Raw genomic sequence first — 60801 nt, 5'->3', positions numbered from 1 at the left:
AAACTGAAGTAGCGCCCTCATTCGACACCAACAAAGCACACATTTGTCGTGAGCCAGGTTCATGACCTGCGTTTATCGCCAGTCAGTGCCCAGATAATCATACAGCGCTTGATTACATGATTTTCTAGACGGAGAATGATGCTTAGCAAATTCAGCTAGCCAGCTAAAAAGTCTTGTATTTTACATGTGACTGGTGCCCACATCGACACTTGCTTAGCTTTAACAACTCAGTCTGGAATTGGGCGAAGACGAGATCTAACTTCTTTAGGCAACAACAAAAACACATTAACGGACCGTTTCGATATCCTAACACAAGTATGCTTATCCAGAGTAAGGCTACCAGCCAAACTACCATGTCACATGTAAAATTTGTAACTGGTATCCTGCTCATTTCTGCTTAGCAGGCCGGTTGTGGCAACTGCTTAGGCTGCTCTATGAAATTGGGCCCATGGCCTAAGCCAGAGCCTAAGCAAGAGCTAAAGCCACAGTACAAGCCGAAGCCAAAGCCAGTGTTTCGAAAAGGAAATAATGTAAGTTATTTGTAACGCGGAGTAATTCCATCCAGCATCCGGGTCATCTTGTTGACTTGACGGATTAAGCACTCACGAATCGAGAACAACAACAAAAGTTACACCATCTCTTAACTACAAAGAAGTGTGCCAATGTGGCACTTTCCCAGGCCAATAATGTTCAAACGTCTTTTAAGGAAATTGGTACAAGGAAACTAGTACTTCTTGAATGTATTATTTATAGTATGGGACTATGACACAGACGTGCACTTCTAATGTAGTACCTTAATTTGTAGTCTGATTGAAAAAAGGGTAATTTGAATGATAGTGATTTCGAATTCTTTTAGCCTTTCAAGGCTTTTTGCGCTCTTGCAATAGAGGCTAATAGGTGTTCATGAAACTTTGCATCAAAGTGTTCCAGACTGGCACACTATTAATAAGCCTAGTTTGGTATTTTATCATTCCTGACACCAACCCAACTCATTTGGCAGCCAAAATGGCGAACATGTTGCTAAAGCACAAAAGTGGACCTAGACAACAAAACAAAAACAAATAAGTATGTAGAAAATACCCGTTGATGCCTAATAAACAAAAGACATTCTTAAGATATAAGGTTATCGACACAAATCCAATTGTAAGTATGGAGAGAACAACCAATCACACCCTATAGAATCAACTAAATAATCAGTCTTAAAGTACACATTTTGTTACAATTTATTTACTTGGACTTGGGCTTTTACTCCTAGACACTCTTAAAGGCAGTGACACTATACTATTGGTAATTACTCAACATAATTATCAGCATAAACCTTACTTGGTAACGAGTATAATGGAGAGGTTGATAGTATAAAACATTGTGAGAAACGGTTCCCTCTGAAGTAACGTAGTTTTCGAGAAAGAAGTAATTTTCCACAAATTTGATTTCGAGACCTCAGAATAAGATTTTTGAGGTCTCGAAATCAAACATCTGAAAGCACACAACTTCGTGTGACAATGTGCTTTTTCTTTCATTATTATCTCGCAACTTCGACGACCTATTGAGCTCAAATTTTCTGAGGTTAGTTATTTTATGCACACATTTGTCTTTGCCAATTACCAATAGAGTCCAGTGTCTTTGAGAAACAACAGGAATATTTACCAGACTAAGGTCGTGGTTGAGGAAGGTAGATTTGTTGCTGCCGAAATGTTTGCAAAAATACTTGCACAAAAACAAAAATCATGGACCATTCACAAGTGAAATTTGAAATGATGAAATGTGCATCGTCAGCTTATTCGATTTTAAAATGAATGTTTTTTTTGTTTTGTTTTGTGTGTGTGCTGCGCAATACTTTTTAGATTAATGCATAATTTTACTCAACCCCAGTTTTTCTTTATCAATACCAGGAAATGGAGGGCCCCTGGAATCTATTATCAAATGGTGACGTCATCGATATAAAAAGATTAGTGGCGTAACCAGACATGTATTTACATTGTTTCTTTCTAGATTGGGTGGGGAGGGAGGGGGGGGGGGTTGATGATATCGAACTATTTATGAGTGCATGTTTCCGATTTCATTTGGGGGCAAGAGGGCGCAAGAGGGGGCAGTTCTTTTAATGCATTTTTACAGTCTTGATTTTCCATATAAACTTCATCATAATTTAACTATAATCTATTTCTTTAGGTTGGTTTTGAGGAGCAAAACAGACATTAAACAAAAATAAAATTACATTAAAGGGTGGTTTATGAAAACTATCCGCGTAAAATATGCAAAGTATATGAAGAGCCAACGGTGCACAATTACATTACAACTTCCTGGTGTATACACAGCAACGTGTAATATGAGATCGCCATGAAAATGAACTTCGAATCTAAGCGGAAATTAATTGCAGCCAAATAGTAACGTGCACATAAAAGCCGTATTGAACAATAACTCAATCGGTCGTGAATGGCTATTGCGTGTGTTTTGCTTCCTGCAAGCTTTTACAGCCAGTATTACTGCTGGGCGTTGATACTATGTCGCCATAGTAACGGCATAGAAGGGGAATCCCCGCTCCGGTACCGAGAATTCTGGGGTCACGATTGACTACGTTCAATGAAAGGATAGCTTGGTACGAGGTGGTGTGAGAAAATGACTTGTTGTGGATATAGGATTCACATTGAGTGCAAAAAGAGACGGTTTATTTTTAAGGGGTGGTGTTTCGTTAGCAGGAACTGAACAACGGATTTCCAAAAATCATCAACTGTATCGATTAGTATCGGCTTGATAATCGATAATTGATTATCGTTTGATTTGGTTCAAACATTAATGACGGTCTGTCTGGTTGTATAGGCACATGATGATCCAATCAGTTTATAACAAGGCACGCGGTTTGAGGATTGATTTCGAAGGAGGAAATAATGTTGTGATCAATAAACATAAATGCTGTCATCATTTTTAGACGTGAGAACTTTTATACGTCACAACGGGCTGAAGTGATCACATGGGGAAGCTGTAATTGTTACAGAAAATAAGAACCAAAAATAGTGATTTAATTACTGCAAACATGCTCGACTACCACCAGAAACAGACTCCGAGAATGTACCAAAGCCAGGGTCTACCACCGGCTGTGCAATCGAAGCTTCTACCAGGCAGGGACCTTGTCTGGGCTGTACCGGAGACTTCGGTGATCCGCTACGGGGGTCGATCGACTGCTCCTCCGGAACCCGTGGATGTCGAGAAAAATTCGGCGGGAAAAAGGATGATTAACACACCGCAAAATATGGCTGCTCCAGATCTCGCTATGTGAGTGAACTTTTTGTTTAGTATTTGTATTTGTTGTTTCTAAAATTTGAAACTATGCAAGGTGAATCGAAACAAGTCATGTTTTTATTTTCACTTTCTAGGCCACTGAGGAATACCAGATTTCTATATTAGTGTTGATTGTCGTCCCTTGATAGATCGGATCATTTTCCAATTGACTATTTTTCAAATTATCAGCCAAACTGGCTGGACACAATAGCTCAAGTTTGCCCCCATCATTTTTTATAATTAACTCATGCAGAACACTTGTTTGTATACAACCACAGATGACTGGCATTTCACTCATGACACTGCATAATGTAGACTCCTACAATGAATAAACAATTTATCATGTATTTTTGAAATACCTAATTACTCTGGGTTGAAAATGCTCTTTGGTATCTGAAAAGGTAAATAAACATGATTGATTGGCTTTTCTTGTTAATTTCATAAAGAATGTTCTTGGGTGTTTCAGTGCGAAAACTGAGGTGTTAGCAATATCATAACACTAATCAGACATGCTCAAGTGTTGTGTGCAAAGATGGCGGAAAAACAACATTTTGTTTGGTTTGCTTACCAGACTAATTTATTAGCTGCAAATTCCCAGCCTAGATTGTCAGCCGAAATCGTATAAAAAAAACCTTTCTTTGTTTTAACAAAAGAACAAAATGTTTGACTCAATGTCCGTCATATGGTAAAACAGTCGTACTCCGGGTTGGATTTTGGTTGAAATGCTTTTTTTTTTAAATGCTTCGCCATAAAAAAAAACAGTGTTAATACTACACGTGACACAGTCCCTTAGCTTGGCATCGACTCCTGGATGACGCCGTGAAAAAGCCAAAGGAAACGGTGGACTCGATGTAGACCAGCACGGTCGCTGAGCGTATATCTTAAAGAAAGACTTCCTTGTGATTGAACAGCCAACAAACTTAAATCATGACAATTTTAAGCAATCTTAAACTGCATGTCAAAAATTCGGGTTATTCTTAAAAAGGCATCTTCTATAAAATGTTTTCCACCCTAAAAAATTGTCTCTCATGAGTCTTCGTTTCGTATATCAAGGGTGTCGACTCATAAAGTTATCAATTCCTGCTCCAACCCGGTTTAGATACAAGTATTTCCTCAAAAGCGGATGCGGTTATCGATTTTATCCCAACAATCCATAAATAGTAGCCTACTTTTTTTAATATGAGGTATGTAATGCCTCTGTACTTCAACAACTAGAATATAACTGCATAACTGCAGGTAATTTCTGCAACTGCCATTCTCCTGTAGATGAGCAGAGTACACTGTTCGAAACGTTGAGACCCAACCGGCTCTTTTCAGAGCCGATACTCCCAAGAGATTTGCACATGGTTCAACCCACAATATTACCATTAATTTAAACATATAGTTTATTCATATTTTTTTCACACCATGCAAAGCTTCACACAATACTTGCAATGAATTTGTAAGTGAATGACTTCATCTTTCACATGTGATTGAAGGAGCGCTATGTCGGTTTGGGCGTTGTCATGATATTTCGTCGTTCTTGACAAAGAATCCTGGTAACGAAGGCTTCGTGTCCTATTGGTGCCTCTTAATTGACAGAAAAATCACCTCCAAGCCATGATGCCGTCAATAATTAAACAATACTTTTGATTTTTTTCTTGTGTTTAATGTTTTAATTTGACAAGATGTCCATATAGCGTTACTTCTTGGTTTATGCCGAGTTCTCGGATTACTCTCAGGGCCTCTTGAGAAACTAATTAATACTGTTTAGTGGGCCAAATCGTGATCAAATAATTTGAAATTTGTCGTGGTGGTGATAAGAACCACCAGCTCACAAGAAACATTGTCTAATATTCACACGGTGTCATCGCAAACCATGATTAAAAAAAGACTAACAAATATTTTATTCTTGAGTGAAAAAAATGACAAAATGACGAACACGGGATATGAACCAACGACCTCCACATAAAAGAACATGCTGGCATTCCATATGAAAATACCTATACTCCTCTACTGTTGGCGGTCTCCCTATACTTTGTCACTATCTCTGTTCGGCTGATGTCGTGGTGTATTACTTGTTTAATTGACTAATAATAACTGTACAGCATTATTTAAACTATATGCCGACAGCGGACTGTACACAAACACATAATGTGATGAGAAAGTACGTTAACTTTGCTTCTGGTATGTGTATGATAATTATTTTCTGAGCATCGCAACAACTGTATTGGCCTACCACCACCAGTGCAGGGATGATTCTCTCATTACAGATGAATTTTTGGTTCATCTTTTCCTTCCTCTGGCGCCATTTTGCTTACATCTGGTCATCAGTCCTCCTCCATACCCAACTGACTATTTGTGTAGCAATTTCTGTCCTTTTTTGAAGATAGGGCCTACTTTTGACCGATTTGAACCTCAAAACGTCCGCCACCCACTTTTATTTTTATGGTTGTTTTGTAAGAATTTTTTATATTTGTTTACAAATCAATTACAAATCAAACTCTCCAGCAGAAAAGGGCCTTTGTATTAAGGACAACAAACAGTAACTAAAGAATTGTTTGTCACGAAAGAGGTAAAACACATGTATCATTAAAAATGTATACATTGAAGAGTAATGAAGGCACACTCTTAAAGGCAGTGGACACTATTGGTAATTACTCAAAATAATTATTAGCATAAAACCTTACTTGCTTACTTGGTAACAAGAAATGTGGAGAGGCTGGTAGTATAAAACATTGTGAGAAACGGCTCCCTCTGAAGTGCCATAGTTTTCGAGAAAGAAGTAATTTTCCACGAATTTGATTTCGAGACCTCAAGTTTAGAATTTGAGGTCCCGAAATCAAGCATCTGAAAGCACACAACTTCGCGTGACAAGGGTGTTTTTTTCTTTCATTTATCTCGCAACTCCAACGACCAAACGAGCTCAAATCTTCACAGGTTTGTTATTTTATGCATATGTTGAGATACAGCAAGTGAGAAGACTGGTCTTTGACAATTACCAAAAGTGTCCACTGTCTTTAAACACAAATAAAGGTGTTATAAACTAAATGTAACAGGAGTTTTGTTTAAAAATCATATATTATTTAATGAGAATTGAAACCAGTGATGGGATCGCAGCTATCAGTCCTGCACTAATGGATCGAGTTTGGCTGAATCTTTGGCAGGTGGTTGTGACAAGGACCCAATTCCAGAGCTGCTTAAGCACAAAAATAAGCTAAGCCCAACAAAGTTATGCCCACCCAAAGAAGGTTACAAGCCAAAATACTATGTCTCATGTGCGATTTGTCCCTGGTATGCTGCTAATTATTACTAAGCAGGGATTTTATTATAATTTTTTTTATTGCTTAAGCAGACAATAATGCTACTGAAACAACATTTTTAGCAGGAATTCCATTTGCAAATATAGTACACGTTGTATGGTATTTTGGCTGGTAACCTTATTCTTGTAAGCAAAACTAGTGTGCTTAGCTACCTTTTGTGATTAAGAAACTTTATGAAATGCGGCACTGGATAAAAGACATCCACCCTAAAACTGGACCATGGTACGCCCTCGATCATAAACCACGTAAACATTTTCTGACTAAAAATAGACACCCAAACCATATCACCTTTCACAGTTGACAGCAACTTTTCGTTCTTTTTAAGCTTATAACCCCGTTCAAAACGACCTATGACAATAACCTTTTACATACAATGCAACTTTCCCACACATATACATATATTTTCTAGAGTTGTGGTTTACAAGGAAAAAGAAGAAGAAAAAGGCATGACGCCTCGCTGCCTTATGGTGGTTTATCACTTTTGAGTTGAATGTCAATGTCCTTTTTTTCACTGGGTTTTATCAATGCCCATAGTTGAGCTTAATATTAGGAATATTGACCCCGGTTGACCTTTCTATGGGAGATGGCACGCTATGTGATTATTGAATTGGGTTGGTAATGTTTTCACATCAAAAAGGTAACAATTATCGGTTACCTTTGATTGAGCTATTAAGCAAAGAAGCTTACCTTTTTTCTAGGGTTAGGAAACATTTTTTGCTGAGCAAAAATGAGCAGGGAGTCAGCTAGAAACACGTATGTCAGTGTATTTCGGCTGGTAATTTGTTAATGTTCTATAACTTTAAGTAGTATTTTTCTATGCCATGGGCAATTTGTTATGCCTATAAGCCTTTATAAAATTGGTGCTGTCGGCTCGCTAAAAAACTTAAATACTTCCTGTTTGAACTAATTTATGTTTGTTTAATTTGACAGTTATCGAATCCTGTTTTGTTTTCAGCTTACGTGTCTGCTTTGGGTGGGGGCAACGCTAACACACTCCGCCATGACCATAGTCCGGTTGATTTTCATGTATAGCTTCAAGATTTCTGAGATATCATAATCACTTCAATGTTCCTACAACATTAACAAAAACACAACATTCATCTTGAGTCTACAAGATCTCCAAAAACTTCAAAATCACCCACAACTCAAAAAAAGAAAGACAAAAAAACAAAAAACAAAACATCAAAGACCGTGCCCTTTTGAACCCTTTTATTTCAACATTGGATTGTTATAATTATTCACAGATCCACAAACTCGTCCCCGCGTTGTTACATCATCTCGATTCCCTTCACGTGCTCTATGGGATAGATCGTTACGGGGACGAGGTTGATCAGTGGAAAGTCCCATGAAAATACACGGAACTCCTCACTTGACCTTTGACACTGCAAATACGAGGAAGGAACCACACCAGCTTAACATTCATATAAATACACAAGCCGCACAATGTACTTTGTACTTTTAATCCTGTAGTTGTATGTATCCTTGGCACCTAATAGGTAAACAAATACAACATGATAACGTCATGGTATTATTATATGGCATACGGATTCATTCGGGAAACTCCCTCAAAATGTCCACGATCGGTGCAACATTAAAAGGGCGCCAGCACTAGTGACTTCGATTTCATGATGCAGTGGCAAAGTGCACGCGTGTACGCTATGCACACAACTCTAAGCCAATGATAGCCTCTCACACGTGCTCAATTCAAAAGATGGCGGCTTATAACGTCATGAGCAATCCACCTATACACTGTAGTATGTTGTGCTTTCTGGGCACCAAACAAATTGGCAACACCTGAGAACAATTTTGTTCACAAAGCTCAAGAGAGAAGTCTCCCGAACCCCCGATTATCTACTCTGCGGCAGCAGAATAAAGCAAGATAGTTCTCTTAGAACAAACTCTACCTGGCAAGTAAATACACACATGGTGTTACCGCAAACCAAATATACATTGATACCTCACCCTGCAATGCCTCAAATCCTATATACAAAGTTCAAGTGATTAATACAGGATTGATTAGAAGTTTGAGTGATTATGAAGTTTTAATAAACTACGACATTTTGTTATGTCAAATAATTTTCCCCTCTGAGTATGTTAGAGAAAACTGTGTGTGAAAACCTAAAACAAACGCAACGACTGATTACAACTGAAATCATAGACAAAGGGTTAGCAAAATTGTGCATTTTTGAAATATTTTCTCCTGTCTCACACAACGGATTTAGCTCAAACTTTCCCACGAGTTTCTTATTTCAATTTGTTGAAAACAAAATGAGCACTCTGATGTCATTATTTTGTCAGCTCCATCAACTTTGGATAACACCTTTAATTTAAAATACTCACAATGAAATTGGATGTAATCCAAAATTAAACAGGAAACAGGCATCAGCAAATCATTCAATCGGAAAACATTAAAAGTGATCAACGTACCGCAACCGAATGCTCAAAACATGACGTTGTTTACGCTATAACAGTGCCCTCATACATCAAACATTCAGCGAATAAAACATCAATGAAATTCCACATTGAAAGTCGCAAAAGGGTTTGCCCCTTTTACGTACATAAATAATTTCAGCAAATAAAGAAAACCTTGTGATTGAAACAAACACTGTAAACCGAAACTTAAAAAGTAAACTGTTCAGTTCATGTTTCGTGATTCAATGCTAAATAGTTTGATGTAAAAACAGGAACATTTTATTCGAAATGACTCACACCAGACTATTGGTTTTAAAAATAAAAATGCCCCAAATAGAAAACCAAAATGGAAACAAATTAGAAAGGAAACGCCTCGGATGTTTTTGTTATTGACACTAGGCCAGTATCCGTACTTTATGCGACCCAACATAATTATACATGAAACAACAAACTTATGAAAGTTTGACCGCAATAGTGACAAACTCCATCACTGTTTTCACTATTTTCAAACATCGAATTTCAAGCATGCGAAGTTAAAAATAATTATCTTACTCAATTTTCAAAAATCATGGTGTTTCAGAAACAAACAAAAATCGAGAGAAAATATCCACCATGACTATAATCTTTATAGTCATGTAAGTTATGTGCAAATTTGAGATTGTATTGTCAATTTTGTCAATGTTGCACTTTAAAACGAATGTTTTTACCGAGTTGAAATCATTACACCAATCAACGTAAATAGTCTGGCTCCGATGAGTCATCATCAAACTGTAGTGTAATTATTGCTAAAGCACACGAGGAACACGACATATAAATAAGAGTGGCGTGATGTTGACCCCTAGACAACCCCCTCGCCCCTCTTCTACAAGGAGGCAGTTTTAACTTGTTTTCAAAACACAAACATGACTACCGTTCTTTCCCCTATATTTTTCCCAGTTACACAATTCCATTTCCGCGTTCCAATCGTGTTAGCTCAACTGTTAACAATTTTGATTGAATGTCTTTTGTGATCATTGTGGACGTATTTTTTATGAAGCTATACAAACCAGTTAAGGCCCTATGGCCTTCTTGAGAAAGAGTTTAAACCGAATGATCTTTTCAAAAATAAAAACATTACCGGTGATTTATTTGTGAAGTTTCAATCGGTAGTAGTATTAAGAACAAAATTTGTTGTTAAAGAAACTTTACAGAATTGGTAAAACAAAATCGGTTAAGATCACAGATTTACTTAAATCTTATACTGTCTAATGATTAAAACTTCCCTTGAAATATTTCTGTCTGAAATGTCATATTTGATGAGAAATATGTAAAATTAATTTCCCGTTAGCAAAACACAATTCTGTAATGTTCCTTTATAAGTCGGTTAGAAAGAAGTTGTTTGCACAATCGTCTTCTTCATTTGCCTTTGATTTAAACTCTTTATAAAAGTACTAAGAATACAGCGCAAAATACCTCAATATTTCAGGATAAAATGTTCAAAGGAACGATAATTATACCTTTGGTTATTACTAACCAAAATAATAACCATAAAAATTTACTTGGTAGGCGCTTTGAAGCATTTTAGCCGCTGATAGTGAATTACACGTTGAGAAACGATTACATTCTAATGAATGTGGTTTCAGAGGAATGGACTCAAACAAGCTGAGAAACGTTTCGTGCAGAAATCGCCACCGTCCGAAGAATCAGTGATTATTTAGTCCGTTTTAAAACTTGTGATTCATCTTGAAACCTTTATAGAACTTCCACCTATTTTTATAAAACCACCAAAAGTAGTCAAACTCCCACAATGGCCCCATGCCAAATGACGACAATTGTCCAAAACTGGCAGATACGACTTGGCAGAGGTCTTCAGAGGGGATAAGACGTGGGTTGATTGACGCACCTGCACCCGTCTCTCCCACTCTCTTGCCCCGCTAAGATACGATCCTTAATCGGTCTTTTCCTACCACAACTAAAAATGACCATTCCTGAGCATCATCGCTCCCGAAAATAGAAAAAGAAAGTCTTAATTATCAATGAAATATAGAAGTTATTAGAACAGACATGGCTGAGAAAAGATTAAAGAATGGTTTAATTTGGTCATGACTTGACTGCTTTTTAAAGCTGTTCACATGGGTAAGATTTAACACGGGAACCGGGAGATTGAAAAGTATAAAAGGTGAATAATCAAACCGCGTAAGACTATGTTTGTTCACATGGAGTCTATAGCATGCAAGGGAGGTGAGTGTTTAATAGAGAGAATTATACCATAACACTGGATTGATAGCCGAATGCATTTCATGTACGGAACATTTCTCAAAGGAGGCGAGTGATCCGTGTTGTTTTGATAGCAAACTCAGACCTTCACACGGGTGATTTAAAAACAAAGGAGGTGAGTGATCGGGGGATATGCTTTGGAAGGAGAGTTATTTTGTGTTGAATGTAACAAGTCTTTAAGGAAACCGAGTATGAATCTATTTTGATGCTTCTAAAAACTAAACATGAATTAGAAGTCAATTCGTCTTGTGTCGGTTTAGTTTGTGAAATTGGATCACGAATCGTTTTGTTTCGAAAAAGGAAGCAAAATCACATTATTTTTAAATCAACAAAAATATTAATGTTATTTCAAGGCCGAAAAGTGAATGTTTTAATTTTTGTGGTACTTTCGATCGTTGAAAGGGAAGTACTTTTTACAAATGAACTTTACGATCACAGCATGAGATGAATTATGTTCCTTATCAGAGAAGTTTGATCAACTTACAAATTGAGTTTCAAAACAACAATTTTGGTTTTAAAAGCGATTTATTATGAGGCAATTATGATAATCTGAAATTACATCCTCATTTCACGAGGAATAACAAATAATAATAAACACTATGTTCCCTATTTTTAGTCCATAAGTTCTTCTAATCACATCTTCAGGCTTAAAAGAAATGATGAGCTTAAGACGAAAAAGGGGAAATACAGTCAACAGAAGTCAACTTTAGCAAGATCAGTTCTCTGAAATCTATTAAGAAGCCGTGTCACACGAGACCATTTACAGACAACCAGTTCCAGGCAAAACCAACCTTACCTTCGGAAGAAAAGACATTCCCATCTGAATATTCACTTATTTTTCGCTGTGATCGTAAGGCATTATCTTAAAAACTACTCATGTGAACTTTTATAATCAGTGAGCATTCAAAATGAAACTCTATTCGTTGTTTCCACGATTACCGATCCCTGTATTCTGTTTTAAAAGTTGGGCCTGTGGATTAATGTTTCTACGGCCCACTAAGTTCCCTGTCTGGTGCGAGTATAGCGTATCTGCGTCTTTCCGTTCAAACCACCGGCGTGCGTCACAGAAACTTTGGCAGGCCGAACGACTCTCTGCACCCGCGAGTGTCTGCCAACAGTTACGCTGGACTCCTCGCAATGTACACTGTCGTGATGAGTTCTCTTTGCGGTTTTTGGTTGTACTCATGTGGTTTGAACCTTGTGGGTGTGTGTGAGTGTGCGTCACTATCTGCGTATTAGTACATGGTCAACAATTCATCTTGTCAACTTGGATACATGTCGTGAATGTATTTCTGTTGCTACGCCTGTACGGAGTGATGTTCGTTTTTTTTCGAAATGTACTTTTGCCTCAATTTGTAATGATTTCCTCTGTTTTAGGCAGGGTGTACTTTAAATTGGTAATTGCCAAAGACCAGTATTCTCACTTTAGTGTATTCAAACATTATGCATACTTAACAAACCTGTAAAAATTTGGGCTAAATTGATCATCGAAGGAAGAAGGCTTCATGTCTAAAACCTTTCTCAGATCTACCACTTGTTGGTGAAAATACCTCTTTCTCTTAAACAAAGTTGCTTCAAAGAGGGTCGTTTCTAACATTGTTTAATAATAAAAATAGCTATACAGTGCTCTTTCAATTAAGTTTTGATGGTCATCAACTTGGGGAGTAAATACTTTTTGAACCTGTAACCAGAGGTAGATACCTCCATGTTCTAATTCACAACGTCATCACGTGAAATTCAAATATTTGTTTGACGCACTTGTTTGACGTCAAGTCAACGGTAATAGCTCATGTTAGTTACATGGTATACCTTAAAAAGCACAACGTGGGTTTCCAACACAGAGCCTCACCACGTGAACTACACATGTGCGACGTGTCACTTCAACTTCGACCATACCTACTACAGCAATCCTCGACAAAATCGGACTATTTGGTATCAATTCTTTCCAGTGACTCATTCATCTCAAGTAGTGTGTTGAGAAGGCTTCCGTCTTACAGCCGTCTTACAGCCAGTGCCTCGAGGGATAGAGATCACCAGCTCTGAGCCAACCACATCAGACTATCCAGCAATCTTTGACCATGATTCGTCATCTCGTTGCTAGTGCCCTGACGTTTGCAAAAATTGGGAAGCCCTCGTTTTAACTTAGTGACTTGAAAGAAGACCACGTGGACTGTAGAATGAGTGAGCAGTAATCTGCACTTACAAAAGGCTCATTACATGCTGCAATTAAAACTCTTCCACGTTGAAAGTGTGTATAGGTTTATTGCAAGACATTTCAACTGTGGCACTCAAGACAACTCAAACACGGGAGGGGTAACTTCCCTGTCCTTCATTCCGTTTAGTTTAGGAAAAATGATCAAAGGTGGTCTTCAAATGTAAACATTAATTCGTTGACCAAAACATAACAAACTAGTACTTGTTAAACAAGACATTTCAAATTAATTGTGCTTTTTTAGATGTACCTGGAACAATCCACATTGTTTGGTCACCACGGGATCCAACAACAACTTGTTTTATTTCAAAGTTGATGGCAGGTCCTCAGTGTCTTAAGTCATGAGCCCAGACTCGTCAAACTCGAGACACCTTTGTCTTATCAGAATGAGTACTGATATAGACTTACAAATCAGTGCCAGACTATTATTGCATCATCAACCTCGGATCCACCAATGGAAGGAAATAATCTTATGCCAAATATTCTTTTACAAGGCGTTATTTTAGTACCTATACCAAGGGACAGATGTGGCTCAAAAAAGAACCCGTTGGTCCGTTCCACCATGGCCGAATTAAAGAAACAAACCACAGAGTAAAAAAAATCACCTGTCTTGGTTCACCTCATCGAAATACTCTTTAACTTTTACCCCTCCCCGTGTCTTGACCTGACGGGTTTGTACAACGCAGTATTACTCATGATCTCCTATCTTAGCGTTAATATTTAAGAAGCCAGTCACAAATAAGGGACAAGGGGGAAGCCATGGGTAAGTAAGAACGGAAAATGAGCTCATCTTATGTGTCGTACGGTTAATGATAGCTGTGCAAGACTTTACGCATCTTGCTGGCCGGCCGTTTAAGTAGATTTACGCCAGTGCTGTGACCGACTATCGCAAGGGACACACACACCACCGTTGGGCCGGAGACATCGCCATGCCGAGGAGCTGAAACGCCCGGGAGGAAAGCTTGCTGAGTGCGGCCGACGTTTCCACAGCATCACGCTCATGATAAAGTACTCCACGTGGACACAAAATTCGCAAGATTTCAACCCCGAAAAGCAACTTAACCCTCAAGGTTCTCACAGCACTAGCACCACTTTTCCTAAGTACATCTAATATTTTGAAACTTGGAAAAAAAAAAAAAAAAACTTTCCCTTTCGTGTACGACTTTTCTCGGAACGTGTTGTTGTAGCTCAGTGCCCAGAACTGGCTAAATAAACGCAACTCCACACTGCGAAGGGCTTCCCCATTTTGGATTCCAGTTTATAATTAAAGACAACTAGTTTCATATTTCAAAACTCCTGACGGTCTAAGTTTCCTTGTTCGGAAGAGAGAGAGAGAAGGTTTCTGCAGAGCGTCATTCATTGCTGAATTGACTCAACGCACCGTACACAATGGAATATCCAGTTGTAGACAGCGCGTTACATCAAAGCACTGGCCAGGCTTCGCCCATGTTCTACGCTGAGAGGTGTGTATATAAACCCCGCCTAGAATCCCTCCCACGCATGCTGCTTGTAAAACAAATTATCCCTAAGTTCACTTCAACAACTTGTACTTATAATAAGCCATTTTGAGATTCGGTGGACACATAGACTAAGTTTGGGTAAGTCTGTCTGTACTACACTGTCTCGACACTCATGGGGTGTACGACACTGTCTCGACACTCATGGGGTGTACGACACTGTCTCGACACTCATGGGGTGTACGACACTGTCTCGACACTCATGGGGTGTACGACACTGTCTCGACACTCATGGGGTGACAGGTCTTTTTCTTCAGCTGCCCCACGCATCTGGAACTCTCTACCACTCAATCTTAGATCTTGTCTTTGTACCACAAAATTCAAATCTCTTCTCAAAACTTATCTTATGTCACAGGTTTTCAAAGATAAAATTTGTTGTGTTTGTTTTTTCTTTTGTTTTTGTTTTGTTTGTTGGTTTTACTGCGCCTTGAACACCCAGCAGGGTGGATACGGGCGCATTACAAGTCTTATTATTATTTATTATTATTACGCCTATACACCCAAACACACCGTGCACCTCAAAAGGTTAATTGCTGTACAACAAAAGTGGAGGCTGCTGTATTGCCATTAAATATATTGATACAATTATTTTAAAACATGGAACAAGTACTAGACTCAAGGTACTAGCACGTGGACAACATTTTAGTAATTGATTGGCAAAGACCAGTATCAGCATGTGATGTAACTCAACAAGTAGGCCTACATTACATAACAAACATGTGCAAATTTAAGCTCAATCGGTAATCTGATTCACTAGAAAAGAGTGAAAACAAAAAATCACTGTTTTCAAAACATTGGGTTATATTCACTCTATATTTTGTTTTATTCTATGCTTAAAACAATGAAGCATTTCACGGGAGGTTTATCACTATATAACCATTTTAATACAATTTAAATTATGGGCAAATTTTGAACTTTTGTTATTATCAATCGTACTAATTCCTCGTCTGTCCCTTGCCGGGCCCTGGTTGCGTATTTAAGACAAAGCTTTGTGCAAAGGTAGAGAGAAAGTTCGATTTTTAAACAAATCTGACCTGAATCTGAGCTACATTTTGATTTGAGGGACCCGGGGTGGATTTCACAAAGAGTTAAGACTAGTCTTAACTCGAGTTAGGAAGAGTTCTTGGTCCTAACTTAGGACTATAGCCATACGTTTTAATATCTCTTGGGACTAGTGCTAAGTTAGGACTTTGTGTGAAATCGACCCTTGAACCGTGTTGGACTTTCCCTCAATGTATACCAATAATATCGATTTGACCGGTAAATCTGTCTTGTTTAGCTCTGCTTGAGTTTGTACTGTCAATCTATCACATCATAGTCACAAAATAGTCACCACGTCTGTTCCAGCGATTTGGATTTTGTATGCTGTATCTTCTTGTTACATTGCAAAAGGCTGTAAACAATTAATAAATTAATATGGATAAGTTCTGGTTAAAAAAAAAATCTTTTTGTGGAAGGAAATTGCATCAGTCGTCATAAAGTGTCTTGTTTCATTACTAAACATTTACATGGTGTCTTTTAGAATTTTCTTATCTGACGTCAAAGTATCAAATAATGCAAAGTCTTAGAAGAAAAGCGTCACTTTCTCTGAAAGGACCAAGGAGCAATCGGGACAAATAATTGTTACATCCACCCATCACTTCAGGTCATCGAGAGATTCGCCAGGATTGTCAAAACCCAAGGATGTTGTAGAAAATCAACCCCAGACCTCAGCGGAAAGGAACCCTCCAAGATTGACAGAAAAGTCAAGATGGGGGATTGGGAGCAACAACCAAAGACAATCTTGCTCAAAATGTAGTCTGATGCTTTTTGATTATACAGATTTATGAACATGGAGTGATAAAATATCTGCGGTCACTTTCTGATGGCAAAACTAAAAACTTATAAGTTGCTTGAATGCAATATTATTTGTCTCTCCTGATAAAGAGCAGAGTATATAACGTCGAGACCACACCGGCTCTTTTCAGAGCCAACACTCCCACAAACGAAATGTTCACATGGTTGTACCCGCAAGTTTACTATGTATTTAGTTGATAGTTTCTTCCTATGTATCCACACAATGCAAAGCTTCAAACAATACTTTTGTGAAGCTTTTGGAATTAGGGCAATTAGTTCACCTAGAGACTTCATGGTCACCGTCTTAAAGTGAATTGATTTTAATCTTTTTAAGGTTTCTGCTGTGTGTACTCTGTTCGATAATCGCCGCTTACAACTCTCTTTATTATGTTTCTGTTCTGTCATGTGAATCTATCATACAAAGTGAGACAAAGGTTGAAATAGTCTGGCTTCATTTAAACACTGTCATGGATGCACACAACCATGGAGGCATACAAAGATACTTCTGCTATTTTGATAGACATCTTATTTTGTTCTTCGGTAATTGTGGTCTGGCTCCGTTTTTCCAAATGGGAATCGCTATCCATAACTGCGATTGGATACTGGGAACTTGTCAATGACGGCGGCAGGCAGATTACGAGTTCTATACAACAATGGCTTGTGTCGATTTAGTCTTCAAGTAATATATCTCAACTTCCTCACCCACGTCTCCCATCTCAAACAACCTGGCAGGTAATCCATGTAAATGCTTCTTTCCCGTTCACGCCCAAGCAGGCGATAATTAAAAGCGGGAAACTGTGGCCTCAGTTGAGGTCATTCTTTTCTCCTTGTGTTTACCGTCCGTCATGACCTCTGGTAGTGATGCAATTAAATGAATAGAACAGAAGACGAACAATGCCAAAAAGATGTTTCGAAATTAGTTAATGTCGTCTGCTGACATCGTCAAGCAACGTCTTCCATTGTCAAGACAAGCAATGATTTGAATCTTCATTAGACCACTTATTTTATTACGCAACATAACAGGCAGTTTTAAATTATTCGTAGGATAACGCACCGTGTGTCTTGCTTAATGACACAGGTGTCACGACTTGGACTCGAACCCACACTCTGCTGATCAGAAACATCAAAGTTGTAATCCGATGCTCTTAAACGATTTCTGTTGTATGTGTTACCAAGTTTGGATGGGCTTCTTCATCAGTGACTTGATTTTGAGGGGCGCCACCATTACGGCTATTGCTCAACACATAATTAATTATACTCCATGTCTGAACAGGGTGGACCCCAGGATAGAAGATGAAATAAATTTAGTCTGACGTTATCTTCATGGTAAGCCCAGAAGTTTCTTTTCCCAGTAGGGTGTCTAGGCAGTAAGGAGTTCAGGCGTCTTAGACCACCTTGGTCAACACTAGAGTTCTTGTTGCACCATCCAGAAATTTATTTTCTTTCTACAAACATTCCTGTGTTTTATCGCTTATTATTGCTGACCATGTAATGATTTTATCTTGTAATAACATTTTCTGTAAACTTTGATACGTTCGTGGTATTGTTCTATAATGAAAGTGATTAATAGGGAAAGGGGTGTCTCGGATTTCCTGGATATTCTTCGCAGATTGTTGCATTGTATCCGCTTTATTGGTTACAGGAATTGACCAAATGTTTTATATTTACCTTATTGGAAAACACCTTTGGAAGAATTTCTTACATCTGTAAAAGAGTATGATTCCGTATTGGATTTGCGAAAATTAAACTGAAGGTTTCAAAACGAACACCATAACATTTCTGCATCAGTATATGTTTTAAAATAAAGGCCAACTTTTCTTTCAGTAAAGACAGAACATTGCGAAGGAAGCTTGTGAGTTCTTGCTAGGTTTAATAATTCTTCCAAGTTGTTAAAAACAATTATTTCTTTTTCTTCACAATGTTTTGGTCTAACTTTTTTTGATAACAAAACACTGAAGCCGTTGTGTGAGTGATTACACAAGTTGTTATAATGACATAACTTTTAGTATACCACTGTGCTTATATATCCGTCTCCAACTTGAGTCAAGATAAGGTACAGTATTTTCTATTTTTTATGGGATTTGTTTATTATTATTTTTTTTTATATTAATCTTTTTAAATAAGTTTATCAATTCATCATGGGCAGCCCACAAGCTTCAAGCAGAATTGGTTGACCCCTATGCGAAAGTTGATACCAGTAAAGATATCGTTTTTTTTCTGGATTTCCCCCGTTGCCGACCCTCGAAACTGAAATCTTCTACATGTTCTAGGTCATGAGTTACCTAGAAATTGCGGGAAACATTCATGGAGTCAGGAACTGGTATCGGCTGGACATACCACATGAAAAATGTTGAGAATTTTGTTCAGCGTGTTCTTTTTCTTCAGAATTGAAAGTTGGTGATTGGCCAGTAATGTTTGGACCATGCTTGATTCATGACTCTTATTCGTTGCGAATTTGTGACCTCAAAATTCGTATCGCATTCTCATTCGCAGGAGGTATATGAACCGCTTTTGGGGTCAACTGCTGACCTGGATTCTTACTGGGTTTAAACTTATAGATATAGAACCTCTAGTAGGTCAATTCCGCCCAGTGGTTTATCTGGCAAGTGTTCTACTTCACCGGCTTAACAATTCTAGTAGCTTCTGCTCAAACCACGAGGTTACTGGAGGTCCAGAAAAAATAGTTATTTTGGGGAAGTGGGATGACACTACCTGATGATTCACAGGGAAGCAGAGTTAGTCAGAGCACTTAACGGTATAACCATGTCCCGGTAGTCTGCGTATGTGTTGACCGCAGCTAGGGCCTGTGGATAATGAGTAGTGGTGTTAAGGGGGAACTCGATCTGAAAAGGGGGTAGCCAAGCATCTTGGATGTCTACCTCTTGCTTGAACTATCTCATTCCTTCCATCTCTCCTTAACGACCAGCGTGAGATGACTTGCATTTTAGTATTGAGGAGAGCAATGTATATTTATAGAACAGTGTATGTTTCATCACATAAGTCACAAAAGAATAAAGGCCCCAAGTCTGAAGCAATTTTCTTGCGGGATATCTAAATATTTGTTGAAGGTTGTTGATTCGAAAAGGAAATGACACTTGATTTCCTTAATCGAAGGAGGCTAATTTCTCGAAGGTGTCCTGGGTGTTTGCCCATAAGATGGATTACAGGTGGCCCAAGACTTCTTCGGTATCTCTCTAAACGCAAAAGAGTGAAAAAGCACTCTTTGGAGAGCCATATGAAGTACAACTCTTTTTCGAGTGGTCTTCCAATTTTAGATTGAAGTTTACATCTTTTTGAGTGATTTTTCACTCTTTCCTGGAGTGAAACCCCTCTAAAAGAGTGAAATAACCACCACTCATTTTAAAGAGCCATATGAGGGACAACTCGAAATGTAAAGAGTGGTGTTTTCACTCTTTTACATTTAGAGAGAAGGAGGTATCCCTCGACCACACAAGACCCCTAGTGACAATGTACCACTTAAAAGGTATCGCTTTCAAAAGGTGCACGACCTTTTTAAGGTCTTTAAAAAAAAAAAAAGTATGTGAACATTCAAGTGTGACAGCATTTACTCCTTGGAGATTGCCTGGAACTGGTTGCCTGTAAACTGCTACGTGTATGGCCCTTTGGGATACTTCGCATTCGAGTTTGCGTTTCAGGGAATAATATTTCAAGAGAAGCCTTCTACCATTACCTTTTGTAAACCCTGTAAGTTATTTGTAAATCTGTAAACGCTTTTTTTTTCCTGTTCCGAGAGTGTATAAACGGGCATCTGAAAGCGCTGATATTACAATTTACATTTATATATCAGCTGGAAACGTTTTCCAAAGTGCTCATGCGGCGAACCCCTTCCCTGAACGATAAATGTATTGGGTTCTTTTAGGCGCATCTCACAACCAACAAGACATACGGCCCATCCAACGTCACTATCTGAGGGAAGAAGGCATAATGGTTAATAAGTGTCTTCTTGTGTCCAATGACCAAAGTGTCATGACCGTGATCTGAACGCACACCAAAACACCAGAACTTGAGTCTGTTGAGCTCGACTGCTCGGCACTCGACACTCTCTAACACAAACAAACAAATCTCCTTGAATCAGAACTAACCTTTGGGCGAAGTATCCAGAAAGAAAGTTTACAACACAAAGACATAAAAACACCCAGCGTCGAAACACTTTATCCATAACGTTAGCTCCGAATGCAGTTTGTTTTTAAGCGTTAGTTTTAGAGTGATTATGACTTCATATCGACGGTATCATTACGTCATATTATGCGCATTAATTTAGTGTTCAATAATATAATGTTTTATCCACAAAGTTGTCTCCTAAACCAGCGTCTAAACAAAGTCCGCAATCTTTCCCCATGATGCGCTCAAATTGATTGTAATGAAATATCACTGTATCGGTGTTTTAATAGGGCTATCTGTGCATTATGTGGAGACCGATGAAAAAACTAAAAAGGGGAAACAAAAGTGGAATTCTAAAGACTGGGGTGCTCCACTAAGAAGAATTTTTTGGGATGTTAAGGACAGGGATACATGACATAACAACAAGTATCTTCACATGGATGTACAAATTAGAATGTGTATTTGTGACAAGAAAGAAGATTGAAGAAACATGTCATCGAACTATTTCTTTCGTAACTAGAGGTTCATGAAAGCGTTTCCCACATTTCTCCCGAGTGACATTTTGTTGTAGCAGCTCGTCACCAAAACGAGAGAGGGTTGAGTTTATACTGGACGTTTTTACTCTGCAAACAAACGATTCATTCCCTAATAAGATTAGATAATCACGGTTGAGTAATATGAAATATGTCCTGTTTCAGAATTGATATTCCCATGAAAAAAAACCTAGCATTACACCGCTACCCAGCGCGAGGAAATTACCAAGGCACCTGGGCCGCTTATCCTGGTCCATTGAGCCCCCGGGTGAATCATCGCAAGGCCGGGGAACATCCAGTGATGAGACACGCTAACTTAATCCCGTTCGGAACTCGCTGTAAAATGGGTGAAAGCTGCCGCTAACCGCGCAAGAGATACTGCGATGACATCCAAGCTTCATTGTGTTTCTCTACTTTCAATATTTGTCGATCAGCCATTATTGACGAATTTCCAGTCATTCATTAGAGATCTATTTTAAGACGATGACATCATTTAATTGTTACTTTCTTGTTTGCCGAATGTATTACCACACAAGTGTTCTCATCTATAAAACTGTCCCTCTGCGCAACTTTTCGTCACGTTTTGGAAAACAGATTAACCAATTACCGATGACCATGACGCGTAGTCTTTCGCTCGAGAAGGCAGCGTTCTAAGAAAGACAATACTTTCCCGTTGGATTATGAATGACTAATTAGTGATTGAGTGAACGCTAAGTTGCTTACTTCCCGAAAGTTTTATTATTTCAGTGCAGTATAAAGTATACATACTCCTTATCTATGTTTTAGAGTTGTTATGCTCTGCATAAACTTAGCTTCGGCGTTGTCAGAAGACGGTAGCCACAGTAATGCTAAAATCTTAGAATTATGTTAAACTTTCGGCACCAGGCAAGGCTTCAAAAATTCCTTTCTAGCCCAGAACTTTGGGGAACAACCTTGCAACTATGAAGTTTATGGCAGTCATTTGCAGTGTTGTATAATATTGGTAGGATTTGAAACTGTGCATGGTGGAAGTCCTAAGAGAGGTTTCCGGTAACACCGTATCTCTTTTGAATAGTGTTGGTTCTGAAAAGAACCGGGCGGTTAATGTTGGGTTGAGGTAAAAACTGGGTGTAATGCTTTCTCTTTGACGTTTCGAACAGCATGCTTTGATTGTCTTCATCTGGGATAAGGTGACGATGACAGGCCCAGCTGCTCCACATCCTTCGTCATCCGTGGATCACAGTGTCAAGGGAAATCTTCTCTTACAGGGCGTGGTTTAGTGACATGTCTATAGGCGACAACATGGTCGTGGTGCGATGACAGTCATTCTAGAGTTTTAATAGTCATGTTATTGCATTTAGAGAAGACCGTCATATTGCGACAGGCCGTGACTGTGTCCTCTGGCAACAACTGCCTCTCATCATTGTAACTGCTCAACAAACTGTTTTGTATTGCCCGAAGATTTAACGTAAAAACAAAACCCATACCGAAAATATTATTTTAATGTTAAGAATGATGCACACAAACGTTACACGGATCTCACCAATCATAAATAAACCACAAGGAGATCTGACTGGTTTTAATTAGTTTGGGTTAATTGAACATAACAAAATCACGAGAGTGGGACTTGAACTATAGCAACCTCCGGACTAACGTGCTGTCGCTCTACCAACTGAGCCCTATTAAATTGTGGGAAGTTTCCCTGTTAATCAGCATCTTTGTACGAGGTGCCAGTCAGAAGCCATTTCTATTCTCAAACCCAAACAGATTTCATAATAACACTTGTTCAGTTCCATTATCTCATCAAGTAAATCCAAGCCAATATTTTATTTATTTCCCTAGGATGGACGAGATCTGGAATGGAGAGTTCGCCAAAGTATTCCAGCCGTACCTACCCCATATTTGGTACCTCTCACCCACCGAAGTCTGCCCCAGCCCACGCTGGAGACGCTTCAAAGACAGCGCCAAAGTTCGCTTCTGTTGCCAGGTATGTGACAAGTTGGTTTTACCGGGGGTAGGATATGGGAAGTATCTGTAGGAATCTTGTCTTTGATGAAGCATGAAGTTTGGCCCTCCGCAAAAATAATTAGTCATGAGGAAGATATCTTGCAAGTTTGTCCAAATTTTCAAAATGTCAGCCATTGCTAGATACTGTTACTCTCTACCCCATGCAATCACCACACCTCTCCACCTCTTTTAATCATCTGTCAAACAGCCCCCACCCACCCACCATCACCACCACTTCTCCCCCTCTCGCCTCTCGAAGCACGCCTACTCCTCTCAGACCACCACAGCCTTTACACAACCACTCCAGCCCCCATCCAACCTTTCCTACACTCTTCAAACCTCCCCATACCTCCCCGTACAACTTCCAATTCCCCATTCATAGAGAAATCCTCCATCCAACATCCCCACAAAAAGTCCAACAATTTGAAAAGATGTTTATTACTCCTTCGAAATTTGATTGACTTAAATTGAAGGTCTGGTTAATTTCCTGACAATTTATAGCTTACTTAATTCTCAATTTCCTTTTTCTGAAGACATGCGGCCATGGTTGGACTTCCATGAAAGGTCGAGTTGTCTTTTGGTATTTTCTACACATTCCGTACTGTGAGGGTTATGTACAGTTTAAGCTGTACGGACAACAATGCCAGCGGTGCAACAACGGTATGTTTGAACCAGCGATGTGGTACCCCGAGGAGGTTAATAAAGTACTGTGCAATCTTTACAACAGGATTGGTCAGGTAAGTTTTAAAAGTCTGAGTGATACACATACAAACCGGATACCTATAACAAAGAGGACAATATGGTCCACGGTTTGGGAAAGGTTTGCAAACACATGAGGGCCAACTTAGGAAGTCCACTGTTGCAAGTGTATACGAGCTTGGGTGTAGTGTGTAGGAGTTTCTGAGGTGGCTGTTATTTGAGCTCTGGGGCGCAACTGTCAGAATGTGGGGTCGAAACATGGTGTCATTACGTACTTAGCCATAGTTACTTCTCTTCGTCCAGGAGTGGCGTGAGGGCAGATCATGACTTACCTTATGATGAGCTACAGATTGGGCAGCACATGCAGTACAGTCCCCTTGAAGCTGAGAAAGTTCTATTTCATCATAACCTCTGATTTGTGCCCAATTTCATAGAGCTGCTTAAGCAGAAACTATTTCTTAACAATTTTCAAATGAGCAAGATACCAGTCACAATCTGTACTTACTAGTTACATTGTTTGGCTGGTAACCTCAATCTCGTATTAAGCATTTTTGTTATGGTTTAATTAATTTTTGTTTACCCCGCAGACGTACTACGGATTCGTCAAACCCCCAATACGCTACGATCGTCGTGCCGGTAAACCTCGTACCCAACACAACGCAACGTTGTGTCAGGCTTGTAGAGATGGGGAGTGTGACAGCAGACCACGCACGACCACGCCCACATCGGGTCACGTGGCAGTGCCCAGCCCGACCCCAGGAACCACTAAGCTTCAGGTTGTCAGGGTGTGACGTAATCATTGACGGGTTGTTGGTACTCAACGTAGAAGGCGGCATGGCCGATGACGTACTTCATAAGTAAAAGTAGTCGTGCACGAAACTTGAATAAATTATCGATGGTCGATTTTGGACCTGACCTTACACTGCTGCGCAGTGGTCGGTTATTCTTAATTTTAGAACGAAGTCCCTTAAGTTAATCGAAACAAAAAAGGGCTCATCACTAATTTGGTTAAAACTGCGTTCATTAGATGTAAATATTCACCAAGTGTGACAGTTATTGAATAATCAATTAAAAGGCTTGTTTACAAAAGCTATGGAATACAAACTAATTCACATGGCAATTTTTTGAGTTAATCGATTATATAATCGATTTGATAAGTTTTCGAAACGAAAAATCTATAACCTGTCTGAAATAACGAAGCCTTGGCCCTCTATTGACCATCTGCAAGGTCGAATGATCATCAACTTTCACCCCTCCCGACACAACATGTTCTACTAGTGGAATGAACACATTTCCAATGAGTCAAACAAAGGCATGCAATTGTAGATTTAATAACGACAAATTAATGTTACTTTATAATAGCCCAGGTTTTTTTTTCAAAATTGCTGGGCAGGAATTTGAACCTAGACGGTTTTCAATGTACAGTACATTTTGTATAAAGGAAATAATCAATTAAAATAATTAATCACTGACTTAGATTTTTAACACCTATTTTATCACAAACTGTGATGCATAGCGTGATACTCGAAAACCCCAACATTATACTTGTGTATCAGGTACGCTTCAAATCAATCTAATATTTCATTATTTAATTTTGTTGTGGTGTGCATATATTTTTACTGGTTGCAGTTTGTTAGTTTGAATTTCACGAGAATTGTATTTCTGTTTTCTTTTGTGGTGATTTGGCTGCTGGTGAAACTTTAACCACTTTATTATAACAATTTTTCAAAAGAAAACATAACGCACCAGTTTGTCAACAAAGGCACACCATTGGCTGCAAGTGTTGTTCTTGCAGATCGGCTATACGTTCTCTGCTCTATGATTGGTTGACCTCAGCTTTGTGGTCACAATTTGCAAGCGTTTAAAATCTTCTATATTAAAAATAATATAGTTATTATTCTTCAATTAACAGATTATACGTATGCTACATTGGACTGGGTAGTCACCAATAGCCAACATTTAGTTTTGCTTCTCGGAAAAAAACCTCCACGAAATAATTGTTTTGAATAAAACGACGTTAGAGGGCGCCCTGTCAACTCTACGCTCTCTTACTATAGACCTTTTCGCAAAAACCGGGGCGCGCGCGTAAAGCTTGGAATTAGGTGCATTGTGGTCTAGCTGGTATCCAAATTTGATCCATATATATCCCACAATGCACCTCATTCAACAGTCTGCGCTTGCGCATTGGTATTTGCGATAAGGTCTATTCCGAGTTCACTTAATTTGTGTTCAGTATTCTGTATAATGTTTATGTTTTTAGCAGCTGTAGTTTACCAAGTGCCTTCAAATGATGTTTTATTATTAGAAGTAATTAATTAATTATATAATTATTTTAATTATAAGCCGATATGGCGTGCTGTTAGAGTGCTGTACAAAAATGTAATGCTCGTTTTATTTCTGCTTTTAAGAATTTTAACATTGAATGTTCAAAATGTTTTTAGAAAATTTACCTTGATTTGTTAAAAAGTTATTGTAAATGACTGTTAAAGTAACTACTATTTAGATACTGAACATTGTAAATAAACAATACCGTAGTAACCATGTTGTTATAGAAATTGGTCGGGGAAATAACACACAACTTGAATAGTTCTGGCTGAAACGTAAGTTTTGCTTTCCTTCGGTAGTCTAAATTATTTTCTCTTCAACTTCAGTCCAAACAAAACATTTGTCACAGCATAGCAAACAAGGGTTAGTATGAGACGTGTATGTATCTTTTGCCAGGCGCGGATCTGGGGGTTCTATTCCCTTGTCACAACCAGTCAGTGTAATAACTTGTGCCATCAGTTACACCCCTATGTTCAACACATTCAAGTGTGTTAATCCCAGTAACCCTAACCCTAACTCTTAACCCATAACCCATAACCTAACCCCAGCCACACCCTCATAAGACTAAAGGCGGTTTAAGGAAAGCCAAAGTTCCACTGTCCGTTTTACATCACCCACTCACCCAACACACATGTGCTTACCCTGGACCTTGACTACTTCAAAAACTAACGCTGTTTAAAGTTGCTTGCTTATGCTTGTGTACTGACCCATTTCACATGACGTCATCATGACGACAATCTTGGTCGCGTCATTTGGATACAAGTCATTGATTTTACGATCGTATAATGGGAAAATTTAGAACGCTAGGTGGCAGCAGGAGATTTGGTCATTTAGAGAGAGAGAGAGAAAACCAAAAACGTCACACAAAAATACTTAAACTTGAATTATTAAATTATACGTTTATATTTATATGATAAAAGTAAAGAACTGACTTACAGTTAGCTTGTCATTAATTTGTATTGAACATGATGCACTCCTGACCAATGAGTTTCTCCCATTTTAAGATGTGCACAGCCTGCCCGATCTCACGTGTAATGTCCTCCTGTCTTGGACCTTTCTTTGTAACAGTGAGCCCATTGTTATCATTGTGGACCTATTGTCCCTTTTGTTAAAGTCTTCGGTCCAAGTTTAACAAATATCGATCTCGTAGGGTCCATGTGTAAAATACCCCAAAAGTTACTCCATAAGTTCATCCACACACTCAATAAAAGGCCACACCAAACAACACACAAAAATGTCAGACAAAAGGTGTGGACCAATTTTATCAAAACATTGCCACAACAGAAAGGGGTGACTATAAGCCTTTGCAGTACAAATGACACATTGGCTGCCTGCCTGCCAAGCTGAACTAAGCATTAGTTTACAAAACCATGGACAGCTGGTGGGCCCTGCCGGCATAGCAGGGTGTGTATAATTACAAGGGCCGGACCCATGCGTTGTAAAACAATATAATTTATGAGTTAAGAATGATGGTATCAACTGTACATGTATTTTGTTTGTAATAAAATGGGGTGAATATTTGACGATACTATAGTGTATAATGGGAGACTTTCTTGGACGATAGAGGGCAGCAGACTTACCGGGTAAATCCATTGTTCTCAGAATTATGCGCATGTTCAGAACTACGTAAACAATGGGAATTTACCCGGTATGTCTGCTGCCGCCTAGCGTTGGAAAGTCTCCTATTATAATCAACATTATACATCTTTGTTTTTAAAAACTATTATTGTAGCTGCAATTAACACTCGATGTTGAGTAACATTGTGTCAATCAACTTTAAATTAATAGGTGGCTTAAAGCCATACAGGCTACAAACTAAGTGTTTCCTTTTATGACGTCACTGCGTTGCTAAAACACGATGTAAATAAACTTTTACTTTAACCGAACTTGGCAATGCTTCTGTAAAAGTGTTTAGATTTGAAAGAATTGAACCATGGTTTAATTAAACCGTTTTTAAATCAGACTGAGTGAAAAATCGTTATTCAAACTTACTGGGTAAAGTTAGATAAAAGGTTATCGCGAGTTTATCTTTTTTGGTTTTGATAATTTTTTTATTTTATTTTTAATTTTTGTTATTTTTAATTTTTGTTATTTTTTATTTTTATTTTTTTTTTTTTTTTTTTTTTGGGGGGGGGGGGGGGTGCATTAGAGGATATAGCCCTGGGGAAAGTTAATGTACAACAGACCCTGTATTACGGTGACTCTGTTTTTAGTACACGTCGACATTAATATTCGTAATGTTTGATTTCAATGTATGAATAAACTTGTAGAAGTATTCCTCGCTCGTTTGTGGTCAAGTCATTTCCGTCTGGCTTCCATTGTATGGGATTTGCTACTCCATTGGATAACCACTAATAAGAAGTATTAAGGTCAGGGTGAGCGACCGATAATTTGCCTTGGTGTATCTCCGGATTTATGCGCCTTTAAGATTTTTTTATAAAAAAGAAGAAGTGAGAATCCATGCAAGACATGTTTCAATGATGGAGATTTAAAGACATACTTTTGTAGATTTACCAACAAAGTTGCACTATTTTACTACCTTGTAAAAACATCACTTGAAACAGTAGAAAAAAAATACAGAAATGTATCCCCTTTACCCCACTTTAATATTACTACACACAGAACCAATAGACCTTATCCACGTGACGTCATGAGAGTAGGGCGCCCTCGGCTAGAGGTCAAAAGAAGGCAGGTGATTGGTCGATCATGTGCGCCGCGCGTACGTGCGTTTTCCAATCACCATAGTTTTACCTCTAAGACGGCAGCCGTAATGACGTCAATGCATAACGGTCCATACAGAAAATGTTTCTTTACAAACTTCTTCTAACTTCGACCGCGAACACAGTAAGGCCCTTTTCGAAACCAAAACAGCGCCATCAATTTTAATTTAAAATCGGGAATCTTCTTTTAAAGACTGTTGGTATATTCATCATTCTCAACTTTATATATAATATCTTACAAATAAACAAAATATTTACTTTTATGCACAAAGCTCCGTTTTAAAATTATTTTCGTAAAACTGTATGTAACACACAATTATAATACAAAGCACACAGTTACAATCTGACAATCTGGCACTGACTGAATTCCACTATAACAACCAATCAAAACCGAGTCTGGAGGGAGAATATAGTCTTGTTCCCTAGTACACGATAATCAATATCAACTGACGTTCATACGCAAAGGGCAACATGACCGAGATGACCGGCATCAAATTACTGGAGTGTGTTTTGAGAGTACTTTTTAGCAAAACGTTTCTGACGTTAGTTGTGTTACTTTTACAATCAAAAACACTGAAAACCCAAAGAATTGAAGTGTCTTGCTTATTGCAAACTATTATATTTACAATGGTACATGCACACACCGACTGTTAACTTTGAAAGTTAATTACGCTACGGGCTACAAAATAAATATTTGTTTATTAGTTTATATCGCCCATGCACAGAGTAATTTTTTTTTATTTCTTCACCTTTGATTGAGGGGAGAACTAGTTTCTAAAATTAATTGAGAATTGTGATGTTCAAAACTTGTATTCCTTGTAAAAAATAAATTGAAGATCTCCGATACCAAACCTAGGCCCAGTTTCATTTAACCGATAAGTGGATAAATACTGCTTAGCCGAGGAAAACGTTTCACGAAATTGCAAGTAAAAATTATAGAAAACATGGGCGATATATACTCAACACTTTAATGGTTAGATCTTCCATGTCTTGTGTATTGAAAGAGTTGCATCCATTCTTGCGATATAGAAGTGTGCACACGGGGTTCCAGACTATAGACTGCATTTGGCACTGGATCCAAAATGGCGTGTACACCACGTGGCAAATTTGAACTGGTTCCTCCATGTTGCAACTCTCTCAATACACAGCTATAGGTCTTGATATACATTGCATTCCTATACAGTATACATGTAGACATCAATTTGAAAATGTATTACTTGTTATGTAATAATCAAAGTCTGTACACACAAAAATTACAAAAGAGATAAGCATACACAACATTCATGTCACATAATCAATAACTTGATCAATCAAAATTTACATAATTACATATTTTTCTTCAAACTATTGGAAGGAGAGACGATTGTGAAATGAAGTGAGGTTTAAGTTTGATTCAATATCTGCTAAATTTCATGTAGCTATAGAGGCACAAATTGTGTCGAAGTGTCTGTTTTATAATGTTAGAGTCCTACTACTGCAAGTTAGCTTTCTAACCGAGAAGAGTCGGTTATAATCAAACATATTAAATAAAATATCAGCAAATACAAACAATTGCACAACAGTTTGTCCAATCAAGCGTAATACAAAAGGGTTTGCCCTCAACTTTGTCAGTGTCTGGTCAGTTCACTGGTCCATTAGCTTCTTCACTAGTCCACATTTCAAATGAAATTAACACGGAACTAGTCAGCCAGACCAATTGGAGTGAACTCTGCGGCCTAGTGCTCTTGTGTTTTCACTGGCGTTTTGGCCAGTGGACCACTGGTAAACTGTAGAACTACATGTATTTTGATGGTGTGTTACTAGAAAGATCAACAAAGAGACACATACAGGAAAATAACATCAAATTGCACCATGGAAGCCATTTTTCATCTCAGCCTCACTTTGGCTCTTATTTACTTATGCACAAATCCTGTTTAAAATGGCGGCTTAAATGATCAAAAAGTGGAACTATGGAAGGGTAGAATAATGTCTTTTTATCAATAGCAATAATATTTCTCATCGATTTATGTATCTTCTACAGACATAAAATACGATTCAAAATTGAAAAATAACAAAATCAAAACTTGTCCATAAACAAAATACATACAGTACAGACAATAACAGACGGAAGTATAAAATCATTTTTATAAAATTGTCAAAAGCTATATGACAATACAAATATTTGAAATTAAACAAGAATATGTTTGTATAACTGTATTGGTGTTGATCATATACATGTGAAAAATGCAAGTAATTGAGGTTAAACGGTTATCAACTGAAATAAGGAACAAAACAAAACGCAGCTCAAGTTTTTGTCTAGCTTGTAAGAAAATAAATACACCAATCGGTTGTAGATGTATAACGGGTTAGGGTTAGGGTTAGGGGAAAATAAATACACCAATCAGTTGTAGATGTATAACAATGAATACACATTTGCCGAACAAACAAAAACAACAATTTCAACTAAAGGTTTATGTATTTACAATACATGTATATATAATTCATCCGGGAACTCTGCAAACTCCCACAAGGGGGTATAAACACAAAGCTGTCATCAGACAATCTTGTGCATTAGGCCGACTGAGACACACAAATGAGTTCCGTCACACCACCATAAAGGCCCCACCAAACAAAAAGGCACATTGTTCCTTCATTTTGCCAACCAGTAGTGTAAGTGCGTGATATACAATTAACATCTTTTCAAAGGAAGGGTATATTGTGATAATGACCCCAGAGTAATATCCTGTAAATTAAAGGCACTGGACACCTTTGAAAATTGTTAAAGACCAGTATTCTCACTTGGTGTATCTCAACATGTGCATAAAATAACAAATCTGTGAAAATTTTGCCCCTAATAATGAAAAGAAAAAACACCCCTTGTTGCACAAGATACAAGATTGTTTACTTTTAAATGCATGCAAAAGTCTTCACGAACCTAAATCTTTTCAGATTCAAATATTTGACTGAGAAATTACCTCTCTCTCATAAACTTCATTACTTCAGAGGGAGCTGTTTCTCACAATGTTTTATACTATCAACAGCTCTCCAATGCTTAAGTAAGTTTTTCTATGCAAAAGTCTTCACGAACCTAAATCTTTTCAGATTCAAATATTTGACTGAGAAATTACCTCTCTCTCATAAACTTCATTACTTCAGAGGGAGCTGTTTCTCACAATGTTTTATACTATCAACAGCTCTCCAATGCTTAAGTAAGTTTTTCTATGCAAAAGTCTTCACGAACCTAAATCTTTTCAGATTCAAATATTTGACTGAGAAATTACCTCTCTCTCATAAACTTCATTACTTCAGAGGGAGCTGTTTCTCACAATGTTTTATACTATCAACAGCTCTCCAATGCTTAAGTAAGTTTTTCTATATTAACAATTATTTTGAGTAAATACCAAAAGACGAATGTGTCCAGTGCCTTTAAAACAACATCCTAAACAAGAATTTGAAGGATTTGGGACCAAAATGGAAGAGAGTAGAGCAGTAAAGGAACCCGCCCCTGCTGGATTCAATAAAACAAAGATCAACAACTAATTACAACTTGGTTTTAGTTGCTATTTTCTTATGTACACATTTCAAGAGTATGCAGCAATTGTATTATAGAGTAAGAAAATATCTAAAGAATATGAAATAGAAAGAAAATCAAACTGAGAAAATAAAGGTAATCAAAATGAAACAATTTGTATATTATAAGTTATCACACAAGCGCAAGTGGAATACGGAAAAATATAGCGCTTCTGCGTCCCATATGGGACGCAGACGCGCTACATTTTCTGTTTTTCCACGAGCGCGCGTGTGATAGCGTATTTATCTTCAAGCAAACTTGGCGTGTGACATAGAACACACAAGACGCAGGTAGTGATATTAGTCGTGCAATATAGGTTTTTATCAACACTACATTCTGCGAATCTGATTGGAGAATTAGCGCGTACTTGAAGATAATATTTAATATCATGCAAACATGCATGATAAGTCTTTAAAGAGTTAATAATAAATGATTAGAATCTTGTTTTTAAATCTCATTAGAAAAAAATTGAAATTTTGGAACCTCTATGAAATGTAACATGACACCCAACACTCAACTCAGGCACTCCTTATAAATTAAAATGGCATTCAGTGATGGACCTCACATCAGGCTTGATGTGAACGAGATTGGGCTTACTTTCATGGATCTGCTTACCGCCAAATTCTGCGCTTAGCGATCATCATTCTCAGTGTAATTCCAGGCCGGCTACATTGCCGTTTAAACAGGGGTATTGACTCCCAAAATGGCGAAAACCAAGACAATTTTTGGTGATGAAGACGTAATCTGTACTGGGTGAGAGAGGCCATGCTCTAATTAGGCATTATTAGAAAGCTCTTTTTCTCATCTATTTGATGTGCAAATTTAAAACAGTTTTGAGTTTTGGTACGAAGTAACTCAGTTTTAAAATGGAAGGCGCAAATAGTCTCATTTCAATAGGTTCCTTAAAAAAGAATAATAAAAAACAACAAATTATCACTAGTATTATATAAAATTGGTACTTAGTATATTTGTTAATTAGTTACAATCCCTGTTAACAGGAAACAAACCATCAGTTTATATCCTTATAAAATTCACTCTTGATATTTAAATACATCAGAAATTTGTGAAGAATTCCTAGGCACATCTCACATTTAAATATTTCACACATATTTACATGATATGCCAAGAGAAACATTAACAAAAAAAGGTTGCTTGTAAATTCCTGAATGGAATGCCCCCCCACCCCCCCCCCCCCCCCCCGAAAAAAAGAAAAAAAAAAAAAAGAAAAAAAAAACTGCCCCAACCGTAAACAAAACAAAACAAACTTATTGCGTCTTACTGTGATTCAAACCTGTACTATGAAGTTAAAAAAAAAAAACTTTTTTTTTTACAACACTTCAACCAAAACAACTGCCCAACCCAAACGCGTAAAATATTTTGAACAAAAGACAAACAGAAAACGAATGGCTTTAAATAACACAATTTACAGGTTACCATGGTGATGTCAGTGCGACTGGGCATCGTTAACGATACCAGTAGCTGCTTGGATACCGAGTGTTGTGTAGCCTACAGCTTGTCTGACGCTTGTCCAATCATTGGTATCGGTTGCCACGTCAATTGCCATGACGATGGGACTAAAAGCTGCTCCTTTGTAAGCGGACGTTGTATTCAGTCCATAGATCAAGTGTCTAGTGAAAAAAAAACCAAGAAGAAAATATGATGAGGTATCTGGAGACTTTAAAACTATTCTTGTAATTTTGGGGAACAGACATTGGTTTAAGTATTGTTTGAAGCTTTGCATGGTGTGGATAAATAGGAAGAAACTTGCGGGTACAACCATGAGTAAATCTCTATTGTGGGATGGTTGGGTCTGAAAAAAGTCGGTGCGGTCTCAACGTTTCAAACAGTATACTCTTAGAGTAACTCTAGGTTGTACCCGCAAAGTTACTAATTATTTATAGTTTCTTCCAAGACATTCTCTTGGTCGATAGATTAGTTTTACAAGAAGGCTTTTAAAATGTTAAAAAATGTGCATACAGAAGAATGAACATTCATTGCTTGCGTAAACAAAAAGGGGCGTAAAGAAAAAGAAAAAGAAGGGGGCTTTTTGTTGCAGGGGCCCAGCGCGATATGACCGCGATTGTAGATGAAGAACATGATGATATCTTCCAAGACGTCTTTCACTTACCTTGAGTCAGGACTCACCGCTGATCCATCATTGACTAAGAATGCTCGCTCAACTGCTATCATATGGTCATTCATTTCTTTTAACATCAGCTCACTGTATTCCCTGAAGGGAAACCAACCAAACACATTTCGTTATTACAGTCTTCATCAATTTCAAAAGTTATAAATTTGAAATTTCACTTTTTGATAATTTAAGCCTAATAACATAAAGTCTTAACCTCAAAAGTTGGCAAAAAATTTTTTGTTTTTAATTAACTTTAAACATTTTAAAATTTGGCATTTAGGAAAAAGTAGGAAGTTGCTATTTAGTACATAGCTAAGGTATAAGCCTCACTAGAGTTGTCAGTTTATATAGTAGCCTTTTCTGAGGACAAACAAATCTAAAACAAGATTAAATCAAACAGAAAATGGTAAACAAATGTGAAATAAGTTGAAAGTAGGCAAAATGTTATGCATGTTATTATTAAGTACACTTCAAATAAATAGCACAGAATATTATGGCTATAGGAAGCCAGTACCAGGACAACGACCAAAACAATTACATATTCAAATCTTAATGAGTACAATTTCAATCACCACATAGACAAATAAAAATAATATTTATGAATTTACAATCATAGTCAACTAGAAATCTTTTAAAAATACAATCAACAAAGAAAGCAGTTTGGCAAAATTGAAAACATTTTGTAAAAGTTACAATTTGTTCATTGCATCAAAAATACAAGCAGTATTGTTTTGAAAGAGACTGTTATAATACTTTATGAATACATGAATAAATGAATAAATGAATGTAGAAATATAAAGCATGAATACATTTACATAAATGAATACAGTTCCAACTATTATTATTATTATTATTAATACAGTTCCAAACATTTATTATAGTTGTCAAGTCACTTAATCGTTATAAATCCCAATGAAGAGAAGACGAGGAAGGAAGTTTCAGTTTAAGATGTGAGAGGAAACCCCAGAGAATTATTCAAGGGAAAACCACAGAGTCAGCTAGGGACTGAAAACCTAATCCACTGGCGTGATTCGAATTCAAACCAGGGTCCTAGAGGTGGAAGGTGAAGAAAGATACCACTGCGCCCAAACCACCCAAACCACCAAACCACCCCAAAAATGTGTTAAGTAAAAGGCAAACTATGGTGAAACATTTGTTTGTGCGGTTATACTTACTCAGATTCTGAGATGGCATTATACTTCTCTTGGAACATTTGAGCTGCTCCACTGAAATCAACAATAGCAGTCTCAAGAAAATCTGAAGATAAGACAAGTTTAAAACAAATGTTACACTGAGTCCCGAACTAAATTTGATAAAGCTGCTAAAGCAGAAAAAAATTGCCTAACAACTTTCTGCTCAGCAGAAATGAGCAGGATACCACTCACGAAATGTACCTGTGACATGGTAGTTTAGCTGGTAACCTTATTCTGGTAAGCACAATTTTGTTATGCTTGGCTACTTTTTGAGCTTTAAGCAGCTCTATGAAATTGGGCCGTGTTCTCAGAGCAAGAACGTCATTATTGTTCCAGCAAGGCGATTTTTCTCTGAGGGCCTTGTCTCACGAGGCACCCAACTGAAATGCATCCATGTAAAAGGCACACTACGGTAGCGCAAGGGAAGATTTTTCCTACATTGTCATCCCATCTCAGAGAAGACTGTTCTTAAAAGTGACGTGTGGATTGTTTGATCACATGTCTTGAAGATGAGCAGAGTATAATGTTGGAATCGTCAAGACCAAATTTCAACACCTCTCCCAAAAGACATGATGGTAACCAGCAAGTTTACTTATTTGCTAAGCAATTAAGACGGATCCACAGTTAAGATCAATCTCAGCTATTTGTAAAATCAGCTCAAGGATATTAAAGGTGGGGAACTCATTTTTTTTGTACTTGCCTACAATGTCAGAAAAGCAAAGTGTATTTAGGTCTTACCTGTTGATACCGTATTCTGTGTGAGAACCTCGCCATATTGTGCTTTTAATTGGTTGATGTATCTCGTTAACGCCTCTCCATAATGAGTAAGATCCATGGGAAGCTTAGGGGAGTCAGACAGCTTCAAGATCGTCTTGATTGCAACCTCCGTCACAGCGGCGTGGATGTTGTAGTCAGTGTCCACAAGAGAATTCATCAGGGCACCATTGTCATAAGCCGTGTGGTACAATGGGAAATTCGGCACGTTGTAAAAGCCCTGATCGAAACAAAAAATTTCAAATAATAAACCACAAGCGAAACTGACTGGGTATGTTTTAACTGATTTGGGGATGAACAAAAAAATAATTAGTTCAACCCCAAATAAAAGAAGATATGAGGAGCCTCTCTGAAATAAAAAGATATTTGAAGATATTTAAAATCACAAGTGTTCAAGGTTTTGGCCAGGATTTGGTAAAAGGGTGTCAAAATTTGCTAGAAATTTAACAACTGGCTGTCCAAATTGTTCACTTACAATTCGTTTATAAGTAAATGACAGATAAAACAGGGTGTCTAAATTTAAAACATGGTGTCTTAGGGCCACTGATTTTCCGCGATCGCGGAAAACGGACGGAATTCGCGGAATCCGCCCTTAGAAACGGAAAACGGGATTTCAGAAAATTTGATTTTTTTTTTTTTTTTTTTTTGACGCCAAAACTATTGAAATTGCATTCTTTATTAAGATTACTAAAAAAGCATCAGAAATCAGACCATTAAAAAGTACGAGATCGTAACTGTGGATCATTCTGTTCTACTTCACACCATCCTCCATGTTTACACACATGATATACACGTTGTTAACATGGTTAAGCGAAGGGCATTATTCGCGGCACGTTTTTAACATTTTTTGTTCACCCAAATTGCATTTTCTCCCTTTCTTTTACGAACAATAATACACAAACTAGCTTACCTATGATGTATAAGAACACATACAATGTTTTTTCATCTCGGAAAGGTCTAAAATAAAACCGTAAACTGTCAACATTCTGTCGCCAAAGCGAAAACAAAATGGCTGACATTTTGTTTGTGGATGGAGAACGGTCACGTCCATAGACTTGTTCCCAAGTCTTTGATCATGCTGAAACAGCGCCCTCTTGTGGATTACACTCCTGTCATTAGCCTACAATGTGGCTGATGCAGAGAATTAACTGCAGTTTTAGACTTGGAATCAAGTCTATCACATCATGTGCATTGATACTGCAGTCACAGTGCAACCTTTTTACCCTGACTACATGTTTTTGTTTCATCGAACAGCAGTATATAAAAAAAAAAAATTAAAGTATTTTTTTTAAATTTGTCAGTTCAAATGAACATTTTACGAAGTCAGCAGTGCAACTTATCTCAAATTGATTTTTATAAGTGTGTCCCTGGGTATTAAACACCCTTTTATCTAATTAAAAAAACATGAAACGGAATTTTTTGTGCCTGAAACGGAATTCATGTTTTTGCCAAACGGAATTTGCACTTTTCTGAAACGGAAAATCAGTGGCCCTAGTGTCTCTAGACACCCAGACAGCCCTCTGGCTGACACCTTACATACATGAATGAATTTGCACAAATTTTTGACTTTACCTCGTCGTAAGTATATTTGAAGTCTACCGAAGGCACTCCAGCCAACATCAAGAATGCAGCAGAGTCGCTGGTCCTACCGAGGGGATCCATCCTTTACAAGAACACAAAAATAACACAAAGAAATTACACTTTCACATTGTTCAATTTTGTGTTTGAGAAAAAGAACTGGCAATAATTATAATAATGGAAACTTTGAAAGCGCTGGTATCAGCCGCAAGTGGCGCTGCTGTAAACAAAATGAAAGTAGCATCACATAATTAGAAAATAGACTAAACAAAACTGCTTCTTTGTGCAGATGAGTATTAAACTGGTTTTGAATATTATGCCAATGGGTCAACTTACTGAGGTTGATTTGTGATGCTAACAGGTCTCCTTGCGGCCCAGTTGTTATAAATCTTCATGTTACTGTGTTGAGGATCTGGACAGTCCACCTGTCGTCAAATAAAACAAAAATTGTTTAAAATAACGTTGCAGAGATGGGAAGGTATACATTTGGAAATCAATCTTAAATTAAATGGCAATAAAAACTTACTGGGTTAGTATAGAAGCTTTCGATAGCATTAATAAACCTTTAACTTTGAATGTGGCTGTGGAAGAAAAAAACAGTTTTTGAAATTTGAATCTGAGAAGCTTCACTGTATCCCAACTGCAGAATAATTATTCCTTCATAGATATTCTCGCTCCAGATTTTCAGCGATATCTAAAAAATGCGACCACCTTATGAAATGTTCACATGTAAGTTGTATACAACTACATTTACACAGTATTCCAAAAACATTTACAAAAACCAAAGATATAATTTGCCTTTAACCCACCTCTTCTCTCTCAAAAAAAAATTCAGAACCAACAGATATTTCAGACCACTTACATCCTTAGTGGCCTGGTAGAGAGCATCAGCCAATAGAGGGCTCCCTGCAGCAGCAAAGCTGTAGTTCCCGCTGACAGCTTCATCTAAGTTAATGTAAGCAACAGCTCTAGAGTGAAGTCTCTCCATATTCTCCTAAAGAGAGTGAGGAAAATAAGGAAAACTCTTTAAGAAAGTAGGCATCTTGAGTGATGAGTAAACCCTTTGGAGTTCTGTGATTATCTCCCACCTTCCCAAACCGAAAGACAAACAAACAAGCAAACAGTAGCAAAATCAAACGTACATCGATCTCCTGAAGAGATTGAGGAAATTAAGAATGAATGATGAGGAAACCCTTCTTGGTTCTGCGATTACCCCCCACCCATCCCTGCCTTTAAAACCGAAAGACAAACAAACAAGCAAACAGCAGCAAAATAACACATACCTCGATCCATTCTGTGGAGCCGATGGAACCGTCTTCTCCTGCATCCCAGCTGGCTAAGATGATGCTTCGTCTTGGTCTCCATCCTACCAAAAAAAACAACCAAAGAGCAGAATTTAATAACATTTAAAAGACCCAACACTTCCAAAGTTTTCAGGTCAGAGTGAAATACTTTAAAGGCACTTGACACATAATGGTAATTACTCAAAATATTTACGAGCATAAAAACTTCCTTGGTTACAAGCAAAGGAGAGCTGTTGATAGTATAAATTGTTAGTGGGAAACGGCTCCCTCTGAAGTAACGTGTCATGGTTAGTGTTAAGGGTTACTAAACTTACCTTCTCCCATCAACTCTGACAGAACTCTAGCAACCTCCAGGAGACAAACGGTTCCTGATCCTGGATTCACCACTCCATGCGCCAATGAATCTCGATGATTACCAATGATGACATAGCGATCTGGAAAATCAATAATAACATACTAAATCACTGATAATAATTGTTAACTGAGCACAGTTGCTTCACCATACAAAACCAGTTTGACCAGTTAAGAGTACAAGATTCAAGCTCTGGTGTTTGGTCAACAGAGTGTGGGTTTGAGTCCCGGTCATCAAGCTCTGGTGTTTGGTCAACAGAGTGTGGGTTTGAGTCCCGGTCATCAAGCTCTGGTGTTTGGTCAACAGAGTGTGGGTTCGAGTCCCGGTCATCAAGCTCTGGTGTTTGGTCAACAGAGTGTGGGTTCAAGTCCCGGTCATCAAGCTCTGGTGTTTGGTCAACAGAGTGTGGGTTTGAGTCCCGGTCATCAAGCTCTGGTGTTTGGTCAACAGAGTGTGGGTTCGAGTCCCGGTCATCAAGCTCTGGTGTTTGGTCAACAGAGTGTGGGTTCAAGTCCCGGTCATCAAGCTCTGGTGTTTGGTCAACAGAGTGTGGGTTCAAGTCCCGGTCATCAAGCTCTGGTGTTTGGTCAACAGAGTGTGGGTTTGAGTCCCGGTCATCAAGCTCTGGTGTTTGGTCAACAGAGTGTGGGTTCGAGTCCCGGTCATCAAGCTCTGGTGTTTGGTCAACAGAGTGTGGGTTCAAGTCCCGGTCATCAAGCTCTGGTGTTTGGTCAACAGAGTGTGGGTTCGAGTCCCGGCCATCAAGCTCTGGTGTTTGGTCAACAGATTGTGGGTTTGAGTCCCGGTCATCAAGCTCTGGTGTTTGGTCAACAGAGTGTGGGTTTGAGTCCCGGTCATATTTTTTAAGGACACTTGTAAGCATGACAGCTTTGTAAAGGATCAGTAGATGGAAACGGCCCCAGGAAAAATGTGTCTGGTGACTTGCATGAACAAAATAAAAATAAAATAAATATATACACTTACCTGGTTCAACAGTTCCCCTGATGGTGGCAATGACATTGGTGATGTTTACCAGTTTAATCTCATTGTTCACTTCCATAGTGAGTTTACGATTCTGATCATGGAACCCTGGTCCCATATAGTAATTTTCTAATTCTAGCTTACCGATCCAGTCTAGATTTGAAGCCGGAGGATTAGCCATAACCCTATAGACAGAGACAATGGATTCAACAATTAGACCATAGTACACAGCAGGGCATTAGTTCAATAAGCTGCTTAAAGGGAAGGTACGGCTGTTGCAGTTGTTCGTTTTTCGTTTTGTTCGGCGAGACTCTGGCGCGCCTGTCTCAAGCAATGTAAGAGAATTAAGAGAACCCATGCAAATCCAGATTGAATAAATTGTCCTACACGTACCTGATAATACCGGTAGCGTCATTGTAGCTTATGGTCTGGACTGGAAACTCCTCAATTTGGTTAGAGATAGGCTGCCTTGGTGTCCAGTCTAAAGAAGTGAAAAGGAAGGGATAAGAGAATGAGTTCAAAGTTCAATTAAGACTGGAATAGACACAACTTATTGGTTGACAATAGGAGAGAAAATTGCACCTTCTTGTTGGTTGGGGTTGAATGAGGTGTGATGCACAGGTTTGTTCAACTGCACAACTCTATGGCATTTGCCAACCAATACTGTCTGATACTGAATGTGCGCTTAGAAACAACCGTATTAAATGGATTTGTGGCCTTGGATCGGGCGAGTTGGTCTATGAAAAGCATCTGAAACCGTTTGTTTTAGAATGCATATGGTTAGAAAGATGATTTTAAAAGTAGATTAAACCGATCCACACAAATACATGTATGCCTAGAAATTGCGAGGTTTTCCTTTTACTTTGCGTATTCACACGGTCGGCCAAAAACTTGACCACGTACAAGGAAAACCATGCAATTTTGAGACATATTTGTGTGGATCATTATACATGTGTTCAACTTTTAAAACATCTTTCTAACCATATACATTTTTTAACCATTTTTTAACTTTCATAGACCAACTTGCCCGATCCAAGGCAACGTGTCCCTTTAGCGCCTAATAAATATTGTGGTTTATTATAATTATTATTACAACTTCTTACCATGAGATGGGAAGAATGGAGATGATGGATCACCCAGACCGAACCGAGCCGATTCACGTACCACCCCATTTAACGGCATCCACCAGGTAAATGGGAAGGTGTTAGCCGGTGTGTATTGAACTCCAGGCATGTTATATTGCTCAGGATCAGGAAAGGCTATAAGCCCGATGCAGCCTCCTTGTTCTTTGCTATTTGATGCCTGTGTTTTAAAAAACGAAAAAAAAACAAAACAAAAAAAAAACACTATCAACTTGGTTCTCAGCCAGTATCACAACTTTGCTATCGACAGCTCTCCATTCCTCGTTACCAAGTAAGTTTTTATGCTGACAATTATTTTGAGTAATAACCAATTGCGTCTAGTGCCTTTAAATGATAAAAAATTTGCCTTGTAACCCACTTCTAAATTCTGCTAAGCTAGGATTATCTGTGCTTAAACGAATCATGGCCTGGCAGTTTTTATGAAACTGGCTCTCAGATGATTCGAGGCACTTTCCATGTCAAACCATTATTTTCAGGACTGTGCATTATGAATATGCTGCCCCCTAGTGTCCCAAATTGTCCAGGTTCATATGTCTTACCATGAGAGCTAGAGAGATTCGCCCGAGCCTAGCTATACAAATCGATCAAATAAAAACTGCCAGGCCATAATTCATTATGAATATGCTGCCACCTAGTGTCCCAAATTGTCCAGGTTCATATGTCTTACCATGAGAGCTAGAGAGATTCTCCCGAGCCTAGCTATACAGATCGATCAAATAAAAACTGCCCGGCCATGATTCATTATGAATATGCTGCCACCTAGTGTCCCAAATTGTCCAGGTTCATATGTCTTACCATGAGAGCTAGAGAGATTCTCCCGAGCCGAGCTATACAAATTGATCCCCTGTAATCCAGCAGTGTCAGTGTTCTTAAGATCTTGAAATCCTGTCTGGTGGCGTAGTTGACGTACAGTGGTTTATTCTGCAATAATAGTAAAACATAAATATTTACTGTAATTATAAAGCCCCAAATTGCCAAGGGATACAAGGCGTTGATATAAAAACAAATTAATGGCAGAGCTATGGTTGTATATTTCATTCAATTTTTTTTCTTCTTTCATTTAATTTTTTTATATTTTTTATAGCCTTTTCGAGGCAAGGGCTACAGTTTACTGATTAGGGCTCAGTATTCAAGTCAACTGTGGGTAAACTGCTACAGGGTTACCCCCTTCACAGTCCGTAAGGATGTACTTGTGGGCATGGGTATCCTCCACTGTAGGAGCCTGGCTGGTAAACTGCTACAGGGTTACCCTCTTCACAGTCCGTAAGGATGTACTTGTAGGCATGGGTATCCTCCACTATAGGAGCCTGGCTGGTAAACTGCTACAGGGTTACCCCCTTCACAGTCCGTAAGGATGTACTTGTGGGCATGGGTATCGTCCACTATAGGAGCCTGGCTGGTAAACTGCTACAGGGTTACCCCCTTCACAGTCCATAAGGATGTACTTGTAGGCATGGGTATCCTCCACTGTAGGAGCCTGGCTGGTAAACTGCTACAGGGTTACCCCCTTCACAGTCCGTAAGGATGTACTTGTAGGCATGGGTATCCTCCACTGTAGGAGCCAGGCTGGTAGAGCAGAATGTACTACCTTCCCTTGAGTGGGAGTGGACCCTTAAAAAAGAGCTGAAATACTACATGATGTAAGAATGATCGTGTACCGTCAAGTGAGCACGCGTCACGCAATTACGCCATTAATCCAGTAACTAGGCCTATCTCACATTATTGTAGTCACATATTATTGTTGCCCAGAGATATATAAGGCATGCTAAGAGTGTATAAGGAGAGAAAAGAAATAAATTATAGAAACAAAGTTGAATTAAAAAATTTGCCGGATCAATAAAAAACAGTGGAGCTTTCACAGGCCTGTGTACATCCAATATTGTTTGAGAGAACCCTCCATGTTCAAAATTACGATGCATTTCAGGAGACTTACTGTTATTGATGCGTTAGTGCCATAGACTACAAAAGGCTGAAGCATCTGAGATGTAGTAGTGTCATCAGGAGTAAACACATCTATATCAGCCCCTGTAACACTGTCAGAAATGGTGATTTTGTTTGGCTTGGCTCTGGAAAGCAATAAAAAAAAAAAAAAACATCAAAGTTGAAAACCACATTAATAAAATCTATCAAAAATGCTTGTGCAGACATTTTAAAAGTCAAAATTTAATTAAAAAATTACAAGGTTTAAAACTTAACTTGAACTTATTCAGGGCAACAAGGCCTTAAATACTGGATGGGCTTCAGTTTTGGTTTGGTCCATTTTGGGGGGAGGGGGGGGGGGGGAGGGGCATAAAGCAACTCTCGTCAACACAAGTCACCAACTTGACCCCACAAAACTTTTGACAGATTCTTTTGGGACCACTGAAACAAAAGATGCCCAGTTCAAGATGAAATCAATAAGGCCCTTCTTTATTAAAATGACACCAAAAAGACAAAACAATATGTTCACCAACATAAAACAGACAACACAACTGTAAGGAAACACAGTTAATGAATACTTTGTTATTGTGCAATGTTGGCCTTGGGACTTCATCTCAAGACGCTAAATAAAAACTATTGATTGATTTATTGATTTATGTGAAGAAGAAGCAGACAGACACAGTACATGAGTCCCGGGGATTCTCGGTTCAAAGTCCTCAGCAGCTCAATCTTGTCTTTGTTACTTCAACATAAAAGATTCTTCATAATCTCAAGCCAAGGCAAAGAGAAGACAAGCACAAAAATAATTGCAATTTCAACATCCGATAGTTATTTTGAGTGAAGCCCACGTCAACACGACATTCGGGCTTTAAAGGCAGTGGACACTATTGGTAATTGTCAAAGACTAGCCTTCACAGTTGGTGTATCTCAACATATGCATAAAATAACAAACCTGTGAAAATTTGAGCTCGATCGGTCATCGAACTTGCGAGATAATAATGAAAGAAAAAACACCCCTGTAACACGAAGTTGTGTGAGTTTGGATGGTTGATTTCAAGACCTCAAGTTTTAAATCTGAGGTCTCAAAATCAAATTCGTGGAAAATTACTTCGTTCTTGAAAACTATGTCACTTCAGAGGGAGCCGTTTCTCACAATGTTTTATACCATCAACCTCTCCCCATTACTCAGAATACTCGTCACCAAGGAAAGTTTTATGCTAATAATTATTTTGAGTAATTACCAATAGTGTCCACTGCCTTTAAACTCCATGCCCATGCTATACTGTGCAGCTGTTTTTAACACCACAGATTTAGCTTTGCCTCGGCTTTGGCCCCAAACGCCTTGGTTTACAGCCAAGCACCAAAAGAGTAGGCACTGTTTTCAAAATCATAGCTTGAAACCCAAGCTTAAACTGAAGTGCTATGTTTAAAAATTGACCTATGGTTCAAACTATAATAACCCAACAACCAAAAACTCGTGCACATCAGTGGGTATTTGTTCAAACAAATACTAAAGTTCTGATTTGTCAACCACTGGTTCTTTTTAGAACCAACACTACACAAAAGAGATTTTCACATGGTGCTACAGCAAAGCTCACCTACAGATTTAGAACCAAGAAAGGAACATGATACTTTTAGGTCACAGCAAACAAATATTTCTGATGCCTAAAAAAGGGTGATACTCCATGGTTCATTTTGCGTTGAACAAAAAATAAATATTAGAGTTACTCACGGATTCGGCCTTGATAACGACACTAAATAACTTTTCTTTGCGACATCAAATCCATAGCTCCTCCAATCGCTGTAGATTCTGTCGACTTGACGCGTATTTTCTGACGATCCAGCGTGATGGGGCAGGGTCGTGAAATTTCTGTGGCAACAGCAACAAAAATAAACTGGAATTAGCCATTGATACATAACGTTCAAGTCAAAATAATATGAATTTGCCAAAACCACTTTCATATTCACTTTGGCGTTTATAATGTGCCGGCTCGTGCCTACCGAGACACAAGAGAAATGTTAATTCAGTTCTGATTTACACAGTAGGTGAGTCTGGAGGGAAGTTTGGAACAAAGCTAGTGATCGACTGATCATAATCAGTCCATTTAATTCAAGGATTTTTTTCTTTCTTCTTTTGATAATTACTTGTTTTTACTTTTTACTTTGATCTTGACTTATTTATAACGCATTTATATTGGTTAAAGGGAAGGTACACATTTGGTAATTGTCAAAGACCAGTCTTCTCACTTGGTGTATCCCGTCATAACCATAAAATAACAAGCCTGTGAAAATTTTGGCTCAATTGGTAATTGAAGTTGCGAGAAAATGATGAAAGAAAAAACACCCTTGTTGGACGAAATTGTGTGTAGCTACATGTAGAAGTCTTTTATTATTTTAGTGAGAAATTACCTCTTTCTCAAAAACTACGTTACTTCAGAGGGAGTCGTTTCCCACAATGTTTTATACTATCAACATCTCTCCAATGCTTGTTAGCAAGTCAGTTTTTAAGTTAATGTTTGTTTTGAGTTATGACCAAACGTGTACCTTCCCTTTAAGACACAGGGCATGTGACCTGATAAAATGACAATTTCTAGCTGAGATGAAAATAAAGTTTAGGAAGTCCCGTCCACACATCTCATTAGCAAACATGAGTCACATGGTCTTTAGTGAGCCACTTACTTTAAATTAGTAGGAAAGTTCAACTTTTGAATATGTCCATGAACTAAAGCCATGTAGTTTGTTGACGGTTTAGCACTCGGCGGTCCCACTGTGATCCCCGAATCTCCACTAGACTTAGTTGACGTCGGTTTCGCCGTTGGAATCGACGCCGTGGTATTATGATAACCGTTCTGGCTGGTGACCGTAGCGCTCGCAGCGAGAAAATGTCCTAGAATAATGCCGATGCCAAAGCAGCAAAATGAAATCAAAAGAACAATCAAGACTTTCCAGTGTTCTAAACAGAAGAGTTTAAGACCAGTCACTTTGGACGGCGCTCCTTTCACGTTAAGATCTACAGCGTCAATGTCCATTTCCTCAGCAAAGCGTGTGTATGCCGCCCCACTCCCAGCTCTGTTGTTACTGTCCGTGCCCATGATGATTTAATCTGTAAATAACAACAACAATAAACACATGGTGTTACCGCAAACCGTACATGCCATACAACAATCAACAAACATTTTTTTCATAAATTAGCTATGATTTCGATCAGGATTTTCAAAAGAACAAGATTGTCACAGGTATTGAACTTCGCTCTGGAAAGAGCACTCTTCTTTTCCTCTGGTAAGGGCACCTCTATTCAATGAGGAAAATGCTAGTTTGTGTTGAAACCTTGCAAAAGGGCACCACAGCAAAAAAGCACAGGGCACCACAGCAATTGCTGTGAGTGCAGTGGGTTATTTTGAAACCTCTCGTGTCTTAATTCTAGTATTATAACCTTGCTCTTTAGGCCTTAGTTAACCCAAGACTTCTTGTATCTTCCAATACCCTCCTCTCTTATATCTTACTCCACACCAAATTGTTTGGACTTTGATTAACTAAAAGGCCAGACCCAATGATCATGGTTATGAGTGATTGTTATTTGAGCCTACAGCCCTCAATCCTTCTGAATCCTTCAATTCAGGCAAAGAGGATGAAAAAGGATTTCTGTCAATTTTCAAAATCTTCCAAGAAAAAAAGGAAATCAACTGAACAGATGCAAGGAAAGTTGCAAGGCCAGGGTAATGGCCCGGATGCTAAACGCCATTGTTACTTTCCTGCTTATTTTGACTACGATTGTGTAATATAAAGGGACAATAAACCTGTGTTTACAACGTAACGCATCATTGCTGACCTTAAAAAAAAGCTGAACAGAGAGATAGGCAACAGTTGGACATTTTGAAAACACCATTCATCCCAAACCAATGAAATGCTTAAATCTGTTTACGACCAAGTTTCACATTCCAAAAAGTTGAAAGACTGAAAGGTTTGGTTTTCACTTTTTAAACACTAACATTTTTAGCCTCAAACAAGAATGGGTCAAATTAAACTAGGAAAGCATCGCCCTATCGACACACAGAGCAATCATTATTAAGGTTAAATGAATAAAATATGGTTTTGGATCTCTCCATAAATCTTTCTGTAACTGATGTTGATTTGTCGACAAAACAATATTTTATGATGACACTTGTGACAGAAAGATAAAATCTTGAATAAAAACAAAACGAATTGGAAGGCGCGATGAGTAACGTTGTTTTCAGGTTCTATGGCCAGACTTTCCTTTCACCAGGTTCACATAAGTAGACCATGAGAGAGTCCTTGGCAACTATAAAAGGTTGGTTGAACAACAATCCTATCAACATGTCAACAAAAAAACGGTTGTAAAAGTTGAGTTCATTCAATTATTCAATGCACTGATCCACTACATTTACAAGTTTGAATCCTGAAAAAGTAATGCTTCTCAACCATTTATCTGCATGTATGCATTATACATTGATATGCCTATTGTAGAATCTGAATTTAACAAAGAATTTTGAAACATAAAGCCTAAACAAAAAAAATTTGTTTTTCAGAGGAAAACAAATGGGCTTCTGGCCAAATTGCAACTGGCCGGGAGTGTACTAATATAGAGCATCGTCATGTTACATGTTTTTAGCAGCTTTTGCAATGGTTGCCATTTTACATGTTTAATATCATTATGGCTTCAAATGTTATGTAGGCTACATATTTACATCATGCTGGCATCCACGTTTAAAGATGTCGCGAAGGTTTTAAACAGGGGCCAAGTTTCCTTGTCGGAACTTTCGTTTGCACCATGAGTATTCTGTAGAAGCTGATGAGTAAGTTTGTTTTTTAAAACACAACATTTATCGTTCAGTAGGCCTTGATATCAATTGTGAGAGATCTAATCCTCAAAATAATTGAGTTTCACTCCTAACTTTTATGAGACTAAATTACAGGCCCGCTCAAAATTGAGCTGTGAAAAAAGAAAAATGGTTAGACTACATGTGTACGCAATTTTGTTTTAATTTTGTATTCTTAATATACCTACATGTAGTATGTTTTCAAAAACATGTTTAAATGATTTTCAGCTAGCAGTGTATTTAAGCCTGCATTTCCATTTAGGTGTTGAACAAACTTTTTCTTGGTCAGGTTTTTACATTAATGATAGTATTTTAACCTTCACTAGGTTGCAGAACATAAATCAAGACAGAACCTCATGAACATATCCTGCTATGGGACATGGTCAGGGTCAAACGATACTGAGGGTCAAGCGATAATGAGGTAACCGGTAGGCCCAGGCGTAGGGTGACCCCGAATTTGATCTTTGTGGGTCATGATAATTAAATAGACTAGTTGTACCCCTATAGAGAAGTCATGGTTGGTTTCAGTTGGGTGGTGATAGCAACCAGCTGGGCATTGTCTGCAACGCGTACCAATGCGTTTAAACTTTGCAGACTGCCATTTTCTTTAGTTCTGTTTTCATTCTATGAAATTTGTAAGGAATATGAAAAAACTGAGCCTATACATGTAGAAAATGAAATACTCTTTCATTCTGACCAAACTTGAGGTACTTTCCCTTTAAATTTATTTTAAAATAGTACAACATTTGTAAAGTGCAATCCAGCTACATGTACGACCATATTTGGAGCTCTCAAAACAATAAACAAACTTAGAAACAGCATATTACACGATATTTGCATGTCTGTGGGTGCAGGTTATCAAAGTACATTATGACAATAAAAAGCCCATTAAAGAGAGAGTTGCTCACTAACAACAAATGAGTCAGTAATTAAAGCAATGCCACACAATGTGTTTCAAGCAAGCTGTTGAAAATGGTCAGAGATTCTGATAAAGTTTTAATGATAAAAAAATTCCATAGTTCCAGAACAGGAAGAGATATTTTTTTAAATCCCTGTTCGGAAATATCTTATTTCAACAGGTACCAGTAAACATACACAAAGATCATGCATGACGGAGATTTGTTTATGAATATTCATTTTACAGGGAGGGTTCATACTTTGTGTTTCTCCAAAACTAAGAGACACTGTCCAGCTGTTTGTAACATTTTAAGAAACGGTCCCATTCTTAGGAATGAGGTTTTAGAGAAAGAGATTTAAAAACTAAGAAATGTTTCAGGTGTGAGACTTTTCTATAGTTTCTGCCGAACATAACCCTTCAAATTCTAAAATATCAGAGACAAGTACACAGTGTAGTAGTTTCAATGGAGGATTAAAAAAAATCAATTAGTTCCCAAAACACTTGGCCTTACTTTGCCTTTTTAAATATGATTAATACTTTTAAGCACAAATGGGTGTAAGGACATCACAAACAGCAAAAGATACAAGAGTCAGTCTAAGCATGCCAAGAATCTGTGACCTTTTCACATCAGGCCAGGTAGTTAGGGGGGGGGGAGGTCACCTAAAAAAGTAATGGCTACAATGCAGCAGCACCTTGTGCTCCATGGGTAGAGACTATGTTTACAAACGAACATGATGGACTTACTAACTGGAAGCAAGTGGGTTCAGAGTGTTTGGGTATCGGATGTTTTGATATGGATTTGTAGAATCTAAGCGATGACAGACCAGCTACATGTATTTAGGTTTTAAGGGAGGGTTGCCCAGTCATCAGCTGGTTCAAGCTGTTTTTAGGTCAAATGACAATTCCATGAGAAATGGAACCGTCGTCTAGGTGTGTAATGTTTGTTGATTTTTTAAAGCTTATGGCCATATTTCAAAGACCAGTATTTCATATCCCAACTTTTCTGCACCAAACCCATGAAGGTTAATCAGTCATTCAAGTGTACATTTGTACAGTGTTAAAGCCCATCACTGTACATGTGTTTTCAAACAGAGTTTCTCGGACTGGCAAGAGCAAAACTAATAGTTTTACTATTTCTTTCAAGGCCTTGAACTTTGATCTTGAAGGGACACAGCAATTTCCCTCTGGTGAGGGTCATTTCTATGAGGAAACTATCAATTTGTATCGGAACTTTGCAAAGGGCACCACGGCAAAAGCTCAGCAGGGTACCACAGCAATTGCTGGGGGGTGCCATGTTTTTTGTTTTTTAGGCCTGCATTTCGGGCAAAAGTATTTCATGGGAAGTTTTCTACGATGCCATCTTTAAGCCATGTGCTAATAAATCTGTGAACTTTGATCTTACCAGTGTTGTGCGGACCCTTTAAACAATTTAAAATAAGATCTAATTGTTGCAATGCAGGTCACCATACAAAGCACAGGTGCAGTTTTGGGTTGAGATGCCGGCTTGATTAAACGTAGGGGGTATCGTATCGTCGGCCTACTCTAGACAAATTTGGTAATAGCGAGTTACACAAGCCGTGAAACCCAAACTTGTAAACTACTATCAGAGTGTGGGTTGTGTGGGGCAATGGGTTTTCAATGGGAAAGAAAAACAACTTGAAAGCATTGTCGTCTGACTGGTGATGAATGGTGACCCAATTCGGTTATGAATGTTCCACATTCCTACTTTTACAGTTTATGTAACAACGCCACATAACTTGGAAACGCAGCCAAGAAGAGGTAATGCGATGGGGGATGGGCACATGTATGTTAGCTCAAAGTATTTGCTGCTCAATAGCTTAAACCCATGTTCCAATACCCCTACATACCATCATGTATTTTCCTAACCTTAACCCTAACCCTCACCCTAGCATACTCTAGATCGTGAGACGTTATCGGAACTGTGTTGTTGTCAGAACATTAGGCGTGTCAGAACATAAAGCAGTTAATTTGTATAGCCACCTTGCAAAATCATTAGCAGGTACAACAAGTACAGAAAAGTACAGTGAAAATACCAAACCACAATACATGGAACTGTAGATGAAAGCGCAAGCTTTGCCCTTCAGTGACTAGCCAGCGACTAGCCAGCGACTAGCCAGCGACTAGCCAGCGACTAGCCAGCGACTAGCCAGCGACTAGCCAGTGACTAGCCAGCGACTAGCCAGTGACTAGCCAGCGACTAGCCAGCGACTAGCCAGCGACTAGCCAGCGACTAGCCAGCGACTAGCCAGCGACTAGCCAGCGACTAGCCAGCGACTAGCCAGCGACTAGCCAGCGACTAGCCAGCGACTAGCCAGCGACTAGCCAGCGACTAGCCAGCGACTAGCCAGCGACTAGCCAGCGACTAGCCAGTGACTAGCCAGTGACTAGCCAGTGACTAGCCAGTGACTAGCCAGTGACTAGCCAGTGACTAGCCAGTGACTAGCCAGTGACTAGCCAGCGACTAGCCAGCGACTAGCCAGCGACTAGCCAGCGACTAGCCAGCGACTAGCCAGTGACTAGCCAGTGACTAGCCAGTGACTAGCCAGTGACTAGCCAGTGACTAGCCAGTGGCAGGCCCAGGATTTCATCTTTGAGAGGGCAAGGCCATTTTCATTTTGCAATTAGGAAACTACCATTAAAACAAAAATGATAATGTTGAGAATTTGACATTACATGTAACTAAGTTTAAACTTTAAATCGACACATCATTGAGTTAACTTTGTTGATGCCTTTCCTCGAACTCGGGGGAAAAACGGACCTAGCATCTTCAAAAAATAAGACATTGTGAATTAAGTTTTAAAATCAAACTCTCCAGTCTACCTATTAAAATAAAAGAAAAACGCAGTAGGCGGCACAACATAACCCCAACTACCCTTGACTGGCAATCTAGAGGTTCAATCACATGTCTAGCGTCTTATCTTTTTGAAAACGGAAGGAGGGCCGTTTTTTCTTCTTTTGTTTCAAAATAAGCACTCAACACATTGTTTTATGACAATCAGCTGGGCTAATTACATTTTTTTGTAACAATTTGTCTGAGATGGTTAAAATAAATCCCTTTTTGCATAAAAAAGGGGGTTGGCTGCCTCTAAAAAGGAAACGGGCGGGGACACTTAACGAGTTTTTATTTGCAGTTGGCCTGATGTGCCCCTTCCTGCCCCTACACCTCACTCATCATATCTCTGTGCGTCTTGGTCACAGGATATGACCCTAATATTGCCATCGCATTTCCTGAAAATGTCTTCACTATGACCAACGATGACGACACTTCCCCTACAAGAAGGCAAGGTCAATGGGAGACTGGGGGGGGGGGGGGGGGGGGGGTGGCGTTTACATCTAGATCCCCCTTTTCTTGGAACTGGTCATGCTAGTGGTTTACCTACCAATGAATATTCTCAGCAAATTAAATTCTCAAGAAACATCTTAGCAGCGAGGAATAAAAACCCTGGTACTTCCAGGAATTCGACCCAGAGTGAGAGAGCAGAAATCTGGGAAATCAAGGGTTTATATCATGATTCACAAAACTTTGCAGGGCAAGTAGGGTCAATAATCATGTATTTTTTATCTTGGGATATTTTAACCACAACTTTGCCTCAAACCGTTTAAATTTGCAAATTACCTTAAACTAGACTCTAACAGGCTAGGCTAGTTTAAATTTGAGCGAGACACCTGACAAGCCCGGCGGGTAAGTCAAGAAAAAAGGTTGGTGTAAGGCCTGATCTCCTCCTTAGGCATTGACTTGTAAGTTTCGTCTTGGTCTAGGTCTGACATTTTAAGCCTTCACTAGATTTTCAAACGCCCCTCTAGGCCTCGGAATTAATTACAGGTCTACCTCCGTGTAGGGGTCACAGAAAGTGTGACAACATCAGGTCTCTCTTTCAATCTTGACGTCATCATTGACCTGATTAGTGTGTTTCATTACAAGGCTCCCTAGTACGTGTAGATTGGTCTATGTCTCATCAACTCTAGTTGAACCTTCATTACAATGTACACCTGGGTTTAACATGAGGTCTTGCCCTACTTACTATGTCCAAGAATATACGTAGAACTCAAGTCATGAACGTGCAAGTATACAAAACTGTACTCAAATGATAAATTTCAACTAAGCAACTCTTGTCCCACCCCCGCCCCCTCAATAAAATGCAGCCAGATACTTCACTACAATAAAGAGGATTGCCTCCATGCCCCCTGGTCATTGCCTTGGTGCCCTTGAACCCAGTTAGAAGTTTACAATCCTCATAGGGTGCCGTTTACCAAGGAGAAAATGCCTTGGTGCCCTTTCGTTCCAAAAACGAAGCATAGGCCTACGTCTTGAAAATGTGAAAACGTTCCCCCCCAAAAGAAATTCAATCTTTTCACAACACCTTAGCGTTAGCGCTGAGTGCAGTTGAGCCCAGAGTATTGGTAATTTCTATTCAAACTACCAGACAAACGCTGATAAAAAAAACCACTTCCCTTTTATTGTTGAGTATGTGTACTAATGCAGATAAGACGAGTCAACATAAAAATATTTTTTTATAGGTTAGGCAAGATGTAATCTAATATCTTATCATTGTGTAAACTCTGATATGTTCGGGTTTTAAACCTACACCACTTATTTAGGACTGAGCAAACAGCATAACACACCGTTATCATTAGTGAAAAATGTTTTAATCATGTAATGGCTGGCTCAACCAATTCATGAATGAATTTCAGTTGAATAGACTGTGATAAATATCTTGGTAAATTTTATTTAAAACTAAACCCACATCCGCCTCATTCATGTACTTTTCTTTCAATTGGTTTCCTTTGATAAACCCAACGAAAACTGAGCATAATGAAAAGATACTTGATCAGTTGAGGGGTGTGAACAAAAATTTTAACCTATAAATGACCTTCGGATTGACAGGCAGATGCTGCACCAGTTAAGCTGTTCTGGCAGCATCGTACATTTGTACACCGTACATGCCCTATTTATCCGACGACACTTTCTTTTAAATGTCAAGTTTTAAGTTTAAATAGTGAAACTAATTAATCGGTAATTGTCACCAAATCCTGCTCTTGTCAAATTTTCCTCTGAAATATTGTTTTCCCCACACAGAAAAGCTTAGAAAAAAAACAGAATGAACACATAAATCATCCAGCATTTGCTGTTGGTGTTATGGGTTAATTTGGGACCTGTCATATCACAGCTACATGTATAAGAGCTTATACATGTAGTTGTCTTTTAAATGTTTGAGTAATTGTTCAGTCTGTCCTTGAAGTGGCGTCTCAGCATCTCAGACAAAAACCAGTCAATACAGGATGGGTTTGTGATCTACTAGACCAAGAAAACAAAAGAGATGTCACATACCACGTACACAAAAGAGCCTGGACTTCATGCAGACATGATTTGGGGAACTCAATTTATTCGGACGAGTTGTCTAAAGAAAACTTGAAGGAAGATACTACATCGGCGTAGCCTAGAAAAGTACTGTAGGGCCTTCCATTACATGTTTAGGTCTATTTTTCAAATTAAACAAAATTAACAAACATTTTGGGTCACCAGAGTGACCAATTTCCTTTTCTTTTTAATTTGGTTTTATTTCCACTTCTAAGTTCTAGTTATTCGGCGCTCCGAACGAGTCAAAGCTCCAAAGTCAATTGTAATTTAGTAGACTATGTCTCCCCTAGGCCCTCAAGCTCCTTGAACTGTTAATAGGCCTATGTTGTTATGATATGGATGAGGCAGAAACGTGTCAGGGCCGAGTAGTAGGCCTATTAAGCTCCAGAACAGAAGTCAAGTTCTGGTGTTTCTGATCAGCAAAGTGTGGGTTCGGTCTTGACACTTGTGTCCATTACATTGTACCTAAGCAAGACACTTGATACAAGTTTAACACTCGACCCTCGCCGGAGCATTACAGTTATTGTAAATTAGACACTTTAAAAACATTATTGCTTCGTCCCTTGGACGCGGGGCGTAGCAAACAGTATTACACATTTATTGCCAAGACTCTAGAGAAGGGATTTACCAAAGTGTGTCTGGTAGCAGTGCGTTTATCTTCAATCGTGATTTGAAGAAATGGCCAAAAATACAAACTGCCAACCAACACACAACACACCCGCCTAAAAAATGTAGTAATTTTAATGATTTATCATCATCAACTTTCAAAGCTTTAATTTAAAATCTAGGCCTAAAGCAGAAGACAGCCCAAGCCCTACCCCATGCTCATTTCAGGGAAATATCAAATAGCTGTTATCCATGAATTGCAAGAAAGAACGAATTATGTACGGTCAGAATTGTAAACATCCTCAATGCAAACACCATTAAAAACATAGTGTACACAAATGTAGTGGGATGATCACAACACGCCACCGGCCCCTGCATGCATTCCATGCCTTAAACACTGTGTGGAGTTTTATTTATGACTGTTCAAACGATTTCTAACATCACATAAAACCTCAATTTAAATGAAAATTCCGAACTGGAGTCAAAATATACAGATGAGAAAGATACATACCATATGCACAACAGCCTTGTGTAAAAATGCAGCGAAAATCTTGGAGAAAAATGCTAGAAGATGCAGTAGAATTGGGTCATATCTTCATCACACGTTTAGTGAAAGCTGTTGTCTATCAGTTTATGCACGAGGGCGGATTTTGTGTACTATACTATGCATGCCGTGTCACCACACACAACACAAGACTAGACTAGCTAGCTATGAATGAAATTGAATATTCATGACGTGACGTAAATAGATCACGCGATTGTAAAAAATATTATAGTAGGGGCCTAAAATACAAATGACTGGATTTCGTCTCGGTCACATGGGTAAACAACAGTACGAGTTTTATATAATTATATTATTTTGAAAATATGCCCACTTGGTTAAAAATCCATTTTGTTTTGTTTTTATAGAAAAATGAGAAAAGGGGCAGATGCTCTTTTCTACTACCTTCCTGATGTGGGCTTTATTTTCTTTCCTCCATAGCTAGCCGCGGGACCTCACCATAATTTCAAAGAATTCTCGGGTCATAAATATAGCGGCAAGACTTTTGCTGGTTGAAAAACCATCATGAGGAATACGTGATATATATATTATATTTGTTTGGTTTTGTTTGATTAATTACTTATTTATCTATGCAGGCATGTGATGTACTTTAAAAAAAATATTTATTAATGTTTACATGACATAATACTTGTATAACATTGTTTATTTTAGTATTTTATTGGAGTATTTTCTTTACACCGATCTGTGTATGATAATAAAATGATAATCAATTGTCCATGAGATCTTGATGAATGATTCATTTAGTCTCGGTATGAGAACGATCGCGTGATTTTACTACATTGTTGATAAACATCATGAGATGCGATGAGGCCATGTTCTACATACATGATCATTACTCTGTCGTTGTCTGTCGTAGTTTTTGGCAATCATTCTTGTTTTATTTTTTTATTCATCATCACAAATCACGCGACTCATCACGAGTTTCTGCCTCCATTCTCTTCAATTGCCAATAAATGTTAACCTCCCGGCAATGTTGGTACTGGCGTCTATGTTATTCAAATCTTACTCTACAGGATAAGACTATAACAAAAGCGCACTTGACATAATAAAACATTATTTTTTATTATTCCAAGAATATTTCCACTGAGGCAATGAGCACACATGCTGCAGTACACTACTTTACTATAGGTGGTTCAAATTCAATTGCAATGACAGTGTGTCATTATACTCGTTACAAATTAGCATAAACCTTAGTTTTTGTTTTGGAAAAATCAGTATAAGGGAATTAATTTGTTAATGTTTTACATAACGATTGCCTTTGACTTGATTTAACACGGGTACCAATTATGTTTTTATCATCATTATATTTAGATGCATTTTTTAAGCACAACGGGGAAAACAATTAAATAAATTAACAATAATACAAAAAATAGGCCTGTATGCTTACATGTTATGTACCGGTTTATTTAAATGATATGCACAAAATGGTTCAACAAATTGAACAAATAATAATAATAATCCGATAAATGTGATTTCCCAATACATCATTAACATAATAGGAACTATACAACAATTAATTCGAATCAAATCCTTTAATTAGATTGAGACTGCATAATATAACATCTTACATAGATCTCAAAAATTAATTGAGCTTGTGAAAATACTATTGAAAAAATAACCAGTTATACCGTCCTTCATTACTCATTCCTGAAACCCTGATTTTGTATTCTCCTTAATTAATTATTCATGTGCATTTACAGACAAAGATCACGCCACAATTTATAATCAACATAATTGTGGGATTAACCGGGGCGCTGTCTGCCCACTAGCCAATCACGTCACGCCTTGAACTTGGCGTTCCTGTGGGTTTTGTCTGGGCGTCTCCTGTTATTGTCCAATCAGAATGGTTCATTTTCGGTCTCCTGATATCGCGGTGCTGGTGACGCATGGTCACGTGATTATCATTAATTAGGGGCTGGCTTATTCTCAACGCTTGGTGGCGCTGTAGTGATTTGCAGACGAAAAACAATAATGGCGGACTACGGACACGATTCTGGTGGAAGAGTAAAGGTAAAGAAGAGAGAAGTTTTAGACAGTATTTCATGATTACAATAGATAAATACTTACTCCACTATAATGTACAAAGTGGTGGCGCCATACGGAAAGTTATCCGTAGACTCTATAATAGAGAAAAGGAGGTGCGGGTCTATTCTACTTAGCAAAGTTTAAACGAAGAATTCTGGCCCATTAAAAGTGTGTTAAAAAATAAAACTGTCAACCCACTCTCGTGACGTGACGTGACGTGACTCTGCTGAGTCTGACCTCTCGGCTTTTGTTTTGTTGATTGATTGAGTGTCCATAAGACTCCAATAGAATAGAAGGATGGATACCCATTTTGTTAAAACGCGTATGAAATAAAATAATTAGTCGTGTAAAAGAAAGAAGAAGTAAATTGACTTTACCATCCATCCATGCCTAAACTTTCTGTGTGGTATGTAGGGAGGGGTAGGCACATTTCTGAAAAAAAAAATACATTCTCAAGAATTACCTAAAATAAGTTTATTTCTTTCAATTCCTCAACTCAATGTTTGTAAAGTAATGGAGTTTTTTCTTTTTTTTATGGTAAAGTTCAAGTTGTTTATGTTTTCTTCAAGTTGTTTATTGTTTTGCTTCAATTCAATTAACACAGGGTATCAATCTTGTCAAGCCAATTGTCTACGGAAACATCTCAAGATACTTTGGTAAGAAACGAGAAGAAGATGGACACACTCACCAATGGACAATCTACATTAAACCCTATCGGAATGAGGTATGTATCTCCTCTCCTAATCAATCTTAAGGCCCCACCCCCTTCCTTTGCACCTTAGTCAAACATCTTTTGAGTGGGTTTGTCGTTTGAATCCCAATCAACAAAGCTGTGGATTGTTTCGTGCTGCAGGACTCGACTGCAAACAATGCCTATCACACAACGGTAACAACAACAACAACAATTTCAAAGCTTTTATGTTAAATATTTTTTCCAGGACATGTCAACATACGTAAAGAAGATCCAGTTCAAACTACACGAGAGTTATGCCAACGCAATCAGAGGTCAGTGCTAGGGTTTTTGTGATATCTTTGTTTATTGTTTTTGTACTATGTCTAGGGCTGGTCCCTGAAACTCTCGACTTATTCTCAAGTTTACAATTTTTAGTATCATACAAAAAAATCATGAAAATAATCTGTTATAACTATTTCTTCTTCAAATCTGACATTTTATTAATTTTTGTTTTTAATTTAGTTGTCAGCAAACCCCCGTATGAGATCCAGGAGACGGGTTGGGGCGAGTTTGAAATTATCATAAAGATCTTTTTTGTGGATCCAAATGAAAGACCAGTAAGTATTGTGGAATAATTCAATCAAGTCTTAAAAACTAAAAGAAAACAAAATTGACAAATTGTCGTCAGCATCAATCTAGTATTCACCAGTATTCTCAGACTTTTTGGAGTGTCGTGGCACCTGAATCAGACCATGATGTTCTCATACAAAAATGAGTTTCAAATACCAGAACACACTTTTCTCTGAAAGAAAATTTCTGCGAAATTTTGTGTTTTGATCAAGTGAAGTTAAATAAATAAGATCAACAGAAGTTTGAAATAATTCCAAACTAATTGGCCAGTAAATAGTAATCCCGATTTGATTATTATTATTTCCTTTCAGGTCACCTTGTATCATTTCTTGAAGCTCTTCCAAACAGACACAAACGTTTTCCTAGGCAAGAAGACGCTCGTTTCTGAACATTACGATGAAATGGTAAGTAATTAGTTTCATTCAAATATATGGTACCTATGTTTCCTCCTATTTCAAGTGCACTTTTACGCTCCTTCTATTTAGGCGCAAACTTTAACTTGTGTCAAGCTGGCTGTTTGAACCAGAAACACCAGGGTTCACCCCCAACTCTTCCGTGATAAGTGTATGGGGTTCTTATATGTGAATTACCGATCCTCTTGTACATGGGACCTACAGCTTAGACAAAAATAAATTATGGTGAAGTATCTTGCTCAAGGACAAAAGTGCAACAACCGGGACTCAAACCAACACTCTGAAAAGCTCTAGAAAAGCATGAGTCCGGTGGTCATCACCCCTCAGCCATGATACGACAAATACAAAATGATTAAAGAATGCAAATCTTGTACTTTTCCTTGTTAGATTTTCCAGGATCCTACTGCGATGATGCAGCAGCTACTTTGCAGCTCAAGAGTCTTAACGCTTGGAGCTCACAAACATGAAACAGACTGTAAGTACTCAAAGCTAAGATGAAATCAATAAATCAGGGCCCAGTTTTGCAAAGCACTAAGATTCATCTTAAAGGCAGTGGACACTATTGGTATTCAAAATATTTATTAGCATAAAACCTTTCTTGGGGACGAGTAATGGGGAGAGGTGGATGGTATAAAATGTTGTGAGAAACGGCTCC

General features: G+C 38.3%; 3 protein-coding genes across 4 annotated transcripts in view; 2 read left to right on the top strand and 1 right to left on the bottom strand.

The window, feature by feature from the left end:
* Positions 1-2582: 2582 nt before the first annotated feature.
* LOC117302730 (receptor-transporting protein 4-like) lies at positions 2583-26278 on the top strand. 2 transcript variants are annotated; one of them, XM_033786733.1, is made up of 4 exons: positions 2583-3270; positions 23288-23432; positions 23986-24189; positions 24739-26278. In XM_033786733.1, the coding sequence occupies exons 1-4, from the start codon at positions 3032-3034 to the stop codon at positions 24940-24942; spliced, it is 792 nt and encodes a 263-aa protein (XP_033642624.1). In that variant the 5' UTR covers positions 2583-3031; the 3' UTR covers positions 24943-26278. The 2 variants fall into 2 exon arrangements, with proteins under 2 accessions (XP_033642624.1, XP_033642626.1); XM_033786735.1 differs by lacking the exon at positions 2583-3270 and adding an exon at positions 14810-14921 and having other exon boundaries at positions 24739-24942.
* Positions 26279-33973: 7695 nt separating this feature from the next.
* LOC117302729 (putative N-acetylated-alpha-linked acidic dipeptidase) lies at positions 33974-56489 on the bottom strand. The gene is made up of 17 exons (XM_033786732.1): positions 56355-56489; positions 46801-47224; positions 45854-45991; positions 44135-44267; positions 42997-43122; positions 42163-42361; positions 41453-41540; positions 41063-41244; positions 40041-40160; positions 39706-39788; positions 39285-39416; positions 38759-38847; positions 38417-38507; positions 36809-37064; positions 36053-36134; positions 34875-34976; positions 33974-34374 (listed from the first exon to the last, which is right to left on the bottom strand). The coding sequence occupies exons 2-17, from the start codon at positions 47211-47213 to the stop codon at positions 34191-34193; spliced, it is 2418 nt and encodes an 805-aa protein (XP_033642623.1). The 5' UTR covers positions 47214-47224; positions 56355-56489; the 3' UTR covers positions 33974-34190.
* Positions 56490-58358: 1869 nt separating this feature from the next.
* Positions 58359-60801, top strand: part of LOC117302362 (YEATS domain-containing protein 4-like) — a 4043-nt gene continuing 1600 nt past the window's right edge. Inside the window, exons 1-6 of the mRNA XM_033786283.1 lie at positions 58359-58415; positions 59035-59154; positions 59369-59435; positions 59626-59720; positions 60045-60137; positions 60534-60621. Of these exons, the coding sequence (XP_033642174.1) occupies positions 58377-58415; positions 59035-59154; positions 59369-59435; positions 59626-59720; positions 60045-60137; positions 60534-60621 (502 nt within the window). The 5' untranslated portion in view covers positions 58359-58376. The remainder of the gene's footprint in view (positions 58416-59034; positions 59155-59368; positions 59436-59625; positions 59721-60044; positions 60138-60533; positions 60622-60801) is intronic.

Source organism: Asterias rubens, chromosome 18, assembly GCF_902459465.1.
Source record: "Asterias rubens chromosome 18, eAstRub1.3, whole genome shotgun sequence".
NCBI lineage: Eukaryota > Metazoa > Echinodermata > Asteroidea > Forcipulatida > Asteriidae > Asterias > Asterias rubens.
The sequence above is the reverse complement of the archived record's forward strand: the minus strand, read 5'-3'. Positions and strand labels throughout refer to the sequence as shown.

Excerpts from the sequence above, each read along its gene's own strand:
- LOC117302730 (XM_033786733.1), top strand. The coding sequence starts at position 3,032 with ATGCTCGACTACCACCAGAAACAGACTCCGAGAATGTACCAAAGCCAG. Across the intron at positions 23,433-23,985 it reads AAGTTCGCTTCTGTTGCCAG|ACATGCGGCCATGGTTGGAC; the intron begins GTATGTGACAAG and ends CTTTTTCTGAAG. Across the intron at positions 24,190-24,738 it reads TTTACAACAGGATTGGTCAG|ACGTACTACGGATTCGTCAA; the intron begins GTAAGTTTTAAA and ends TTTACCCCGCAG.
- LOC117302729 (XM_033786732.1), bottom strand. The coding sequence starts at position 47,213 with ATGGGCACGGACAGTAACAACAGAGCTGGGAGTGGGGCGGCATACACA. Across the intron at positions 41,245-41,452 it reads GACGCTACCGGTATTATCAG|GGTTATGGCTAATCCTCCGG; the intron begins GTACGTGTAGGA and ends CTCTGTCTATAG. Across the intron at positions 37,065-38,416 it reads TCAAATATACTTACGACGAG|GGCTTTTACAACGTGCCGAA; the intron begins GTAAAGTCAAAA and ends TGTTTCGATCAG.